Genomic DNA, 52,136 nt, shown 5'->3' with positions numbered 1-52,136 from the left:
GAGTATCATGTGCAATTTAAGAAGCATAAATGTTGCCAAGTCAAAATTAGAGATTCTTTATTATACATTCCATTCACAAACAGCAATTTGAAACAACGCTGATCTTTAGTTGGTAGCCACTGGACTGGCCTGAGTTCTTCCTCATCTCACATTGGAGAAAAACAGGCCTGCAGCTTCCTTTTATTTCCCTCAACATCAAGATGTATGGCAACTGTGCAGGAAGGCCTGTGTCTAGGAAAGTAACTGGTCAGCAAATGATAGGATAGGAAGGAAGTACTAGGATGGCATGAGGCACACACAGAAGGGTGGTAGGCAAACTCTGGTGACACCGTGCTGACCACGGAAAGGCAGCTCTAAGTGAAAGGCCAGCCAGCAGTAAGGTCTGGGTGTAGTCACCTTACCGTACGAGGAATTCATGTGTTTCCCAGGTAGACGCCGCAGCGTGAGGGGGAGCTGCAGGGGACATACTCAAGCAGGTGGCAGTCTAATGACCAGAGCCTTGAGTGTGATTTCTGTTTGAGAATGGCCTGCCATTCTCCGGAAAGCTTGCTGTGAGTCTCAGCTCTGCAGGTTTTTCCTGCGTACTCAGGGGCCTGCCCAGGGCCAGCGTCTCCCTCAGGTGCCATCCTCTACCACTCTGAGGCAGCTCAGTGCCCCTGCGATTGCTCACGGAAAGTCTAGGTTAATGGAGAAAGGGGGGAAGCCATGAAATGGATGACCCGACTGGGCCAGATGCTGTCTTGGCCAGGAGAAATACTGAGGGAGGGAAAATGGAAACTGAACTCTGAGGTCAGTCCTTCAATGTGAAACTGCCGTCCTGTCCACGCACTCTTCCTTTTGGGGCGCTTGGAATAAAGAGCCTGACCTGGACGGCTCGCCCCGCCTTTAGTCTCCAGCAGCTCCCCAAGTGAGGAGGGGGAGGGCTCTGGAGGAGCAGCGAGGCACAAGAGTCCAGGGGATCCCTATGAAGCTCTTTGGCAGAAATCGGAATCCGAGAGGCACGTGATCTAGGCATTTGACTTCCGTCATGTTTCCAGGAGCAGCTCCCTGGCTCGCTTACCTGGGGCCTCCTGGGGTTCCCCTCCTGCTCCCTTCCTGCTCCCCTCGGGCTCCAGCACCCGCTTAAAAGCTCACTCAGAATCCACTGCATGGTCAAAGGCCTGCACCGAGTGCTTCTTTGTCCTGGACACCGAACACAGGTACAAAAGGAACACCAGACACAGCAAGGCAGCCGCTGCGAAGAAAGCAAGGAGGCCCACGAAGACGGGCGGCTCAATGGGCAGGTGGATCAGGGGGCTCTCAGCTGGGATCTGGTTGGTCAGGCTGAGCATGTAGCCGAGAGACCAGGCTATGCTGCTGTTCCCCGCCTGTGGAGTAAAGAGGACAGTGTTGGTCCTCAGGGTAAGGCCCAGCCCTGCCGACCCACCAAGCTCCCGCAGCCGCTGTGTCCCAGGGAGGTCAGCGGGCCTGCTCACAGTCAGACCAGAGACTTGGAGGGTCCAGCGCAGCAGAGAAGCCAGAAGGGCCTGAGTGCAGTAGGCACCTCCGTACCAGGGAGAGTATGCCCGTTGTCCAGGGGTGCGAGAGGACCTGCCCTCGGGCTGCTTTCTCAGATTTGGGATCTGTCCCAGTTGTTCATTTCTTCCAGTAGCTCCATCCACTTTAGCTTATAAGTTTTTATACTGCTTAATAGGTGCATAAATGTTTTGAATTTATAATCTTCATAGTGAATTAATCAATGTAGCCATTTTTGTCTTGATTGATTGGTATTTTTTGTTTTAAAGACTATAGTTTTTTATCTACTAACCAGATAAACCAGTTTTCACCTGAGTGGTATTTGCCTACTAATTGAAAAACACATTTTTTCTTTGTTGACATCCTTATGCTTAAAGCACAAGTGTTTCTCTCATAAACAGCATCTACTTGAGTTTTTAGAAATTCAACCAAGCAGTGTCTGTTCTTTAACTAGGAGGTTGGGTCTACATAGGACTGTTATAATTTATTGGTATATTTGGCTTTTTAATATATTTCAAAATGTCCTTATTAGTGCTGTTTTCTTTTTTCTTGCCTTAAAAAATGATATCCTGTGCCCCTTGAGCATTTCGGGTTGCTCCTGTGTTGCTGTGTCAAGCCCTGACGGTGGGTTGTTTCCATACTTGGGTTGCGTGCATAGATGTTTTTGTTTCTAATATAAATTTTAAGCCACAGTATCATTTATTCATATTTCTTATGTTCTTGCAACGTCTCCTGAGTTTACTTTTCGTTTAATTGCTTTCTCCAAAAAATACTTTCAGTGTAAGTCTTTGTGCGGAAAATCTTTCAAAACTATTTCTGTGTATTGGAAAACTGACTTGGATGAGAAAGTTTTTATAATTAAAGGAAAGGAACTCTAAATCTAGAATGTTGTATCAATCTACACTCCTATTCCAAGGAATGTTCTCCGTTCTTGGTAATTAGATTCATTAAACGTGGAGCCGAGCACATGCCACCAGTGGTCCTCAGGACACCAGATGTCCTGATTTTTTTTTTTTTCAATCCATGACTCAATTTTATTTATGTGAAAATAGATAGTCACAGGCCAAATGCAGGACATTGATGGGCTTAATCTAATTATTACTGAGGCTGCTGTGGAGCATATTAACTCCAGACATCCTTCGGGCCTCCTGTCAGCTGCTCCTAAAATAAGCAAACCTTCCCAGAAAGTGGAGAGCATGACTCTGGCCGCAGTAGCCACGGGACTAAATCCCTGAAGTCTGGAGATACTGCCCACGTGACAGTCATTCACACACACGAGCATCATTTTAAAAGAATTTAAGAAATTGGATTTTGGTGAAATCTGTGCCTACAGGAGGTCTCCAGAAAGTTCAAGAAAATACATATTATGGAAAAAAACTTCCCATCCCTCAATACCTTGTAAGTAAATACAGTAAATTGCATGCTTACAGAGAAACTTATCTACTGCTAACGTGAACTGCTCATGCTCTAAAGTCTGCATCTACTCTCACATCTGTAACACAGAAAACAATTAGTTACTGTGCTCTTTTAAAATTGTTACTCTTAAAGGTTCTTTTCAAGGTAAAAACTCCCATAAATAGGTTCCCTAACATTATCTGTCATTCAACAAGAGTGCATGGACCACCTGCTAGGTTCCAGTTCTCATTCTGAATTCTGGGAATGCAAAGATAGGGAGACCCCTCTCTGCCTGTGAGGAACTTGCAGTCTTCTGGCCGGGTTTCCAGGCCTTTCCTCGCCTGGGGGGGTCTCCCAGAAGCAACCCCTCCATGTCTTCATTACTTTGCCTTCGGGAAAGCTCCTGATTGGTCAGACTGATCGGCTCGAGCCAACAAGTTTTACTCACCGGTACCTTTACCTCTCATAGGTCATCCACACGATTCATACAAAATTCTCTTGAGAAGATCTGTGTACTGAGTTACCTCGTTTTTAAAATGTATTTGGGGCCAGGTGTCCTCGGTGAATTTGTACCCATTTACGAGCAGGTGGTAGATGTAATGGGCTGAGAAGCAGTAGGAGCGGGCGTAGGCCTCGTTGAAGTTGGGAATCAGGTGTGCGAGCTGAAATGGATGTTACAAAGATCTGACATGTATGCAGTGTTCACGCTAGCCAAAGCGATTTGGCAGATTGAATGTGATCTCAAACAAAATACTAAAAACACTCTTCTCAGAGCTGGAAAAAATGACCCTAAAATTCATGAAATCACAAGAGACTACAATGATAAATGATAATCCTGGCGATATCACAGTATCTGATTTCAAGACATATTACAGTATACTTCTAATCAAACCAGCCTGGTACTGGCATAAAAATAGACATGTAAGCCAATGGGACAGATTAGAGACCCCAGAAATTAATCCACTGGTCTGTAACTAACTAATCTTTGACAAATGAACTAAAATCACTCCTTGGAGACGGGAACAGTGGAGCAGGGAAAATCAGATCTCTGCACGCAGAAGTATAAAACAAGACCCTTAACACCCTTGACAAAAATCAAGTCAACAGTGGGCCAGGGCTCTAAACCCAAGAACTGAAACTATCGATTTCCTGGAGGAAAACAGGGAGAACATGGCAGGCATTGGCACAGGCAAAGATTTGGCTGAAACTCTAGAAACACAAGTAATACAAGCAAAAAGTGGATACATGGTATTACATCCAAGAAGCTTTTGTGATTTTTCTACTTAGGAGCTGTTGAATTCTTTGTTCAGTGGAGATTTGAGCTCATGATGGTAAATTGAAAGTATGACCTTGTAAGAATTAAAAGAAAAATGAAAAAGGAAGGAGGTGGGGGTGTGGGAGAAGGATGGAAAGTACCATTATGCTCTTAAATATAGTATATTTGAAATCTGTTCCTTTTATATAAACAAATAAAAGGAAAAAGAGAAAGAAATTCTGAATGGTGTGTAGATTTAAAAGAAATTTACTTATTTTTATTTGAAAGTTGGAATTGGGCCTGGTATGATAGCCTAGTGGCTAAATCCCTGGGATCCCAAATGAGTGCCAGTTCGCGTCCTGTCCAAGTATCCCATGTGGGTGCTGGTTTGTGGTTCAACTGCTTCACTTCCCATCCAGCTCCCTGCTTGTGGCCTGGGAAAGCAGTCCAAGACGGCCCAAAACCTTGAGGCCCTGCACCCGTGTGGGAGACCCGGAAGAAGCTCCTGGCTCCTGATATTGGATTGGCACAGCTTGCTTGGGGAGTGAATCAGTGGACGCAAGATCTTTCTCTCTGTAAATCTGACTTTCCAATAAAAATAAATAAATCTTGAAAAAAAAAAAGTTAAAAAGAGAGCTACAGAGAGTGAGAATTTCCGTTTGGTAATTCACTCTCCAGATAGCTGTGACAGCAGTGGCCGGAGCCGAGAGCCAGGGACTTCCTGCAGGTCTCCCATGTGGGTGCAGGGCCTGAGCCTTGGGCCATCTGCTGCTGCTTCTCCTTGGCCAGTGGCATAGAGCCTGGTCAGGAGTGAAACAACTGGGACTCAGACTGGCACTTCTACGGGATGCCAGTGTCTTAGGTAGGAGCTTCACTCGCTATGGTGCAATGCCAGCTCCACAGGTGTGCTTCTTAATGCATACTTCAGAACACCTTAGATCAACACTCATGTTTTTTAAAAATCTCATCACCCCAAATTTTATAATAAAAATGGCTCATAGAAAAGTTAATAAAAAAAGTTCATAGAAAACATACATTATGAAAAACTATGAATGGGCCTGGCACCATAGCCTAGCAGCTCAAGTCCTCGCCTTGCATGTGCCAGGATCCCATGTGGGTGCTGGTTCTAATCCTGGTGGCCCTGCTTCCCATCCACCTCCCTGCTTGTGGCCTGGGAAAGCAGTAGAGGATGGCCCAAAGCCTTGGGACCCTGCACCCGTGTGGGAGACCTGGAGGAGGTTCCTGGCTCCTGGCTTTGGATCTGTGCAACTCTAGCCATTGAGGTCACTTGGGGAGTGAATCATCAGATGGGAGATCTTCCTCTTTGTCTCTGCTCTTCTCTGGATATTTGACTTTCCAATAAAAATAAATAAATCTTAAAACAAAAAGAAAAATTATGCATGGATTTCAGATTTTTTGTTTTGCACAAAGAAAACTTTAATCCCATTTCCATGAATTTTTGAAGTATCCTCATGATTATACAGTTGTGCAGCATAATAAATATTTCTAAACCTTATCACATAATTATAATCTGTAAATACCCTGAGTGCTGCTTGCCTACTTACTGTCCTAATTATCCATGTGGTTGTAAAATTAAACCATAACACAGGTTTGGGATAGGTTTCCTTTTTATCTATTTAGTTAGTTTTACTTTTTTGAGGGATTTAATTACACGAAAGGCAAAAGTGAGAGAGAGTATTTTCTGTCTACCGATGAACTACTCCCCAAATGGCAAAAATGGCTAGGGATGGATCTGGTCAAAACCAGGAACTAGCGCTCGGTCCTGGTCCCCCCATGGGTGGCAAGGGCCTGGTGGTTCCCTCCCCTGCCCTCCCAGGCACGCCAGCAGGGGGCGGGTCAGAGGCAGCATAGCCAAGACTCCAACCAATGCTGCGGTACGGGTTCCTGACATCACGCGCGGCAGCTTAATCCACTCTGCCATAAACCAGCCACAATTCTCGTGTAATCTCCGTTTTATAGATGTGATAGTAGTGGGAGCGTACAAGAACAAAATGGGTGTGCACGCACACACTCTTCTGACGTGGCCATCGTTCCTTTCTCTGTAAAATACTGACCTGACTCCAATGCAGGGAGCACAGGTACCAGGTGCTGGAGTTGAAGTCATACAGAGAAAAGCTTCCTGAAAGATTCAGAGCGTTGGCCGTGTAGTAGAATCCAGCAAAAGCCTGTGGACAGGTGGAACAGAAAACAATTAGTGCTTGGATTGGGCGTTGTATGGGCACATCAAGGCGGGGAGTGAGTCAGTGGGTGCCAGGTTACAGTACAGCCAGATGTGAAGCAAATGTTTGACAGGAGGTGGGTTTTGTTCTCACCACAAATGACCCTTGAACCTTTGGTTGATAAACTCCATCAAAGGAACATTCTTGTCCATGTTGGCAAGCATTGAAGTCAAAGATGGAAGCCACTTTCTCCCTGCACAGTTGTGGGTCCCCAGTTCCTTCAAAAGTGATGACGTCCTTGGGGTTGTAACTCGCCGGCCTCTGCTCCATTGTACACAGACTGTCAAATATCTTCCCCATGGTGAAGTTGGCAGTGTAATTCCAAGGGTAGCAGGGATTGGTGAGCTGGGTTGTGTTGGGAGCATTCTGTGGGTGTGGAAGGAAGGTGTTAGGAAGCAGCTTTTGTCTAGGACTACTGATTTCCCTGTTGCAGATTCTCCTTATCATTACCGTCCCGTGCTAAGAGAAAAAACAGTACTGATCTGCATCAGTTTGACTCAGTCTCAGCTTGTCGGGATGACTCTGTTAGAGGCAGGAGAGCAGCGTCATGTGGGACAGCAGACGCAAGGCTGGGCTCTCTCACAGTGCCGGATGAGCCCCTAAGGCGGCTCTGGGAGGCACGTCTTATGAACTCCACTTTGATGTGAACACAGTCCCTTTGACTCATCATGTAAAAATTTTGAGAAAAAGGAAGAGAGAGAGAGAGAATGAATATAGTCTGTTTTGCTGGTTCATGTCCCAAAATGCCAAGGCAAAGCGAGGGACAGGAAAGCCAATGCAGGTCTCCTGTGTGAGCGTCCTGAGGCCACTCAACAGCCATCACCGCTGTCTCCATGGCCTCATCACCAGGAAGGTGGAGTCAGGAGCCAGAGGCAGGTGTGGAACCCAGGCACCCCAATATGAAGGCAAGCTAAATGCTGACCCCTAATTGATCATCTTGAATAGCATATTATCTGTCTCCCTAGGAAAAGCATCAAAAGGGGAAAATAAGCATATATTATGAAAATTAAGTCTCCCTCCGACTCTCAGCCCCTTGACCCTTCTGTGGAAGCAGTCTTTGCATGTCCTTCCAGAGATTTCCATGTACATGCAAGTGGGGTTTCCTCTCATCTTTCCTTTCTCGTTTTTCAAACCTTAGATGATGGCACGTTGTATATACTGTTCTGCCCTTTGCAGGGCAGGCATTTGGCCTGGCAGTTCAGAAGTGGTTGGGGTGCCCACACCCAACTCTGGAGTGTCTGGGTTCAGTACCTAACTCCAGCTTCCTGCCAAGGGGGACCCCGGGAGGCAGCCGTGATGGCTTAGCTAGTTGGGTTTGTGCCACTCCCATGGTACACCGAGCTAGAGTTCCTGGCTCTGGCTTTGGTCCTGGTCACTGTGTGTGTTTGGGGAATAAACGAGTAATGGGGGTGTGTTCTCACTCCCTGACTCTTCCTCCTCTCTCTCTCTTTCCTTTTTTTTTTAATTTATTCTCTTCCGTGATCCTGTTTTGTATGTATAGATTCTCCTCTTCCCCTCCTTCCCTCTCCCTCCCCTCACCTCCCCCTCCCCTCCCCCCTCCCCCCTCACACCTTCCCCTCTCCCCTTCCCTCTCCCCTCTCTCCTCTCCCTTCCCCCTCTCTCCTCTCCCCCTCCCCCCTCCCCTCCCTCCCCCTCCTCCCTCCCCTCCCCTCCCCCCTCCCCCTCCCCATATGACAGCAGTATATTCCTCCCACAAGTTACAGGTTCAACATTCTGCTACCCATGTGCACCATGATGTAGGTACAGACAAAGGCAGAACATCTAGCATCGTAGTACTGCTCTTTTTCTTTATATGTTTATCCACCTCTCTTCCTTTCAAATAGATAAATGTAAAAAAATATGTATCTCTGAGATCTTTTCATGCATAGTGCATGCACATTGGCTTCGTTCTAGTTGACGCATGATATTTCACTGCCCAAATCAGTAGAATTTATTTTAAATTTATTCTTTAGATGAACACTGAAGTGTTTTTCATTTTGTCATTGCAAGCAAATATCTTGTTAAACCTAAGTATTTTATCCATTTACAATTTATGTGATATGAAAACCAAGGTGGAGGGGCCCAGTTCAGTAGCCTAGTGGCTAAAATCCTTGCCTTGCACGTGCCAGGATACCATATGGGCACTGGTTCTAATCCTGACTGCTCCATTTCCCATCCAGCTCCCTGCCTGTAGCCTAAGAAGACAGTAGAGGATGGCCCAAAGCCTTGGGCCTTGCACCCACAGGGGAGACCCAGAAGCAGCTCCTGGCTCCTGGCTGTGGAAGGGCTCAGCTCTGGCCATTGGCGGCCACTTGGGGAGTGAACCAGTGGACAGAAGGTCTTTCTCTCTGCACCTTCTTCTCTCTGTGTATCTACCTTTCCAGTAATAAATAAATAAATCTTAAAAAAAAGAAAAAAAAATCAAGTTAGGGCCTTGATTTTGCATCCTGTGATAGTTTCTAAACATGTCTGTTTCTGCCCGTGGAATCCCCTTTCTAAGGAATTGGATTTAAACTCTGCTGAACTGCAAAGCCACCAAGGCACTCTGCTTCCTCTATGGTAAAATCTTGACTTAGATATTTTTCTAGTCCTTTAATTGTAACAATGAAGAAACCGAGGGACACATCAAAACAGTGCAATGATTTCACAAAGGCAGGGACAAGATTCCACACAGAATCCCTCAGAGCTTTTGTGCTTCTCCAGCACACTCAGACGAGTGTCATCCAGAAAGTTCTTCCCATGATTGCAGAGGAGGTAAGCAGGTCTCTTTCTACATCATGAAGTGAAAAAAGAAAAACTACGATCTTCCAAAAATTGATATACCTCGTCTGTAATTTAGATCACCCTGAGTTTGAAATATTGGTTGAAAAAATATGTATCAAATCAGTTAACTGGCTATCTAACACACAGGTCCAAATGAGCCAGTATTATACTTTTTTTTTAAAAAAAGATTTATTTATTTTTATTGCAAAGACAGATATACAGAGAAGAGAAGAGACAGAGAGGAAGATCTTCTGTTCAATGATTCACTCCCCAAGTGACCACAACTGAGCCAGTCCGAAGCCGGGAACCAGGAACTTCTTCCTGGATCTCCCACACAGGTGCAGAATCCCAAGGCTTTGGGCTGTCCTTGACTGCTTTCCCAGGCCACAGTAAGGGAGCTGGATGGGAAGTGGGGCTACCGGGATTAGAACCGGCGCCCATATGGGATCCTGGCCCATGCAAGGCAGAACTTTAGCCTCTAGGCTACCGCGCCGGGCCCAAGTATTATACTTTAAAAATACATAAAAAAGTCTGAATTATTTCTGAATTGGCCCATAGAAGAAGCTAAGTAAATATTAACTCTCTTATTTCTTGTGTTTGAGTTATTTGTTATGGCATTCTTTAGAAATAATTAGCCAGTGTGCCAAGTTTGGCCTCTCAGCATTCAACAATCTTTAGCATTTAACAAACTTCATTGACCTTAGTGCTGGCATGGCACTGTCAGAAGAGGGCCAAGCTGTCACCTTGAAAGAGAAAAAAGTTCACTAGAAAAGTACAACATAAGCTGATGTTAGCATAAACCAAATTAAACTTGGGGAGAAAAGCTGGTGAACTATTAGTAATGATGGTAGAGTTTAAACCACAAAGAAGCTACACTGAACAGCAAGGGCACAGAACCAATGCTGAGGTATTGGTATTATAAATTTTATTGGTATTTTATTTTATTGGTATTATTGGTATTATAAATTTTATTGAAATGTACAAGTATAGAAATAGACAAAGATATTTTATAATTTTGAAAAGAAATTCATGTTAGTAATCCAATTTTTATTAAATTAATATGTGAACCAATGCAGTTGTAATCACAATATCATTAAAAAATTCTATTACTAGTTAAGATGGTTTTGAAGTTCAAAATGAGCCTCTAAGAGCAGAAAAACAACTTCAAGTGGAAGAACAGGACAGTGGCCCGGGAATGGTAAACAGATGCACAGGACAGAATAGAAAATCCAGGAATAGATCCTTATTAGCTAAGATCTTATTATTGAAATGTCTTGCAGTCTCTGAAGTTTAAAGATTTCAAAAAGTCATCACAACATGGGTGGGGATCTGAATGACTTTAATTTTATTGGACGCTTGCCTATTTGTTCATTTCAATAAAAAAAAAAAAAAGAATCTGCCTATCCTTTGGTTCTATGCTGCAGAAGTGAAATCTGCAAATCTGCAGTCCCTAAGGTAACATGGGCAAGGGTCATTGTGCTACTGGGATAGCAGCAAAAGAGAACATAGCCTGCTGTCCACCAGGGGGCGGCCGTGATACATTAAGGGGGCCCCATGGGTAGAAAACAAGTTACATATTGATTTGGGAGACACATCACACTGTGCGCCCTGATGCTCTCAGTGCATGGACTGCGGGATGCTTCCCTTATTCTTAGCTTAACAGCCTTTTGTATGGTCAGAAGTTTTTCTAGTTAGGATGTATTTTGTCTAATCGTTTTAGTTGTTTGTTTTGTACAGTATCTAGGGCTCAACATCACGGTACAGCAGGTTAACACGGCTGCCTGCAATGCCAACACCTCATATTGGATCACCAGCTTGAAAATCCTGGCTACTCCACTTTATTTATTTATTTGAAAGGCAGAGTTACAGTGTGAGAAGGAGAGAGAGGGAGAGATCTTCCATCTTCCGGTTTACTCCTCCAGTGGCGGCAACAGCTGGGGCTGGGCCCTTGTGAAGCCAGAAGGCAGGAACTGGATCACCCAGGGACTTGGGCCATCCTCCTCTGCTCTCCCAGGCTATTAGCAAGGAGCTGAATCAGAAGTGGAATAGCCAGAATTTAACTGGTGCCCACAGGTGGAGGTTTAGCCTGCTATGTCATAGCACCAGCCCCTGCTCCACTTTTGAGCCAGCTTGCTCTAATGCCTGGGAAAGCAGAAAGCAATGACCCAAGTACTTGAGTGCCTGATATCCGTGTGAGACGTGAATGAAGTGCCTAACCCTGACCAGGCTTTTGCAGCCATTAGGGAGTGAACCAGCAGATGGAAGATTTCTCTTGTGCTTTGACTCTCTCTGTGTCCTCTGCTTTTCAATTAAACAAAAATAGATAAACTTTTTGAAAAATTACAATATTTAGACTATTATGTACCCACTAAAACTAATTTCAAAGGATATTAGCAACAGAAAATTGTTCATGCTATGTTCTTAAGTTAAATAAAACTACATATATGCTATATAAGGCCAAGTTTATAAATACACAGTCAAGCATGCAAAGGAAAAAATGGAATAAAATGTAATAGTATGTTAGTAGCAGTTATATCTTTCTTTTTTAAAGGTTTATTTATTTTTATTGCAAAATCAGATATACAGAGAGGAGGGGAGACAGAGAGGAAGATCTTCCGTCTGCTGCTTCATTCCTCAAGTGGCCACAATGGCCAAAGCTGAGCAAAACCAAAACCAGGAGCCAGGAGCCCTTCTGGGTCTCCCCTGTGGGTGCAGGGTCCCAAGGCTTTGCACCGTCCTCGACTGCTTTCCCAGGCCGCAAGCAGGGAACTGGGTGGGAAGCGGAGCCACCAGGACAGAAACCAGCACCCGTATGGGATCCCAGCACAGGCAAGGCAAGGACTTTAGCCATTTGGCTACTACGCTGGGCCCAGTTAATTCTATTTCTAGGAAAAATAATTTATGTTTTCTAAATGTGTTTCACTCTAAACTGAACATGATACACTCTAAAACTGGTAGGAAATAATCTTAGAAAGGGAAAGAATGAAAGTGGCTCTGTCATGCTATCAGAGTGACACCTAAGCCCTGAGGCACCTGTATTCATACGAATACAGTTGGCAAAATATATATCCAGATATCATTCTCACCACGCTAGACAGCTCCTAATATGGTAGAGAGTAAAGGAGATCCTCGCCTGCAAGTTTAGTGAGCCAGTGTTCATGACGCAATAATTTGTATGAGCTTTCCGAGTCAGAGCTTGGCAACACACATCTCACCCTTGGAAGTGCTGGTCAGGCAGGCATGCACCTGCCCGCGGTGGGAGGCATCCTCTGCTCTGGATGGCTTCCCACACCTGAGTCAGAAGTCTCCCAGGCAGAGCCACGTTGGCACACACCCAGAGGGCACCCGTGTCTGTTTTCCGGGGTTCACGCCTCCCCTGCCCTGGGCCTGCACTTGTGTCTGGAGATCTGCGTTCTCAAGCCGACTTGTGACCTGAGGGAGGTAGAGTATTCGCTTCTCTTCTATGGCCTGCTGAGTACATGGGCTATAGGAGCGCACACCGCTTGGGGCTGTAAGAGGAGCTGGAGGAAGGGGAGACATTCAGCGTGGCTGGAAAGAAAAGGAGTTGGAGCCGAGAGGATTGTTCAGAGCTGTTCTCCCAGAAGCAGGCAGGTTGGCCGAAATAGCTTAAGCGGCAAGTGTGGAAGCCAGGTGGCTCTGGAGCCCCTGTGCCCTTTACTGTGACTGAGTAGGGGAGGTCTGAGAGCCTGGGGCCGGGGAAGAAGAGGGTTGTGCTGTGTGTGGGTCCTCACATCTGTCCTTCCCATGCACACGTGTTGGAGCTGCAGCTTTTCATCTGGAGAGGGACTAGAACCAACCAGAGGGCAATTTCCTGAAAGTCATGACCTCTGGAGATGTGACTGCCGCTGCGCACAGTATGTACGCCAGCCGGTCCAGCTGTTCTGCGGGCCACGTGGCTGGAACACCCTGCTTCTGCTCTCCCGAACACTGGGGGGTAATCACTTGCATTCTGTCCAGGAGGCCCTTGCCCGGCCTCAGCCACTGCCCTCTAGGGTCCCATGGGCAGCCAGGGTCTGTGGCCCTTTCATCCTAACAGTCCAGCCCTGGCTGAGATGGATGCCCTCTGAATGCTAGGATCTAGGACCTGCATCACTGATGCAGCCCACTTGCATGTCCCATCCACTCCAGTCACAGGTGGATGCCTGAAGCATCCTTCGGTGCCCAGCACACAAGGAATCACTGCCCAGCATAAAGGAAATGTGGTTGAAAGCCCTGCCCTACTACCACACGGAGCCTGCCTAATATACACCCCTCCAATCCAAGGCTGAGCCCAGGGCAGGCCCTGCTCTCTCTTCTTTCTGCCAATATTTAACTGTGACCAATGATATTTTGTTTTTGTCTGTATACAGAGAAGTCTCAACATTCTTGGGCTTATACGTAGCTACTGGTTTAAAACAGTTGGAGTCCATAATGGGAGTCCAGGTCCTGAATCATCTATAAAACATCTGGAACTTGGGAGCTTCCCTGGGCAACCTACTCAATTCTCTAGAAATGGTCAACACAGTTGAGATAGAAGAACAAAAAGCAGAGACAGGAAGAGAGAGATAGGAGATAAAACACAAGCAGACTTGGTTCCTTGGAAGAAATTTGGAAAATGCCATAATTTGGGTCAGTGCAATGCCTCAGTTGGTTAATCTTCTACCTGTAAGCGCCTGGCTGTTCCATTTCCCATCCAGCTCCCTGCTTGTGGCCTGTAAAGATAGAGGCTGGCCTGGGCCCAGTGCAGTAGCCTGGTGGCTAAAGTCCTTGCCTTGCCTGCACTAGGATCCCATATGGGTGTTGGTTCTAATCTTGGTGGCTCTGCTTCCTATCCAGCTCCCTGTTTGTAGCCTGGGAAAGCAGTTGAGGATGGCCCAAGGCCTTGGGACCCTATACCCGCGTGGGAGACCTGTAGGAAGCTCCTGGCTCCTGGTTTCGGATCGGCTCAGCTGCAGCTGTTGCAACCACTTGGGAAGTGAACCAGCGGATGGAAGATCTTCCCCTCTGTCTCTCCTCCTCTCTGTATATCTGACTTTGCAATAAAAATAAATAAATTAAAAAAAAAAAAGGAATAGAGGATGGCCCAAAGCCTTGGGACCCTGAATACACATGGGAGACATGGAAGGGGCTCTTGGCTCGTGGCTTTGAATCAGCTCAGCTCTTGCCATTGTGGCCATTTGGGGACTGAACCAGCAGATGGAAAATCTGTTTCTGTATGTCTCTCCTCTCTGTCTTTCCGATAAAAACATTTTTTTAAAAAGAAAATGCCATAATTTCCAATTGTGATCAAAAGGACAAATTCCACAAACATGGGGCACCCTACCCCTCTGCTCAGACCTTCCAGGGGACACCTGCCACTGCCCTCCCTGCCCCCACTCAGGTACCTGTAGGAGCATTGCCAGAAAGCGCTTCTCAGCCTCGTTCCTGCCGTAGCACTGGAAGCTGTGTGTGTACAGTGCGTACGTGTAGCCGTACAGGGACACCTGCATGATGTCATTGGTCTTCGTCTTCACCCTCTCTCCTGGCACAAAGGCTATCTGGGTGGAGGCACCACCTAGATCCAAGGCACCCGTGGTTTCCACTCCGTGTGGATGCACCCACATGTGCCACAGGTTCTTCTGCGTGGTGAGAAAAGCAAGTGAGGAAAAGGCTGCAGGTACCATCCCCTTCTGCCCATCTGCCCATTGGCAACCCTTGATTCATCTCCTGTCGCTAAGTAGAATAATATAGGGAACCCTCCGGCTCAGGTCTCTCCTGTCATTTCCAAGGGTACTGAGTTGAAATAGAGATGAGAGCAGGGCAGATGAAGTGTACGTAACAGGGACTGGCAGAGTTCAGGAGCCACGCTGTTGCTGTTGGCAGTCATCAGGCAGGAAGGGCCCGCAGTTCGGTGGGTGGGCAAGGAGGTCAGAAAGGAGCAAAAAACGGGCTAGTGTTCAAGTATGGAAGTTTCCCACATATTAGCTGTTGTTGGCAGTTAGTTTAAGAATTTAAAACCCCTTTGCAGGGGAACGAACTAGGTCTTGTGTGTTCTCTCTAACCGAGTGATGGTCTCCTGGAGTTGATTTTCCTCTACCCCAAAGGAGCAGGGAGTGCAGCAACTGGACAGTAAGGAGCCTGGGGACACAGAGAGGACTTGCTTCTTTCCCCAGGGACTGGGCAAAGCAGACCTCCTCGGAGCTCCGACGGCTCTGGAGTTCTTCCCAGGGGCCATTCTCTAGCTGTCCTCTGAAGACTTAGATCCCAGTGTTAAATTTAGACCCTGTTCCCACCAATTTCCCACAGTAAAGTGACCATAAACCCCTTCCCCATGTGTTTGATCCTGTCTACGATCCTGTGTTTCTTCCAAGCTATCTGTAAGTGTCTTTTCTTAGTTACTGTTTATTTCATGGGTGTTTCTCTAATGGCACTACATGATAGGAGTGACACAGAGCAGATGGCCCTCTTGGCAGGTACCTTTCTTAAGCAATCACTCCCTGGAGAAGAGATAAACAGGAAGAAATAAAAACCATGCATTTGTTTCCACACACCTCCAGGAAATTTCCCATTAAATAGTTGGCAGTAATCCATCCGTATACCCCTTCCTCTTGCCCAGAAATGATTTGAGCACCCCTAAAGTCAAAAGGCTGGGATCTGAAGTAACTTTGGATGCTTGCAAGGACTTCATTAGCTGCTGTTTCATTTTTCAACCTATTCAAGGCACAGAACACAAAAAGCTGAGTGCCCAGACAACACAGGGTGAACATGCACACTTTCCCATCCCCAGCTGCCTGCAGGGATGGCTTTCCAGCTGAGCTCACTACACGAAGCCCCTTTGGCAAGATGAAGCTTCCCAGGAAGACTGTGAAGGCCAGAGGCATTTGCCACTTGTTGAACTGCCAAGGCAGGAAAACAGCTTTCCATAAAAGCATGACCTCGACTCCCCTCCCCTACCTGTTCCTGTTCTACTCTTTAGTAATCAGCTGGTCAAAAGAGCCTCCTTCTTGACTACTGTTGCTTTGTTCCAGATCAGCAGAGGAAGAGATGGGTGAAGGTGTAAGGGTTGTTGTCTCTTGGGGGCACCACAGAGAGGAGCCCTCATCAGACCAGAGGAAGGTGAGCTTAGAGGGAAGGAAGCAAGGAGAAGGGTTATGCTCCAGCTGCTCCTGCTCCACTTTTTGGGACGGCTGCATAATGAGAGACATGACAGTTGTCATGGGCCACTGGAAACCATGGGTGTGCTGACCCACAGGGGAGTGGCAACATGGCGCAGGGTCGTTACAGCGTCTGTCCGTTTGTGGCCATTCTGCCCTACAAAAGAAGGCTTATCTTGGAGACTATTCCCTTTGTCGTCAGTGGGTTGAGAAAGTTGGAGATACTAGTTTGCTGCCGTTGGCTCAGCAAGAACAAGAAGCAGCGCTTCAAGCTGCAGACAAGGCCAGGGCAGCTGCATGAACAGGCACCATGGAACTGAGGCTGCTTTGTGATTCATACTTTTTTCTAAAAAATTTCATGCTCATGTTACCATGCCTCTGTTTGTTCATTCCTTCATATTTTCTTCATGTCCAGACATATATAATTTTCAGTGACTGATATCATAGAAAAATTGCCTTTGAAGAAGAGGAAATATCATCTTCTGGTGAGAAACCCTTAATTCCAGTCCTTGGAGCAGCCTCCACCCTGACCCGATTTCAATTTAGCGGGGTTTTTTTTTTTTTTTGGAACTAATTTTATTTTATACCAAAGTCAAGGAAAAATGTAACAGAGGAGAAGAATGGAAACACATTGGAGAACAGTGAGGCTGGCCTGCGCATGTGGAAGGAATGGATTGATCAACTGAGACGTGAGGTTTGTTTTTTAAAAATTCCAGAGGTTTTGTCTACTCTCCCTACCATCAGACATTCCAGCATCTTCCAGCAGCATCCAGAAACATGCTGTACATAAGGCAGAAGCCACACAGCTGTGGTAGCACTTACTACAATGTTTAGCTCATTGCTTACACATCTCAAAATACCAGGAATTCAAACCAACTTCTATTTTTCTAGAGCCCTGCCAACACACCCATGAGTGGATTGCATCTCCGTCCCCTCCCCAGGCCCCTGCAGAAGTCTCAGTGGAATGACCAAGGGAGAGGTAATCAGTTTTAGAAATATCTTCCCAGATATTGAAGCAAAGACTAAAATTGTTCTAGCCTCTGAACTCCGAGTTTGTGGCAGAATTTGGAATTCTTTGGGCATGCTGCCAGAAATAGAGCCACATTGTTGGTTGTCTTCATCGAGTGGACCCCGTCTGCCATTCTCCCCTTTACCTCAGCAAGCGCATCCCAGCCGTGGCTCCCAGATGGACACTGGTAGATGGGTGGAGATGGCTTGGGATCTGCCCCTTGACCTTGAGCATGCAGTCTTCAAAGACTGTGGGGATATCTTGGGGGTTGTTCTCATAGCTGGAGATCCCAGAGCCTGAAAAGCAGTAAGTCTGCATCTCTCAACATTCTCAGGAACCAGTCACAGTTTTTAAAGGAAAGGAAGAACTGCTTTGGAAATGATTGAGTTCGGGCAGGGAGTTGAAAGCAGTAGATGTGCTAAGTCCCGTGCATGGATCTGTTCACTCCCAGCCTCTGGGAAGAATGAATTGTGAAAGTGAAGGACTGATCCACAGCTTGTTTTAAGGAATGTTTTCACTTGGAAATTTCAGCTATCCACGGCAGTAGAGAGAACAGTATAATAAGCCCATCCCTGTGCATCCACCCCCAGCTTCAACAGTGATTGACATTTTTTAAGACAAGATTTATTGTTATTGGGACAGCAGATTAGATTTGCAGAGAGGAGAAAGATCCTCCATCTACTGGTACACTCCTCAAATGATTGCAATGGCCAGAGCTGAGCCGAACTAAAGCCATGAGCCAGAAGCCCCTTGCCGGGTCTCCCATGTAGGTGCAGGGTCCCAAGGCTTTGGGTCATCCTCAGTTGTATTCCCAGGCCACAAGCATGGGGCTGGATGGAAAGTGGGGCTGCCAGGATTAGAACTGGTGCCTATATGGAATCTTGGTATGTACAAGGCGAGGGCTTTAGCCGCTAGGCTACCATGCCAGGCCCTTCTCCGACCATTTTTAAGACTTAATACAGATTTTGTATTAGCCATCTTTTAGATAAATGGTAACTTATTTTATATACCTTTTTCCACTTTACCTTTTTGCATTTAGCAATATTTCCTAGTGACCCATACATAGTAGGACATAAACATCCCTTCTTGCTTTTTGCACTTGCATTGAATGGCATTATGTGAATGTAATCTGTCAATCCAGAATCTGAATTTAAGTAAGTCCATGTTTAGGAAAGAACAAAGTGCAGGACCAACAGGGAAGATGGAAAAATATGAACCCTCAGTAAAGTTCTCTGGTATATTCAGAACTGATAGAGCCTTCACCTTCTTGCACTGTTCTTTCTCAGCTGTTCCCACCCGTTTTCCAGCTAGGACAAACCATATGAAAACTGAAAATTTTAACTAGAATTTTTCCTTGGATATGTCTATTAAAGTGCACAGCACATGGATTTCATCTTTGGTGTTACAGAAGCAAGGACAGGCTTTCCCAACCTTGGCCAAGAACAGAACCTCTAACCTGGCCTCACTCCCTGGAGGAATGGCCTCCTATCCCTGACAAAAGACAGCAAAACAGGGCCCAGCTTGAAGCATCCTGCAGCATGGTCCCAGAAGTTCAGAGTGGAAGGAGTTGTTTGTTTTTTTCAAATAAAATTCTTAAAATAAAGACAGTGCATATATGTGTGTAGTATTAACATATTACCTGTGACTGTTTTTGTGCTAAGAGCCAGAGTAGTTATGACAGACATATGGCCCATAAATCTGCAATAATAATTATAATGCCATTGTTTACAGGGAAGTTTGCTGTCTTCTAGCTTTGATAACTGATAGGCATCTTCAATTTATGTGACCCAAACCAAATTCCTCTGATCCCCTCACCTACTCCACTCTTAGTGGCCCCTAGTGTCGCTGGTTTCAGCTGATGCTTGTTATGAGTCACACATAGTTGAACTGATGGTTCACACATCAACCTGGAAGGCTTACGTGAAATCCATCCTGACATCTTGTTGGCTTGTACTTTCAAATATCTCTTAAATCTGGGCCTTTCTCTTTCCTCCAGAACCAGTGTTTCGCAACCTTGGCACTAGTGGCATCTTAAACTGGCAAATCCTCTGTGGTGGGACTGTTCTGTGCACTGCACGGTGCTGGGTGGCAGCCCTGGCCCCTATCCACTAGATGCCAGCAGCATCACTGGCTCCGTGTGACAACCAAAAATGCCCCCAGTCGTTGCAAATGTTTGCAGAATGGGGAGGAGGGCGACACTCTGCACATTGGCAGACACTGATCAAGGCAAGCCTGACGTCATCCGTCACCTGCAGTGACCCAACAGCCCTGCTTGGTTTTCCTGCTGCTCATCTCGGCCCCTGACCCTACATTCTGTATCAACAGAGCAACCCTTTAAAATCCTAAGTCACATCATTAGCTCCTTGATTAGACTATTCTAATGGCTTCTCCATAGACTGCAAAGATTTCTCTTTACTGCATGTCTCCCTGATATATTAAATACCCATTTAATATTTAATATCCTTCATGGGACGATCAGTTCCAGAAACCTACATCAGAGATTTTTGTATATTGTATTTGCGAGTTCCGAGTGCTAAGAACACCTCTTGACAAACAGCAAACACCCAACAAATGAGTGAACCAGTCATTGAGATCAATTTGCAAACCAGCATCTGTCTCTTTAGAAGAGGTACTGGGGCAAGCAAAATACAGACTGCTAGAGCTGGTCACTGGTTGGGAACTGGTTAGGAGCAAGACAAAATGGTGAAACCCTACAGTATATGCAAATCAAAGCTTATTTGCATCATGTTTCTTAAGGTTCCTAGATGGCAACAAGAGGCTCAAAACTCATGGGATACTGGAATTCACAACCCCATGAAAATAGAGTAGGAGGATGGTGGTGTGGCACATGACCCAACTGGCTAACCCTCCACCTCCAAGTGCCGGGATCCCATATGGGTGCCAGTGCTTATCCCAGCTGCTCCATTTCCCATCTAGCTCCTTGCTTGTGGCCTGGAAAAGCAGTCAAGGATGGCCCAAAGCCTTGGGACCCTGCACCCACACGGGAGACCCAGAAGAGACTCCTGGCTCCTGGCTTCGAATTGGCTTAGGTCTGGCTGTTGTGGCTATTTGGGGAATTGAACCAGTGGACAGAAGGTCTTTCTCTTTGTACCTTCTCTCCCTGTAAATCTGCCTTTCCATTAAAAATAAATAATTTTTTTTAAAGAAAACAATTGGAATTGCTATTTCAATACAGAGGGAACTGAACAAGTGGCATAAAAATTAACGGCTGGAACTTTGGCCAACTATTGGCAAAGGTTACTTTCTAATAGCCTAGCACCTGGTTCCTGAAGCATCCTTTTGAGGCATTTCAATGGTGGAGATAGTTCTGTTTAGGCTCCAGTAGAGCTTGAAGAATTTTTAACCACTGGCTTAGAAGAAAACTGTCCTGAACATCTCTTTTAGGAGAAGACAGTAGGAAACTGCAAAAGAGAATGAGTGGCAATCAGGCAACCAGGCTCAGCAAGGGACCAGCATTACCACAAGCAGCCCAAGCGTCTGAATCATTGAAAAGGCAGGGCGCAGTGAACTCTGGAACATGGGAGCAGCAGATGACTGGATCCCATCGGGACCCCAGGAAAAAGAAAGTTTCAAGGGCTTAAGCTTCTGGCCATCTTTACTGAGCGAGCGTTCACCACTCCCTGCAGATCGGCCAAGGCTGAAAAGTCCTGGGAAACTTGCAGCTTAGAAATTAGACACCGCAATTACCCTTGAAACAGCCACGTGGCCTTGAAGGGAATGACACTTGCCAGCCTTCAAGCCTGTAATTAAAGAAGCTGTAGTTGGTGGCCTTCTGGTCATTCTGAGTGTCCATGGGATGTCTGAGGCCACTGTGATCACAGGAGAAAAGATCCTTGATGGGTGTGTTCCAGGATCCATGACCTTGAACCTTGGTCAGTCAAATGTGGCCTCCAGGGTGGGTCCAGCAGCCTCTTCCTCTGAGAGGCAGCCTGCACTCCTCCCCATGAGGGCCTGACCTCTACCCCTGTAACCACAGGGAGATCGGGGTCACTTGCTGTCTGCAAAGAATGAAGGTCTTTTAACCATGGGACAGAGTAATTATTAGCCAAAGGATTCCACAGCGTAGTGCTCCGTGAATAATAACAGCTAGCACTTAGCACTTACTGCCTGCGTGCATCTGCTTCTTGTTTTACATTCTTTTTGTCATCCAATCTTCAAAGCCTATGGGGTAGGTGTTAACTTATTTAGAGATGAGGAAATCAAAGCTCAGAGAAGTGATCTAGCCTTCTAGATCACCCGCAGTGGGGATGTCTCAGTCGGTATCCTGCACTGCTCTCCCTCTTGCTTGAAGAAGGTGATCTGTCTTTAAAAGACAGCAACCTGCAGTCTTGTTTCATGCTTGGAGGTGAAGAAACGTCCCAGGAATTGGCCGAACAGACATGAGCTGGTAATTGGGTCAGAGCAGTGCTACCGATGCCTGTGTCTTGAGGGGAACGTTGCAAGCGATAGTCAGAAAACATCCAACTCCTCTGTTGTGTTGAAACTGAAGATGTGTCCTGCAGGTGCCAGTGGCCAGCTCCTTCAGCATTTGCCTCAGCTGCAGAAACCTGCATTGCTCAGGATCTTAATCTTTCTAAGTTGGCACAGATGCCTAATGACATTGGCAATGACTGTTTCAGCTCAGCTATTTCAAGGCACTGCAGGACAACTATGACAGCTTGAAGCTTCATCAGACTTGATATTGAAGTTGGACTTCTGCCCTGTCTTTCTGCTGCCTTAGCCGCCGCAGAAGTGGATCCCATAACTACCCAGCATCTCAATTCTGCCTCAACACTTGCTTCTAGAAGACCCAAGCTGCAACCCCATGTGCCTCATGGTGATAGTGCCCTCCTGCAAGGGCAGATGCTCAGAACACACCCAGGTTACCCAAAAAGACTTCAAGCTTCCCCCAGGGGGAGGTTAACCCTGCTTCCCAGCTTCTCAATGCCATGACCTCCAGGAAATTAGGTTTGGGCCACTTACTGCTGGGGGCTTGGAGAACAAGTATAAAGTCTAATCTATCTGACCATCCAGGACTCTCAAGTCTGGAAGCTCCAAGCCAACTCAAAGATCAAAATGCTCTAAAGCAGCGGAGTGCCTTTAAAAAAGATGTATACAGAAATATACGCACCAACTAATATGAGTATCTAGAACAAATAATTCATTGTAAAAGACAGGATAATAAAGTTTCTGCCAGATGAATATTATTATGACCTCAGAAAAGGGAAGGATTGATTTTGAAAACAAAACATACAATGGGCAAATCACCAAGGAGACTGGTAGTTATAAACATATAAACACTGAGAATCGCCAGCCATCAAAAGACACTGTGAAGAAACTAAAGAAATAAACTACAGATGGTGAGAAGACACTAGAAACAATCTAATGACTACATTCGCAAAGCATTCATATTCAAGGTATACATAGAGAGAGTCCCTATTAAAAAATTAAGACTCCCCATGAATCAGAAAGAAAAATCAATCAATTCAGTAGAAAAATAAGGAACAGGCGTTTCACAAAACCAAAAATAATTACAAGGGATGGAAGGATGCCTACCCTTATTATTAAGCATAAAAAGTACAAATGTCCATCATTTGGGGAAAATGAATGAGTTACAGGTACTCACATTGACACAGCTGAGTCTTAAAAACCTAACGTTAGTGAACAAAGAAAATCACAAAAAAATATGTATTTAATTACATGCTCCACTCTGTCACTGTGCCTTTTCAAATAAATAAGTAAATCTTAAGCAAAAAAACAATTGCATAAAGGACATTAAAAATGTTGGTAACTGAAGTCGGTCTTTGGGCCAGCAGTTTAGTCACTGCCTGTGCTGCTCACAGCTCATCTCATAGTGTGTAGGATTCACTCGCAGCTCTGCTCCCAACCTCAGCTAGTGCACACCGAGGATGCAGCAGCAGGCTGATTGCCTGGGCCTGGGCCACTCCTATAGAGACCCTATTCCAGTTCCCAATTCCTGGCTTTGTGGCCATTCGAGGAGTGAACCAGTGGATGGAAGTTTTCTCTCTCATTTACAAGGAAATGGGAGAAAGTTGAGGAAGGGAGAGAGCAAAGCAGGGAGGAAGGAAAGATGCTGATGAGATTCTGTTTCAGGTCTGGCAGCCCATTGGCCAAATCCAGTTGACTCTTTTTGTGCGGCCTATGAGATAAAAAGATTTTTATACTTTTTTAATGGCCAGGGAAAAAATGGAAAGAGTAGTATTTTTATGAGAAATAAATGAAATCCAACATTTCAGTGTCTACAAATGAAGCTTTACTAGAACACGGTAATTCTTTCATGTGCTTATTAGTTCTCCATCAACTCCTCATGCACGCCTCTGCCCTCAATACACCCTATTCCATGCTTGTTTTGTTGGAAAACAATTTGTCCATGGGTCTCTTGGATGTATGCCAGTCTTATGGACAGAGATGCTGGCTGCCATGTGCTCAAGGTTGTCTGCAGGGCAAGCAGTCACAGAAGACAAAGGTTGTCATTTCCTCTGCCGCAACATGCAGGCATGCTCACTGCTCACTACAAAGGCTACAGGTTTCCTAAACTCAGAACTCGTCTTAACACAACTCACTGCACGAGCATGTACTGTCTGGCTCTCTTGACAGAACTGGGAGTCAGAATCATTGCAAGAAGACACTAATACTCCGGCTACTGCTATTGCTGTAACAAACCACCCTTCATTTCTGACTTGGAAATATCGTGTCTCTTCTCAACATCCATGGAAGTATTTCAGGGTATCATTTCAGCCTATCCACAGTTGTTGACATGCCCTGCCCATGTCTACAGATGAGAAAACGGAGGCTCAGAGAAGGAAAGTGACTGTTGCTTAGGGTTGTTCCCTGATGAGTAGCTGCGCTAGCACAGTCTCCTGTTTCCCTGACTCCTCCTGCCCCAGTGCCCATTCCTGCCACCGGACAGCTTCTCAGGACCTCTCGGTCTCTGAAAAACCTGTATCCCGCTTTCCTATGAGCTGCCCTGAACCAGCTGGGTCCTTACCTTTCACTTTGCATTTGAAGGTTTCGCTGACCACTCCAGTGTCATTCTCTTTCTCTGCTGGCCACTGATAGACGTAGACGGTGGTTTTGGAAGACCCAGCATCCAGCACGATTCCATACTGAACAGAAAGGGAAGGAAGGGTCAGCAACATGCCAAGCGCTCCTTTCCCTGTCTGCCGCTGCACACCCTGCAGCCCTGAATCCACACTGTGTCATTTAGGTGGGGGCTGGCCAAAAAGAGAAGAGAGAAACAGAGACAGAGAGAGAGAGAGAGAGAGAGAGAGAGAGAGAGAGAGAGACATAGAAGAAAACTCCTATCTGTTGCTTTACTTCTGCTCCTCGAGTATATGTGACATCTGGGGCCAAACAGGAAAACTAAGAGCCAGAAAATTCAGTTACAATTCAGTCACTTAAGCCATCATTAGTATCTTCCAGGGTCTGCATTAATAGGAAGCTAGAAACTGAGGCTAGGGATGGGTGTGGAATCCAGGCACTCTGACATGGAAGGTGGGCTTCTTAACTGCTACGTTGAATGCCCATTATTTCCATTTGCAAGGCAGAGTTACAGAGAGAAAGAGAGAGACAGAGACAGATCTGCCACCCCGGTTCCATCCCCAAATGGCTGCAGCGGCTCAAGCTGAACTAATCTGAAACCAGGAATCAAGAGCCTCCTTCAGGTCTCCCATGTGGGTGCAGGAGCCCAAGCAGGAAGCTGGATTGGAAGTGAAACAACCGAGACTCAAACCAGTGACCAAAGGGGATGCTGGTGCCATAGGCAGAGGCTTAGCCTATTATGCCACGGCATCTGCCCCAACAATGATCTTTTCTTAACAGCATATTATAAACATCTCTCTCTCTCTGAGAATAAAAATAGACCCATATCATCATTTCCAATACATTCATCACATCCATTGTGAGATGTAGAATAATTTGTTTAACACTTAGGAGATTTCCAACCTTCTACTGTTACAAATGCTTGCTTCATTTGAAATGGGACTAAAAAAGCTTTGCTCTACTTTCCGAATCACAGCTTCTCTATTATAGTGAAATATAACATCCTGCAGACACTGGTATTTGCACTTGAGCAGTCTCTTAGCCTGTTGAATGCTGATCCGGATCCTGACATGACATCCACATGGTGAACAAGGGGATCATTGTTCACAGTCTGTCTCAGAAGAGACTCACTGTGAGAATGAGGTGCAGGTTTAAACTAAAAACCCAGGGGACCTGTGTTATGGCACAGAATGTAAAGCTGCTTGCTGAGACATGAGCAGCTCACATGGCACCAGTTCCTGCCCTGTGGCTCTGCTTCTACCAGCCCCCTGCTAATGGCCTGGGAAAGGCAGCGGAAGATGGCTCAAGCGTTTGGACCCCTTCCACCCATGTGGGAAACCCAGGTGGAGTGCTTGACTCCTGGTGTCTGCCTGGTCTGGCCCTGGCCATCGCAGCCATCTGAGAAATAAACTGGAAGACAGGAGAGAGCGCTTGCTCTAACTCAAACTTCCAAAATAAACAAATATATATATACATATATATATATTTGAATATATATACATATATATATATTCAAGCCCTGAAGGCAAGGGGGATCCAGGGAGCCCTGAATTGGGCACCTCCCTATCATCAGGCTGCCTTCTTTCTTCCTTGCTACTACAGGTCTGATCACCCCTATTCATACTGACCCTGTCATGCCTGGCACTGACCCTACAGATCCAGAGCAGAGAGGGTGCCTGCTTTCCCCTCAGCCTTTATTTCAACTCTTGATAAAGGATGCATAAAGCTTGCAGCTGCTGGGCCAAAACCAAAAAGAAGGAAAGGTATCGCTTCTCATCCGTAGCAACACCAGGACGCAGCTCTCACCAGGGTCTGGAACAAAACAAGACTTCACTCCAGGAGCCTAGGAAAATGGCTGCCCCCTCCAGCATCTCCTGAGATGTCAACAGGGGACAACTTTGAGGCCTGACTCTACTTCTAACACTGGTCTTCCCCCATCATCATTCACTTAAATTTAGAAAAGAAAAAAAAAAAAAAAAAAAGAAAATTGGTCTTTAGTTCTCAGAGCTCACACACCCACCCATCTCAGTGGAACTCAGTGGGGTTCTGTTAGAGAAAGAGGATGGGCATTGATTTCTTTCAGTTCAGCTAGACAGATGATACTTGGATGAAAATTAATAAATAACCCTCTGTCTAATGTATTACCAGAAAAAAAAAAACCCAACATGTGACTTGAATGTGGGTCTGAAGATACACTCAGGGGTTAACTGAAAACCAACAGTCTTTTAGTGCTGAGTTCTCTGGTCCAATACTTAAGGGCTATGCCGTCTCCTGTTAAAGGCAAAAGCAAAGGTCAAGAGGCGGGTGTTTAGCAGTTAAGATAATCACACCCTCTTTAGAGTGCCTGGGTTTGATTCCTGGCCCTGGCTCCTTGCTCCAGCTCCCTGCCTAATGCAGATCCTGGGAGGCAGCGGTGACAGCCCAGGGAATTGAGTTCCTGCCAGCCATGTGGGAGATCTGGATTGAATTTCTGGGTTTCAGCCTTGGCCTAGCCTTGGCCGTTACAGGCGAGTGTGGTGTGAACTAGTGGAGAGGTTTGTCTCTTCTAATTAGTCAGTGAATTAAAAGAGATGCAGGTTTTTGAAAACAAGGGTCTTTAACTCAGTTTTCTTAGATTTAATTATTAATACTGTTACTGCACCAAGGATAGTAGTAGTAATAAACATTGAGCACTTAGGTTGGGTTCTGCACAAAGTGATTTAATTCATGCTGCTACCTTTAAAGACGGATAGGATCGATCATAGGGCAACTGGGGTTTACGTAAGTAAGTCATGCTCAACAGCACAGAACTGGGATCCAACACACTATCCCAACTGTACTTATATCCCCCATGCTCTCACATAGTTCCAAGAAAGCCTAAGCTAATTACAGAATAGGTGTGTGATATGGTATTGCAGATTCCCTTTGTTTGGATAGAAAGTTCTTTGAAAGCACGCTCTTGGTAACATATATAGGAGCGGCTGGATGAAAGGTGACCCGATTTGTCCAAGCAACTTAGTGTTATCTTTAGAAAGAAGGAAACCAATGGTTCGTTTTTTGCTCTTAGCAGCAGCCAGGGCCAGGCCCTAGTGCAGCGGAAATTCAGGCTGCTGAGCAAGATTCCGGCGAAGGATCTTGACATAGCTGACTGTAGTTGAGCTAGGAGACTCATGACTGCACATGGGAATGTAAACTATAACAGCCCATGAAAACTGGACACAAAATAAGAAACTGTTATAGGCTGATCAGATCATAGCAAAGTCAGTCTCTGAGTCCTAAAGACTATGCAACTCCCTCCTGCCCTCGCCGCTAATCCCCCCTTGAGCAGTGACACCAGGAGGCTGTTAGAGGAGACAGATGACTGTCTGTGATTGAGGAGTGTGAAGGGTGAGACTCAAGAGGAAGATATCGGCAGATGGCAACTGTCAGCTACATACAAAAACAAAACAAAACAGAGCTCACGGAAAAAAAACTCTCTCTGCAATGACCTTCCTGCCACTAACACACAGCACAAAGGACAGCAGGCTCCCGAGGCCCTGAGAGAAGACACGTGGACTGTCCTCCTCCAAGGCTGTCATTCCGATGCTGCCTCAGCTGGCCAAGAGTGCTACTCCCTTCTGACATTTAATCACTCAGTTAAGCAGAATGGGCCATCGGAGCCAATCTTCCCTTATTGTACAACTTCCTGTCTCTTGCATCTGCATCAGGCTTGACAAAAAAAAAAAAAATAGTTTTGAGATTTCAACCCCCTCTTTGAATTGGCCTGTGGTTCCTCCAGACCCTTGTTTAGGCTGCTGTCTTCTGCTTTCTTTTCTTTCCTCCATAGCAGCTGTGCTGTGTTCAATCTGTGTAATCCTGAGACATGTCTGTCCTTTTCCTGTAACTTTCTCAGTTGAAAGACGGTGATAATAAGAATAATATATTTTCATGGCACAGTCACCGAGAGTTTCCTGCCCACATCTTCTTAGACCTTCCCACTGCTGTGTCCAGGCATCCACTCTGCACCTCTCAAGAGGCCCTCTAAGTGGCCCGAGCCTTCCTCAGCACACAATATGCCAGAAATGCGGGGGTGTTGACTTGTCCCAAGGAACAACTTGTCAACCCACGGCTGATGACAGCTGGCACATAAACGCTTGCGTAGAACACCTGAAGCACATGTCTCTAGGCCCCTGGCTGTGGGATTCTGCACCAGCTCCTCTCCAGGAGGATCCCTGGGAGGGCCGAGCCTCAGCTGCCCACAGCGCTAACCTGCTGGGTAGCAGGCCTCCACCAGCTGGCTGTCTTACCTCCCATCTCACTCCCCCATTTCCTCCACCTATGCTTTCTGGGATCCTCCCAGGGTGGCCTGAGTGAAAGTGAACTCATATGTTTCAGTGGAGGAACACAGACCACGTTGAACACGTGTGATCCTCTCAGTGGGATGTGATCCCCCTAGTGCCCTGGAACCTACAGTCAAGCAATGCTTAACGACAGGCATATGTTGTGAGAAAAGGTGTTGCTGGCCAATTTCACCATTGGAAACATCACAGAATGTGTTCAGATAACCCTACCCAGCACAGCCTACTACACACCTAAGCTACAGCATACCACAGCATACTCTCCCTGTCCACAAACCTGCACAGCATGTTACTGCACTGAAATTCAGCAGGCAGTTGTGACAAAATGGTGCTTGTGAATCTAAGCATATCTAAACATAGAAAAGGCATAGTAAAAAAAAAAAAAAAGGCATAAGAAATGCAGTATAGGACACCTGTATAGGACACTTGAATGAACTTGCAGGAGTGGGAGTTGCTGTGGGTGAGTCATTGAGTAGGTGAGGGCTTAGGGCCTCGCTGTGTACTATTGGCAGACTTTATAAATTCAGCTGACGCAAGGTTTATAAATAATATAATATATATCTCTTCATCCAATAACAAATTAACCTTAGCTTTCTGGGCCTCTGCCTTCCACATGTGACACTTAGATAAAGTCCCAGGCTCCTGGGTTCAACCTGCAGCAGCTTCATCGATTCAGTTATTTGAGAAGCGAATTAAAAGATCCGTGTCTGTCTGTCTCTCCCCCTCTTTCTCTGCCACACTGCATCTCAAAGAAATCCATATTTTAATTTTTTTTTTCACTTTTTAACATTTTCTGTTAAAAACAAAGACACACATAGTAGCCCAGGGCTGCCCAGGCTGTCCCCACTCCACATGTGGTTCCACTGGAAGTCTCTAGGACAGTCATCAACACACAAAGCTACAGCAACAATACCTCCTTCTGGACACCTCCTGAAAGACCTGCCTGAGGCTGTTTTGTAGTTAGCTGTTTTCTTAATAAGCAGATGCAGTGTGCTCTAAATATGTAACAATACAAGAGGGGGCATTGTAAAGACATTTATCATCATGATCAAGTATTGTGTCCCGACTATAATTGTATGTGTCGTACTTTTATATGACTGCCAACTCAGTAGGTTTGTTTACACCAGCATTACCCCAAATGTGAGCAACATGCTGTGCTGTGACATCATGATGGTAATGATGACATCACAAGGTGACAGCCATTTTTCAGCTCTATTATAGCCTATGGACTATATCCTATAGGCTGCTGATGTTGATGGAAATGTCCTTATGTACTACCTGACTGTGCTCTTCTCTACTCAGTTTACTTTTCTACTCTCTAGTCCAATTCCCCATACCCCTCCAGCCTGCACATCCTCACTCACTTCCCAGACAAGTCATCCACTGGCAACTCCTTGACAAGCCTGTCCCTGGCATCTTTAGGGTCTGAGGCCACCTTTTGTAAATGGTGTAAATGGTGGATTCTGCCTTGCCCCTTACCCGAAATCTGATCTTTTCCTGCTCCTGGTGGATCTATAAAGCGCCTTGTAACCCTATGTAGACCACTCAGACTCTACCTCCATGCTCTGATTTTACCCCTGCAAGCTCTGGCAATGCTCTGTGGTCAGCAGTGAGTCCCTCTTTAGAAGGAAACCAGCGTCTACCCTGGATCCCAGGGTCTTGGGCACTGCAGCGTGTTCTCGAAGTGGGAGTGCAGGCTCTGCTTGAGCACATAGCTTCTTCCCATGGAGAGGCATGGAGCTAGAACTGGTCCTTCTGAAATGTGGGGCCAAGGGCAGAGGTCCCGGATCCTGGAGTTTAAGGATGGCAGGAACCTTAAATGTCTCCCCTCAGCTCCATAAGCCTTGCATCTGTACCTTTCCCCCCGCTATTTTTCCGCCTGTGCATGTATGACCTTCTATCAGAGGTCAGTGGGAACCTCAGGGTCAGGGCGACACAAGAGGAACGGAAGGGCCTTGGCAACAGCAAGGTCCTGCCACTGGTTGTAGCTCCTCACTTGCAAAATAGTGGAGTGTGCACTGCTCATCCTGCACTGTCAGCATGAAGGTTAAACGGAGTGACTCAAGGAATCATTTAGATACTGGATTGCTCAGCTTCTCCAGGCCTCAGCCAATGTGTTTGGACAGCCAGATAATTTGTTTTGAGATGGAGATTCTTAAATAGCTTATCAAGGAACCAACCGCCATTATCTAAAGAAGATTATACTGTAGCTTTTTAGAGGACTGGATTCAGAATGTTGGGTCACACAGCCTAGGGCATTATCTGTTTCTTTCACAAAATTCTACTTCTAACACAGCCCTTAAACAGTTACTAACAACAACAAAATATAAAAAGGAAACTCCTGAGGTCAAGTGTAAATGCTGAATGAGAGCCAAACAACAGGCTGAATGACTTGCTTCCCATGGCCCTCCAGCTAAGAAGGGTTTGTAAATTTTTAATGAGTCACAAAACAGAACAATCTGCAACAGAACTACAAGTGACCCTCCAACTTGAAATATGTACTGTTTGTCCCTTCACGGAAGATATTTGTAATTGAAGGATACACTAACCTCTTTCCATCCTCCAATTACTAGCCACTTTCCATCTCCTAGGCTATCCTCAGAGCCAAGGCCAAGGGAGACAAATTATGATTCCCAAACTGCCAGCAATCGTCTTCAAAGCCACGTGGGAATGGTCTCAGGAAGGGGTGACAGAGGTCTCAGGGACTAAGCACAAACCCCGAGTAACTCGTAGGGCAGAGGGGAGAAGGGCCATGCAGGTACAGGCTCCACACCCACGGAAGGGAGCTCAGCTGCAGCCCAAGGAGACCTCAGGTCCTTGGTCTTTTGTTTACCCAGAAGAGGAGCTGTGATGATCAGAGTTTATAGTCTAAGAGAAGACACAATCTGATAAAAACAGAAACTTGTGCCAACTGGCAGATCTTTGACAATTTTTGGCAACCCATATTATCTTGGGTCTCTGTAGTCAGAAGTCAAAGCAAGACCACACTTTCAGTGATAACACTGTCTCTGTTCTCACTCTAGCCTCAGCAGTCACAAGACCAGCACCTCCAGACCTTCTCTTCTGGGTTGCGTACCATCACCTCCTCCTCTTCTGACTCATGCTGTCCCAGTCAGCTTCTTCCCTTCAAGGGGCAGTCCTAGCCCACCTACCTTCAGTCCCGGGGGCAGGACTTCTTGGTGGTGGATTTGGATCAGGGCGACAGCTGCAAGCACCACAACACTCACAAGCAGGAGAATGAAGGCGATAATGGCTGGAGTCCGGGAGAGGGTTCTGAAGCCTAGAAGGGAGGGCAAGGAGCTGGATACATGCAGAAAAAGTAGGATCCGGGCCCTCCATGATTGAGCCTGTAATCGTGTAAGTCACTTCCCCAGGTGTCCACAAGACCTGTCATCTCAAGGTGGATTAGCAGTTGGGCTCCAACACCCATTTATCATTACTCCCAAACTGGGGAGCGTAATGGTGTTTGCAGGGAGAGGATGCATAATCAAGTTTCCTGGTCTTTCTCCAAGTGTCTTACACATGTCATTCCTGAGATGATTAATGGTAACATTAGTTTTTATGTGGATTTAAAACTCTAGGTTCTCTATTAAAGCAAATGATACAATTATTTTGTTAGAAAATTATCTCTGCTAAGTAAAAGAAATTAGTACTGCCCTATACTGAAATGATTCCAGTTACAGAAGCTTTGGCCCTTAAGAAGATTCTTATAAATTGTTCCTATTATCCTAAAAATTTGAAAGGGAAGAATACCCAATTTAGGAGATACCTTAAGATCTAGCCATCTCATTGAATTGAAATAGATTCCAAATGACTAAAAGACTATAAACACTGGTATCATAGTAGAAAAGATCAATGGATTCAGAGAATTCAAAAATGCCTTTTACCAATTATTACTAATTATTTAAAATTAAACAAATTTTTTAAAAGCTCAGTTCTTCAGTCTTACCAACCAACCACATTTGAAAGGTTTGATTACCACACATGCACAAATGGCTGCCATCCCAGATAGCATGGATGTGCCACATTTCTGTCATGGTAGACCATTCTGCTGAACAGCAGAGGGAAGGATCCCGTTCGGTTCAGAAAGTTTACACTTAGCTCATCATGACCTGTGCTTTTATTGCTTTGTTATTTCTAGGAGATATTTTCCTGCCACCGTGAGATGAAAGAGCTCTCAAACATTCAGGGGAAAAAATGGAATTAAAAATATATTTTTGGATACAAAATTTTTTTTTGGCAGCCCACACATAAGTTTTTTGTTATTGGAATTTCCATGCACTGATTGAAAACTCCTCCTAGAATTAATCTCAGCCCCGATATCCCGGTCACCTCACAGTTCACTCCTTGGGCAGGGCAGGCAGGTGGTGGGCCTGAAGGCACTGCGAAGCCAACTCCTGCTGTCCCACCCGACTCTCCTGCAGCAGAAATGTTGTCTCCGACACTCGGATGTCACTTGTTGGTCCCTCAACAGCTTCATTCTCCCACCCTATTATAAAGTATGTAAACGCATCCTCAGACTGCAATTTATTAATATTCATCAAAATTGCAAATTAGTACCCCCCACTGACTCAGTAGTCCCACCTCTGGGGAGTTTATTCCACAGAATTGGCTCCACAAGGGTAAAAACAGCTCACACACCAGGATCTTCATTGCAGAATCACATGTAATGGGAACCAGAGGGAGGCCAACCACCATGGAGCCATGGAATTGAACTTTAGGCATCCAAAAGGGTCATGGATCCCTTTTCTGTGGCTCCAGAAACAATGACATGGACCAGCCAGGAAGCAAGTTCAGCCATTGAGGTCAACATTGACATCAACTCTCAGAGAACATTAAATGTCACTTACTGGCGTTTAGGGGCAAATATTTAAGCTGCCAAATCCAAGCTGTGCTTTGGAAGGAAATGTCCTCAGGTCATCTGTGTGTGGGATGTTACAGTAGATGTGAAAATGTCAGCGTGCTTTGGGGAAAACCTGGACATCACAACAGATTTCCCTCTATAAGCAACAACAAAAACTGTTGTGGCATAAATTGCCCTTTACTGCCCTGCAAGCATATTCGTAGGGAGAACAAGAACACCCGCTCCAGGGTCTGCAGTGCGTCAGGAACATCTACCCAGGCAGGAGGGACTGGCGATCCCTGAGCAGCTTCTTGACCGCAGCCACGCGGCTGGCCGCCTAAGCCCTCTTTGCCTCAGCAGTTTGCAAGGAAAAAGCTATGATTACGTTAAGCAAAACCTCACCCCAGCAGAAAAGCTTATTACAAAGTAAAATGGGCTAGACGAGCTCTCAATTCATTTGAGAAATGCAGCCTCTAGCTGTGCTGTCATTAGCACTGGACAAACAAGTGTAATTGCAAGGTGAGCACGAAGAGGCTGCAGCCTTCCAAGCTTCCACATGAACAGCTCCCAAAAAGGGCTCCGGAGGCTGCTGGGCCAGGCTTGGAAGTGTGCGTGTGTGTGCCTGTGTGAGAGAGACACACACACAGAGAGAGAATTCCACGCTTGTGAGAACCATCACCCTGACCCTGGCTGGGGCAGGAGAACTGTAGGCCCTGAGCCAGCAAAAACATTTGGATGGAAATACAGGCAAGATGCGAGCATACCCCACAATTCATCACTTAATCAACAGTATTCTAAAGCCAATCTTACACACAGCTAGGTAAGGGAAACCATGAGGGCCAAATTAATGGATTATACAAACCGGAAAAACCATTAAAGCGAAACATGCATGTTCATCCTTGCTTTGTGTGGCTTTGATGAAAAGAATTACTTTTATCTGAGGAATGCCGCCGGCGAAACCCCAGTGAGCCACAGAGTCTCTAACTAAGGCGGTTAAACAGTCATTTGCAGGAGGCAGAGATGAAACGTGGCAGGGGGCCCCCCACTGCTGCCACCACCCGCCAGAGGAAGCTGGATTCTCCAGCGACCTGGCCCAGCTCACTGCCTGCGGAAGCACTCACCTGCTCGCTCACATGGTTGCCGGGTCAGCACCGAGAACATGTTCTCTCCCAGCTGCTGGTGTGGGAGAAAACCCAAAATGACCCGATGTCCGCTGCCCTTGAGTTCACAAGTTCAAAAAAAAAAAAAAAGAAAAGGCACAAGTTCAAACACAAACCCTCTTCACTTCCTCCCAATCAAAACCTCATCCCGGAACAAGTGAACCCAAACCCAGAACTTCAGGCTTAGATCAGAGCTGGAGCCCAGATCCTAATGGCACTGCCCCAGAGGCGAGCCAAGGAAGAATGGATTTGCTGAAACTTAATGCAAACAAATAAATAAAAAGTGTCTTTCGGCAGGCTGTTCCACCTGCACACACCACCCGGGGCAGAACACATCTGCCTCCAGTGGTGACATTCACAAGGCCAGGGCAGAGCGCATAAGCAAGGAAGGTTTCCGTGTGTGTGTGTGTGTGTGTGTGTGTGTGTGGGTGTGTGTGTGGCCTGCGAGCCTCCAGCCACCCTTTCAAGACCCTGGAGCTGGATCCTTGGCTGGGCACGGCTGGCTGTCTGGTCCTAGGGCTCGAGTCCGAGGGCTTGCGGGGGGACACACTGGACCCGCGTCATGCCCCGCCGCGAGGGTCTGAACGCGCCGCGCATCTCTTGATCCGCAGAGATTCAGGGTAAAGACGCGTCCAGCTCTCGCGGGCGCTGCGGGAGCCACCACCCCGCCGTCCCCACGATTTGGGGCTCGCGTGCTCCGGGCCCTCCTCGCAACCCTTCGCGGGCATATGATCCCAGTGCCTTTCCCTCTTGGCTCCTTGTCTCACGCTGTCACCTGCTCCTTCCTCTGTGGCGGCTCGGGCGCCGGGTCCCCTGACCTTACCTGAACGCTGCCGATTCGGGAAAGGCTTCTGGCGCGGTGGAGGAGCAGAGCCGGGTTAGGGAGGCGGGGCGGGCTGGGGCTGGGCGGCGCAGCCTGGGCCCGGGACCGCCCCCTCGTCCGTGTCTGGGCTAAGCACCTGCTCACCTTTTCTCTGCTAGCGCCTCCCACCAGCCCTCCTGCCCACTCACTCCTATCCCTTGCAGGGAGAAGGGAGGGGCCAGTGCCCTGGTGCCAGAGACTCTCCTCCTGTTTTCTGGAACCCACTGTTTCCCTCCAGGACCCAAACAAATTGCACTGTACCAACCTCTCAACTCCAAATAGAACGAGCAGGGACCACACCTTGTCCCCACCCCACCGCAGCCTGAGAGTGGGACTGGGGAGGAAGGTACCTTCTGCCTGCTGCCACCTCCCGTGTGTGTCAAGGTCAAGCACTTTTGTGTCTCTATTCTGGCTTCCTCCACTGGCACCCCACCCTATGTAGAGGGAAGAGTGGGTCAGGGACCAAGTAGGGACAGGGCACCACCGGGATCCGAAGCCAGGAGCCAGGAGCCTCTTCCAGGTCTTCCACACAGGTGCAGGGTCCAAAGGTTTTAGGCCGTCCTCGACTGCTTTCCTAGGCCACAAGCAGGGAGCTGGATGGGAAGCAGGGCTGTTAGGATTAGAACCAGTGCCCATATGGGATCCTGGTGCATGAGGACTTTTAACCACTAGGCAACTGTGCTGGGCTCGAACAGAGTTTGTTTGTTTAATGTTGGCAGCTGTGGGCCAAGGAACAATGAGGTGGATGACCAGGAGCTGAGGGTCCCTCTGAGTCCACACATGGCTGCTGGACCCAAGGCTGATCTGCTGTAGGGGTGAGGGATAGCCTCCATAGTCCGCAACGAATTTTCCAGGAGCTACAAAAAGATGGCTGAGTCTGGGGGTGTTAGGAGGTTCTTGGTGCTGGTCTCTGCTGGACCTCTCTCTTCTTGCCCCATCCACAGGGCTTGGGGCAGGACAATGGGCCTGTGAATCCACAGAGAAATAGGAATGTCTGCAGCAGGGAAATGAATAATGAATGACATGCACTGGACCATTTAAGAAAGAAACATAAGCAACTAACAGTTACAGCTTAATATCATAGCTTATATACGTATGTACATATATTTCAAAGATTTATTTATTTTTGTTTGAAAGGAAGCTTTACAGAGAGCTTTTTCATCCATCTGCTGATTCACTCCCCAAGTGGCCACAATGGCTGGAGCTGAGCCAGTTTGAAGCCAGGAGCCAGGAGCTTATTCTGGGTTTCCCATGTAGGCAGAGGGACCCGAGCACACGAATCATCTGTGCTGCTTTCCTAGCCGTGAACAGGGAGCTGAATCGGAAGTAGAACAGCTGGGAATAGAACTGGGAGGCTGGCACTGAAGGCAGAGGACTAATTTGCTGAGCTGGTCTGTCTCCTCCTTATACAGTTTTCAGTTAAAACTCTGATACCTTTAAACAAGATTTTAGTTAATTTTTGTTCATGGGGCGACAGGAGAGAAACCACACACACACATTAGTTCTCTCTCCCAATATCCACAACAGCCAGGGGTGGGCCTGAGCTGGGGCTAAATCCAGGAGCTATGAACTCAGTCTCTGTCTCCCATGTGGGTGCAGGTGCCCAACTGCTTGAACCATCAGCATTGTCTACCAAGATCTGCATCAGCAGGAAGCTGGAGTCTGGAGCCGGAGCTGGGGATTGAACCCTTCCTTGTGCTCCATGTGTCTTCAGCGTTGGGCTTAACATCAGCTCCCCAAGATACAAGATGGGGGTCTGTTTAACAACATTGACACAGCTCTGTAGTGTGGGCGTCAGTGAATCGTGGGGGCAGCAGGCCCTGTCACGGCACTGGGTGGGGCACGTCCTCTCTGCTTGCTTCCCGCTGCCCTGGGGCCCTCTTCCAGCACTTTCTCCAAAGGCTCCGTTAGTCAGAGGCTGCTTTTGCCTCCCCTTTTTGTGTTCTTTTCCGGGAAAATCTCATCTTTGTCTGTTCCCTGGGCTGCCTGGCCCCCGCTCAGACTTCTCCACTGGCTGTAGGCCGGTGAACTGTGTTTGACCTCTGGGGGGTGTCTCACGGGCAGCCCACGACCAGGTTTCAGACTGAGCTCCTGGTGGCTGTCCGCTCCTCCCCCTGCTCCCCAACTCCTCATCACTCCCACTCATCCGGGGAGTGAGCCAGAAACCCGAAGGTTTCCTTTGATCATCTTTCTCTCATTTTTCATAATTACCCAGTCACACACAACTGCTGATTTTAACCTCTTAATTGTCTCTAGTCAGTACTTCTCTGTCTCACCCCCGTGGAGGTCCGAGCCAATGCTTGGTGATCTGGGTGCCACTGATATTTTGGGTCAGATGACTCTGTGCTTGCATTAGCCTGGTTGAGTATGTATATGTTTATTTTTGAAAAGAGGAGTTTACAGAGAGAGGAAGAGAAAGAGAGAGAGGAGAGAGATTCTTCCATCCACTAATTCACTTCCAAGTTGGTTGCAGTGACCAGGACTGGGCCAGGGCAAGCCAGGAGCCTGGGGTTGCTTCTGTGCCTCCCACGTGGGTACAACATCTTCCACTGCTTTTCAAGGCACATTAAGCAGGCAGCTGGATTGGAAGCATCGCAGCCAGGATTCCAACTGGTGTGCATATAGGGTCCAGGACTGCAGGCAGAGGCTTAACTTGCTATGCCACAATGCTATCCCCAGCCAGCATTATGGGATATTGGCTTACAAGCACCGAACCTTGTCCTTGCCAAATACTGTTTGCTACACACTGTGGCAACCAAAAATGTCTCCAGATATTTTCAAGTGTTTTCTGAGAAGAAGTAATATTTCCTGCCAGTCTGAATTACTACACTCTTATCTGGATGTTGATAGTCTTCTTACTAATCTATGTTCTTTTTCTTCCTTTAGGAACCGTGTTTCCCACTACCACCATCCCCAACTGTGTTGTTTTTTTTTTTAAGTTGTATCTTATATTTAATGGTCACATAAAATTGCACTAATTTATGGGTTATAGTGTGATATTTTGATATGCAAATATATGATATAATGACTAACTCAGGGTTGCCAACATACACATCATTTCAAACTTTTTTAATTTTTAATTTTTGATGATATGTACATAGTTGAGCAGTGTGGGAAGGATCGAGGGTTAGGGAAAAGTGGGTATAATTGTTTCCAAATTTTCTATTTCTTCCTGTTTTGGGGGGAAGATAACGGGAGAAGTCTTACCCACCCTCCCAACTGCCCCAGTGCCCATGATAGGAATGACTACCGATATCAACCCAGGGTTCCGATGCGGCACATGAGCTGAGGGTTCTGCCCAAGTGGTTTTGATAGTTCTAAAATGCTGTTGATCTTGCAGATCCAAGGATGAGGAAACCCTTCCAATGTCCAGTGGCTGACATAGTAAACCTCAGAGTCTCCATTTGCCCAGATTTTTGCTCTCAGCATTAGGCTGGCGTAGTTGTCCAATTTGTTCTGTTCTCTGCTATGGTACCAGATGTCCCCTGCAGGCCCTAATGGGCTGCCATGTCCTTCACGTGTATCAGGGCCTGCCATCCACTCTTCCGTCTTTTCCACTGAGGAGGACCTGTTTTCACAGGCAGGCCAGGGACCAGGGCCAGGTGACCCAGGCCCCACAGGACCCCCGCCTACGGTACTCATTAACATCTCCAGGGTCATTAACATAGCCATCATTTCAAACTTTTTTTTTTTTTTGGTTTATTTATTTGAAAGGTAGAGACTTAGAGAGAGATGGTCCATTCACTGATTGACTTCCCAAATGACCACAACAACTGGAATGGGGCTAGACAGAAGCCAGGTGCCAGGAAATCTGTCCAGATTTCCCATGTGGGTGTTAGACATCTGTGATTGACCAGCACCTGCCACCTTCCAGAACGCACACACTGCCTGAAAGCTGGAGAGAAAGCAGAGTCGGGACTGGATTGCAGACACTAGGAGGTGAGGTGCAGCTATCCTGGAGTAGGAGCTGGCTTAGCCTGCTCCGCCCAGAGGTCCACCTGTGCCTCAAACTTTCGCCATTTCTCTATGCTAAGGACTTTTTAGGTCCTTCCTCCTAGTTATTTTGAAATATACAATATAATATTAATCACTAGCCACACTAAGCACCAGAACTTATTCTTCATATCTAAGTTTGCAAATATTGACCCATCTTTCCTCCACCGTCCCTTGGTCGTTACTTTGTACTTTTATGAGAGCAGTCTGTCTATTCCACAACACAGTGATATCATGTGACCTTTGCTTTTCTGTGCCTGGTTTATTTCACGTAACATAATGAGCCCCAGGTCCATCCCTGTGGTTGGGAATGATAGGACTTCCTTCTCTTCACAGCCTGTATGATACGCTGCCATATGTGTGTACCACAACTTCTTTACCTGCCCACCCATCGGCAGGCACCTGAATTGAGTGAATCTCCTGGCTGTTGTGAACACTGTTGCAGTACACATGGGGCACAGACGTCTCTCGGACAGACCGATTTCGTTTCCTGTGGGTAAGCACCTTGTACTGGGATAGCTGGATAATAGTCCTGTTCCTTCACATGTTTTTGAGGGACCTCCATATTGTGCTCATACAAGTGTCCTCACTGGCATTACCGCCAGTACAGGGGTTCTGTTCTCTCTCCGCATCTGTTGCTGGCCTGTGTTATTCTCTGTGTTTTTGGTAAGAGCCTTCCCAGCTGGGATGCAGAGTGGCACCTCACTGTGTTTTTGATTTACGTCTCTCTGATGTGTAGGAACATTGAGCATTTTTTTCCATGCCATGCCATCTCGTTGAAATGCAGAGCTCATTGTAGGAAAATGCTCCTTTAGAAATTCTGTGCTTGATCATTTCTTGATGGATTCAGAACAAAATTCCCAATGTGATCTAGACAGGCCAGCATGGGATGGTGCGCATGTCCCGGCCCATCTTAGCCAAGGCTACTTCTCCTTGCTTTATTCCCTAAAAGAAAACCAGACTTCTTTACACTTGTCCCAGATGCATCAGGTGTGTCCCCGGCACAGGGCCTTTTTCTACTATTTTTTTTGCCTGTAGCAGCTACTCTTTTCTTTCATCTTTCTGTAATTAGCTCCCCTTGAGAGTGTTGGTTCCTCCCTGACATGCTCCTGTCTGGGTTGTACATCCAACCTGGACCAGATCCCTAAGTTATGTGTTACCTTAGCAGGCATTCCCCCTTGGCAGCTAAAGGCTCACTGTGGCTCTTGCTGAGTAACACCTGTTACCTGGAGCGGAAGTTGTAAGATGCCAACCCACTGCGTGGTTTGAAGGTTTGGAAGTGTGAAAAAGATAGAACCCAAACAAACATGGGAGGGGAAATATTTCACACACACACAGAACAGATAGAGTCTTGGCATCCACACTGAATGTCCATTTCCAATAGCCAGTAAGTCTGATGCAGGAGAGAAAACCGCACATACTCGTGGTGCAGGTAAAGTTCTACCCATCTGCCGGGGATCTGCAATGCAGAAAGCTGGAGAGAATCCCTGGTATGTTCACTGAAACAGAACAAAGGAGTACTTGTTCAACCCGGAACAAGGAAAGATACTGCAAAACAAAGAGATATGCCTAGTACAGGCTGTGAGGATGCTTCTCTGTATGCAAGGATAGTTTCCAGATCCAAAGCCACTCGTACATGCAGAGCACAGGAGGTGCGAGGCTGTGTGTCTGCACCTGTCTCAGAGTTCATCCATGCGTAATGTCAAAGAGAGCATAGCACATCTGGTGGGACCATCAGTTGTCCGGGGAGTGAGGTAGAGACCAGGCCCTCAACCAACCTGTGTGTCTGGGATTTGCATGCAAAGCCTCTCTGTTATTTTGAAATCTTACTTTTCCACAAGAGCAATCAGATTCAGGAGCAGGGTGCAGTTCTTCCAACCAAGAACACCAAATGTCTAGTTAAGCCAACTAATGAAATCCACAAAATAATGAACTGCAGGTTCACAGCTGAGCACTCTCCCACCTGAGCATGGATCCAGCTTGATTTCTCCTTTCCATGAACTGGGAATGCACAAAGATACAGGGGTTGGCAATGACACGCACTACTCCCTTCCACCTGCAGATAATTGAGGGCTATTAACTGACCCACAACCACCATGGTTAGAGTTCAGCGAGTCTTGTGGTCTTGAGCAGCTTGAAGAAGGACTGAAGTTCTTGTGAATGGGTGAGACCATTCAAGTGGGAGGAATGAGAACAGAAGCATTGTTTGAGCTCATTTCTTCTTGACGTGGCATTGCTAATTCTCTTGGGGAGGTGGTTGTTATACCAGGCATGACAGAGAATCCTGGAGTGGTGCGGGGGGAGAGAAGAGCAAGGATTAAGGTACCTACCAGCAAGACAGAACTCACACAGCAGTGGGAAGCTCTTCACTGCTGTTGACAACAGGCGGAGCAAGATCAGCTTTAATCCTGAATGTCAGTCCCTTTTAAAGGCCCGGGGGTCTCCCGCCACTCGTGTTGCACACACCACTCCTGTTCCAGAGGGGTTTCTCCATGCCACAGACTGCAGTTCTCATGATTCTAAATGGAAAGGATGATTTGGTTTGTCTCTGAGAACACTGGGGGCGTGCTTGACTCCTGCCCCAGATGTCAGTTGCTCACCTTTAGATTCCAGAACCTTCACCTGTGGCCTCCTTGCTGCCACTCAAGGACTCCTTGCTGCCACTCAAGGCTTTCAGTCTAGAACTGAGACCCATATGCTCAGCTGACCTGACCTGGGACCAAGGGCCTTGGACTTGGACTGAGCCACACACCCTGCATCCCTGGGTCTCCAGCCAGCAGGTAACCTGGTATAGGACCCTTCTGCTGCCATAATTGAGTAAGCAAATCCTTCTTCTTGTACCCGTATCCCTAGCTGGTCAATTCTAGCTCTAGAGAACCAAAACTAGTACAAAAGGTCTGGAGTATCTTCTAGAATCTGTTCAGTCTCTTACAGCAAGGCAGTTCCTTCATTGAGTTGGCTTAACCTTGAGGTCCCAATGGAACTCCACTTTGAGTGTCACGTTTCCCTATGGTGATGCAGCTTTGTGGAACTCGACCTGTTCTGTTAGAAGAATTACCAAGTACTCCTACAAGGATGAGTATTTCAAGTCTAAAGGTTGGGTGGGCAGGCCCTCTATTGTCCTTAGGGTTCAAGGCCAGGCTGAGTTGATGTCTGTAGGGGGTATGTCTGGAAATCCTCTTGAGGTGATTTATATGTTCAGAACCTGAGGGCTATTGCACCCGAGTGCAGTCTTGTTTTCGGAGGCTGTAGTCTGCATGAACATGAACTGTCAGGACCTGTTTTGTCACAGGACTAGAGGGCTCTGTTGGCCCCAGTGGCAAGGCCTGTGTTCATGCACATTGCATTGCATGTAGGGTCTGCTATTATCGGGCCCCTACACATTCAAAAGTGTGTCTTATGTGAGTAACTTGGATTTAATTGACCAAAATAACAGATGTGGCACATTATGCCTCTAATAGTCAAACAGGCATATCAGCTATAAAATATTTTTCTTATTGCAGGGAGGAGGAGGGAGGCTACCGAGGAAAGCACTTTTCAACTTTAATCAGGAGTACTCTGATTACCAGCTTAGATGGCTCCCAGGAATTATATTTATTGGGCAGGTCCCCAGACTATCAGGGTGGACAGCCGAGACTGATTCGTGGGGCCTATAATCTCATATTGGGTCTGGACAACTTTTTTTTTTTCTAAGTGGGTCGGCAATGACAATGCCATCAATATAGTAAATGTTTTTGTGGGTCTAGTTGGGAATCTGTAAACCAGGACCTGCCTTCTGGTGGCACATTAACAGAGGAATGGAGGTGTTTCTACAGAAGTAGAGTAGAAGTGCACTGCAGACCATTCCATGTGAAGGCAAAGTGGTTCTGATCACTGTTCCCCAGGAGGATGGAGACAAAGGCGTTAGCCAGGTCAGGGTGAGTCTCCCATGAGGACCTCAACTGCCTCTGCGACAGCAACAATGTCAGGAACTGCAGAAGCTCAGAGCAGCACTTCAGCATTCAATATTCAATAGATTGCTATTAGCCTTCAGACTCCTGAGGCCTTTAAAATGTTTCTTTTTAAAATTTGGAAGGCATCTATGCTCACTACTATACCACCAACGTTCTCTTGAAAATTGTGTTTGAAGGGAAGAGGGAAGGAAAGGGAGAGAGAATCCTCCATGCACTGGCTACTTCCCAAATGGCTACACAAGAGCCAGAGCTGGACCAGGCTTCAAAGTCAAGAGCCCAGAGTTCTATCTGGGTTTCTCAAGCAAGTGACAGTGACCTAAGCACCTGGTGCATCTTCCACTGCTTTCCCTGCTGTATTGACAGGGAGCTGGATAGCGAGTGGGGCAGCTGGGATATGAACCAGCATTCTGATCTGTGGCACTGCAGGCGATAGCTAGAAGCACTGTGCCACAACAGTGTCCCTTTGAAGCCTTTTCCATAGGGCAGACTGGGTAATGGAATTTTATCAGCCTAGTGCATAGCACTCCTGGCTGAAGCCAAGCCTTAAATAAATTATTATATTTTCTCCCCCTGGTTCGGTCTACTGATTGTTTTTAATAATCCAGTAGAGACTGGTGATTTGAATGCTAGGCAGGAATGGATATTCCCTGATGTTATGGCGTAGATCCTGTTGTAAAGGGGTGTATGCCTTGCAATGGTGGCGATATTGTGTGCCACAGCAGCCATAATACCAAAACCCACAATGTACTCAGTGGTGAGAACCATGCTTACTAACACCCGCAATGACTCAAGGCTTGCTGCCCATAAACACATGGCCATGCGCCTGCCTTGGGTCTCAGCATCATGCCCAAAGCCTCCAGGATCACTAGTTTACCCCTATTCCTGCAAGAACCTGGGGTTATTGTGATTTGGCCTCCAGGGTCTAAAAGCCCCCATGGAAGTCATTTACCCTTAAGAGCATGAGCCTGCCAGCCCCTAGTCAGCCTAATTATTCTTTGCAAAGTGGCTAAGGACAGGATTGTGTGAGCAGGCTTGTTCTCCTTACTTGAGCCATCATACTCTCATTTGGAGTTGTCCTTATCTGGGGACACAGGGACATTGGCGAGTGTGCGACTCCCTTGCCTGGACCATGCTTAAGGACCCAGAGTGCCACCTGTAGGATGGTAGCTCTTCCCAGTCCTCTGAATTCCCCCGCCCCCCCCCCCATTTGCTCATCTCTGGCTCTAAGCAGAGCCTGACTTTTGACTGAGGGGTGCACTTTCCTCCTTTGTCACTGGTAGAACCCTTCTGTGGGAATCCCATCAGTGTCTGTTTTTTCCTATCCCATTTCAATAGTAGAGCCACCTTGCTGTGCTGGTGGATCTTTGCCTCAACTCTGGCCCCATCATGGAGAGGATTTTTGTTTATTTTTTTTACAGGGTCCTATTCATTGAAAAGTTCTCCATATACAGAAATATTACATTCATATTTGTGCTGCTTAGGTCACAGTCAACATGGATTTATTTCTGTCTCTATAAGTTGGTTGTGCATGTGGACAAAAATGCACTGCAGCAGGTCAGTGGTTAGCTCCTGTGGCTATGAAATATGACCTGACAAGTTTGGCTGTACAAAATCACCAGCCAGGCCATGTGAGACTGCCATGGCTTTTGCTGTATGCATACTTCAGTTCACTTCACTCTCAGAATAATATCTCATTTCAGTAGTTTCATTGATGGGTTTTCACTGGGTAAAAACATACTCGGGACTCCACAAGCAACCAGGATTAGCTGTGACACCTGTGTGGGGCCTTCGACTTTTCTCAGTCACTATCTGTGACATCTGCTGTTTTAGGGAAACAAAACCAATAGGATAAACACGTTCATACATCATTTATTTACTTACTGATCCTAAGATGTTGGTCCACATAATTATGGGAGTTGGGAAGTCCCATCCTCTGCCACCTGTAAGCTGTGGCCATCCAGGGAAGCCAGTGGCGTTCTATGCCCTGTCTGTACTCCTGAGGGTGTCAATCCCGGGCCAGGGGCAGAAAAAGACTGCGATTCCAGAACATGCAGTCAGGTAGGGAAGTGAATCCCATCTTCCTTCACCTTTCTGTTCTATGCAGGCTCTTACAGGAGTTGATGATATCAACCCACGATGGGGGAGGGTCACCTACTTGACTAAGTAGCTGCTTTAAATGCTAATCTTCCAGAAATACCCTCCTAGACTTACCAGCAGTCATGATTTAACCAGCTTTCCTGATAGCCATGATGCAATTAAGTTGGCACAGAGAATGAGTTGGCACCTAGGATATAGTAGGAGTTGGAAGATGGTAACAGAGTGGGTAGACAGCCATAATTTTTAAAAAAGATTTATTTATTTTTATTGGAAAGGCAGATATACAGAGAGGAGGAGAGACAGAGAGGAAGATCTTCCATCTGATGGTTTACTCCCCAAGTGAACGCAATGGCTGGAGCTGCGCCAATCAAAAGCTAGGAGCCAGGAGCTCTTCCAGGTCTCCCATAAGGGTTCAAGTCCTCGACTTCTTTCCCAGGCCACAAGCAGGGAGCTGGATGGGAAGCAGGGCCACCGGAATTAGAACTGGCGATCATATAGGATCCTGGCGCGTGCAAGGCAAGGACTTTAACTACTACGCTATCATGCCGGGCCCAACAGCCATAACTCAGTGATAGTTTCCATACTCTTTAAAGGACCTGCATTTTATCTAGCCAGCTTTGCTTTTTGCTCTAATTTATCTCTACTGTCTACCAGAGGGAGTGTGGTGCATCTGCTAGCCTGTCACATCCCAAGGAGCTGGCACCACTTTGAGATGACTGAATGGACGAGAACTTGTTTACTGCTGTATTGTGACATGCTTTGTAGCTGACCCAATTACAGAGACAAACTATGGACCAAGTGACACCTGCTGCTTACCACCGGGAGCAGCAGGCCGGGAATGTCAACCCATCGCATAGTGTGCAAGAGTTGGAGTTGTCAGGACAAAGTCACACAGGCACTGTTGCAAAAAAAAAAAAAAAAAAAGTGTGTTTGGATTTTTTTGTTTGTTTTTTTGCCACATAAAGAAGAGATAGCAAGATCAGCTTCAGTACTGAATGTTGGATCCCAGTGGTTAGCAAAGATTTATAGACTGAACAGGATTTGGATCTCTGAACATATGTAGATATTACAAATCCAAGGTTGACAGTTAACAGGTTAATGTTAATGGTTGATGGATAAGGGTGGACTGCTGATCCAATTATGGTGTCTGGGAGTTGGGTCTCCTGGGAAGTCTTTAAGTCATTAGGGGCTTGCCCTTAGAAATGGTTGTCATGACAGAGTTGATTATGTAAGCCGAGTGTGCTGTTCTCTGTGTCTTTGGTTTGTCATATGATCATGCCAGTGCAATAGGCCATGACCTTCATTAGATATGAGCTAATCAGGCCAAAGAAGCTCCCACTGTATCCCAGGTGTGATTGTCGACTTGTCTGGGTGTGGATGCCCAGGCATTTTAGCCGCAGTGATTAAATATTAACATGCAGGGAGAATCTCCACATTGCACTGTGCTGCTGGTGAAGTTCCTCAACCTATCCCCCAGGGGGTCTCAAATACAGACAGCTGAGCTGTGCCAGAAGGTCAAAACCATGCTTCCAATCAGAACAACGTACATTTCAATCCCAGCGTGAGAAGAGTCTCAAAAGCATAGAGGCATATCTAGTAGAGGCTGTGAGAATTCTTGATCTATGCAAGGAAAGTTTCAAGCCACCCTTGTTTGACTGTGGAAGTGGCTGAGAAGCCGTGTGCAACAATACTTCCCTGATTCCTCTCTTTGCCCATGAGACAGAAAATCTAGTTAGTACAAATTGTGTTCCATCACCCTGTACTAACACATCAAGCACATATTGAACACTTATTAAACATACATGTTGAATATATAGGATGCTCCTCTGTAGAGAATATAAATATTTTAGCTAATCTTAGATGAAAAGTTTTTCACAAATTTTCATGTAAGACTTCTGTCCCTCTGACTGTATGTTGCAGCCTGCAGTATTTCAGTTAGACCAAAGGAAATGGATCACTAACTAGCATATGGAACAGACTGCTTCCTCATCTGCTAACCACCAGCACAAGGGTGATCTCAACTATGCTTCTAGATGTGGAGGAGTCTTAATTTTCTTCCCCTGTGAAGGAAAGGCGTGGAACGGGATGAGGTTAGCTTGTGATTCCATCACTTTGCCAAGCACAAAGCAAGACATGTGAACAGGGAGAATGGTTGGAGTTTTGGAGATGGAGTAGATGTGAATGAGAGTGAAGGTCTGAGCGGAGAACCTGGGCTGGGCCTTTGACGGACAGGGTTGTGAAGAGCGGCAGTGGAAGAGGAGGAAGAGTGTGTGTGCGTGCATGTGTGTACGTGCATGTATGCACACATATTCCATACAACCCTCAGCTCTGCTCCCCTACAAACCAATCCTTTAGCCCCCCTGTTTCAGCCAAACTTAAATATGCTGAAAAAAATCTCCATTTTTTCTTGATGTCCTTTTTGTGTCCAGCCAATCTGACCAAGCATAAGCAGAGAGGGCAATTTTGCTCTAAGTTGATAGCTTTGAAATATTTTTTTATGGATGGAGAATTGCAAACAGATATGATTATTTCATCTTATGTTCCTATTAATCTGTAATAACTTTTCTGAGACATGAAACAAAAAATGTATGAGGCATCTTCAAATGGCTCAAGGAAAGAAATATCATGTTCTTAGAATGGTTTTGATATTGAATCTGCTAAAAACAAATCAAAGATTAAAAATAATAAAAAGCACAGAAAACATGGATTACAAAGAACTGTGCATGGATCTCGAAACATTTTGTATCCAAATAAACTTATCCCTTAGTTCCATTTTCTGTGGGCTTGCTAAAGCACCCTTTCGTGTCTATTTGTACAGACATATGCACACATGTTTGTGTGTGTAAAGAGATATAATAAAAAGGACTGAATTGCCTGGTTATGGAGAACCTAACAGTCCCAGCACACAGTCAGTGAATCTACAGCCCAGGAAAGTCAGCGACAGTGTTTGTCGGAGAACCAAGAAAACTGTACATTTCAGGCTTAGTCCAAGGTGAAGGCAGGAGAAGACAGATGGACGAGCTATTCAGAAAATGGTAGGTGAAGAGAGTGTGTTGTGCCTTACCCTGCCTTTTAGTTCCATTTGGGCCTTCCTGGGATTGGATAAGGCCCACCCACCACATTGTGGGGGGCCATCTGCTTTCCTCGATCCACAGATGCAATGTTTAATCTAATCCAGAGACATGCTTCCAAACAGACACACCAGAATCATGTTTAACCAAATAACCAGACACTCCATGATACAGTCAAGCTGATGCATACCAGCAACTGTTTAAAATCATGTTTTGTTTTCATTTTTAAATTGGTCCCACTCCTGACTCGGGTCATACCTGGATGGCTTCATACCGGAAAGCCATTCCTAGCAATAATTCATGTGCTCAAGATTGCCATGTTGAAAGAGGAAAAGGCAAATGTGGAACAAATTCAGTGACATTAAAATCTAGGAGCAAGGTGTGATAGGGGGCTACCTATAAGCTCAGAAACAAGTAAGTCCCTTACCTGGGATAGGTGCACTGTGAGCGGGCCTTCTGTCGCACCTGCTTTGGTGTCAGGTGTCACCCAGCTCTGAGTTTGCTTTGTCCTTCTGTCTTCCTGGCCTCAGAAGCCGACTCACCAGACCTATCCAGTAGATCCACTTCACAATGACTTTCTGTGCCAGTTCTGTTTTGGATTTATCTAGTAACTTTGTCTTAGTGACGTCTATGTACTAGACGCTGTTTTAGGTTTGGGGGCTGGGCAGAAAGGGAGTGTAAGCCTTGAGGATCTCAACTTCCCTCTTGTCTGTGCTATACATCTCCCAGGTCCTGTTATTGTTGTATGAGAAGCTGGAAGAGCCTTCCAAGAAATCTCCCCTGTATCTCTCCCATTCTGAACTATTACTCAGGTTTTAAAATTTTCTATGCAATGAACTTCTTTGGAAGTCTGGTGACACTGACAGATGTTCTAAGAGTCACATTTTAAATGTTCAAGATGAAACTCATAAGAGAAGCATTATATTGAAATGATTTTTTAAAGTGCCTTAAAATCATGTTTGTTACATTTTCATATGCTTCTTTACTAATTCATATAATAAGACATATGGGTGCTGGTTCATGTCCCAACTGCTCCACTTCTGTTCCAGCTCCCTACTTAGGGCCTGGGAAAAAAGTGAAGGATGACCCAAGTGTTTGGGCCCCTGCACCCATGTGGGAGACCCGGAGGAAGCACCTGGCTTCAGGTCAGCTCAACCAGTAGTTGTGACCATTTGGGGAAGTCAACCAGTGGATGGAAGATCTTTAAGAAAAATACACAAAAATAAGTAACTGATGAGACCTGGTAGGAGGTGTAATCCTGACTCTCTTGTTAAAGTGTGATGCGCACGGAGGGTATTTATAGACGTCTACCACAATGGTAACACAGCATGAAATCATGTGTAGTTTCTATTGGCAACAAAGTCAGAGAGCTTGTTAATATCATGCATTGCTTTGCCTGCATTCATAATAGAAGGACATATGACATATCCTGAAAACAGTTTTCCTGTGCAGGGACATAAGCCTTGTGAACTCCAGCTTAAGGACCCAGGTAGACCGACCTCCTGAGAGCAGAGTTGACTTGTATGGGTTTCCTGCTCAGAATTCTTTCATGACTCATTCTTTCAGCAATGAGCTCTTGCTGCTTTGTGGGGTACACTCCAATTCCACTGGCATTCAAAGACCTGCTCCTACCAATCTATGTTGTTCTGCTTTTAAAAAATGCATGAATGGTGTTACATGTTCTGTTCTTTCTGCCACTTGATTTTTTTCTTTTTGCCCCCAAAATATTTTTTTCCCCTGAGACAGAGCTATGTTGATATCTATAGATTTAGATAAAAATAAGGTTGGTGGTGTTTTATTGCATAAATAAACTGCAGTCCACTCTTTCTCCAATTTATGGATATTTTGGTTCTTATTTTTTCATTGTGAACAATGTTGTATTGGATTTATTATTTTTATCTTTATGTTCTTTAATTTATTTGAAAAGCAACTGGATCACTCCCCAAATGTCTGCAACAGCTGGGAGTGGGCCAGGCTGAGTTCAGGAGCTGGGAATTCAATCTGGATTTCTCATAAGCGTGGCAAGTACCCAACTTCTTGGGCTATCAGTAGGCTCTCCCAGGGAGTGCATTAGCAGAACTCTGCAGTCAGAAGAGGGGTCAGGACATCCCAAGCAATCTCTTCATGGCTGTGCCAAATGCCAACCGATATATATTTTAAAGATTTGTTTATTTTTGTTGAAAAAGCAGTTTACAGAGAGGAGAGATGGAGGGAAAACTCTTCCATCGGCTGGTTCATTCCCTCAAATGGCCACAATGGCTGGAACTCAGCTGATTCGAAACCAGCAACCAGCAGGATTTTCTAGGCTTCCACACGTGGGTGTGGAGTCTCAAGGGTTTGGGCCATCTTCTACTGTTTTTGCAGGCCATAAGCAGAGTGGAAGTGGAGAAGTTGGGACATGAACTGTTGCCCAAATGGGATGCCAGCGCTTGCAGTAAAGAATTACCCTATTTAGCTACTGCACCAGCCCCCGGATTTTTATTTTTAAATGAACAATTTTTATTTCCCAGTTTTAAATTCTAATGAATTGAATATTGATAGCCAAACTTCACAGAGGTAAGATACTTTGAGGTCCTGAGAACTTGTATGCTGAGTCAATTCTACCTGAGTGGCAGCTGGACTCACCAGCAGAGTCCCTCTTTGCAGAATTGAATTTTGTCTGTGCCAAGATGTGGTGGGTCCAAGCAGGTGCAGCCAGGCCTTTCAGTGAGATTGGGTTCATAAATAAGTATTTCACCTGTCCCCTAGCACCAATTTCATCATTTCTTTCCAATTTTATCACCTCCTGATATGCAGCAATGAAATGCTGCACTGCTAGCCAGAATATGCCTAATTTTCTTTTCCACTTGACCGGCTTCAATTTCTCTCTTTTCCACCTGGTTGAATTCTGCATTCTTCTCATAGTTTTCCTGACTGGCTGTCAGCCACAGTTTTCTCATTTTGTTAATAATCCTCTCTATGTACTGTGCCTTTGTTTGCTGTTATAGCTGGTTTTGTTGATTGTCTTATTTTCTTTCTACTTTTAAAATTTATTATGGTTAGTTTCCTGCTTTTAAAAATCAGATTTTTGTGTTCTATATCTGCCTTTATGACAAGACTCTTCATGCCAAATGCCCCATCAGCTGTGCCCTGCAAATCTGCATGGTTAATTCTTCCATTATTACTTGGTTTTAAATACTTGGTGATTTCCATTGAGATTTCTTCTTTGAGCATGAGTAACTATTTTCTTAATATGAAGTTTGGGAAGTAAATGTGTAGAAATAATTTAGAGTTTTACTGCTTTACATTCAGAAGGTTTGGTATGTGCCTTTTATATTGGTCAGTCGTGTGGGATGTCAGTGCTGCAGGTATTAGCATAATGCACTAGACCACAACACCAGCCCCAAACAGACTGCTTCTAATTGTTTTACATTCACTTTTTGAAATGCTCTAGTATTTATAAAAGTTTAAACCAACCTTTTTTGGAGGG

The 52,136-nt window shown here is 46.1% G+C and overlaps 1 protein-coding gene across 1 annotated transcript; it reads right to left on the bottom strand.

Moving 5' to 3' along the window:
• Positions 1 to 1,130: 1,130 nt before the first annotated feature.
• Positions 1,131 to 34,692, bottom strand: ENTPD3 (ectonucleoside triphosphate diphosphohydrolase 3). The gene is made up of 10 exons (XM_040994936.1): positions 34,653 to 34,692; positions 31,841 to 31,968; positions 24,320 to 24,437; positions 17,456 to 17,606; positions 15,699 to 15,858; positions 14,553 to 14,786; positions 6,499 to 6,771; positions 6,241 to 6,351; positions 3,435 to 3,572; positions 1,131 to 1,367 (listed from the first exon to the last, which is right to left on the bottom strand). Exons 1-10 carry the CDS (start codon positions 34,690 to 34,692, stop codon positions 1,131 to 1,133), a joined length of 1,590 nt encoding a protein of 529 aa, XP_040850870.1.
• Positions 34,693 to 52,136: the final 17,444 nt, after the last annotated feature.

This window comes from Ochotona curzoniae, unplaced genomic scaffold (genome assembly GCF_017591425.1).
Source record: "Ochotona curzoniae isolate NIBS_2020 unplaced genomic scaffold, NIBS_Ocur_1.0 contig_908, whole genome shotgun sequence".
NCBI lineage: Eukaryota > Metazoa > Chordata > Mammalia > Lagomorpha > Ochotonidae > Ochotona > Ochotona curzoniae.
The sequence above is the reverse complement of the archived record's forward strand: the minus strand, read 5'-3'. Positions and strand labels throughout refer to the sequence as shown.

Bases quoted from the DNA above. Each gene is read 5' to 3' on its own strand.
- ENTPD3 (XM_040994936.1), bottom strand. From the start codon at position 34,692: ATGTTCTCGGTGCTGACCCGGCAACCATGTGAGCGAGCAG. The intron at 3,573-6,240 runs GTCAGTATTTTA...CATCCATTTCAG, and splicing joins GCTCCCTGCATTGGAGTCAG to CTCGCACACCTGATTCCCAA. The intron at 1,368-3,434 runs GTAACTCAGTAC...TTTACTCCACAG, and splicing joins AAATACATTTTAAAAACGAG to GCGGGGAACAGCAGCATAGC.